Raw genomic sequence first — 72,089 nt, forward strand, 5'->3', positions numbered from 1 at the left:
ATTTTCTTCATTCGAGAGATGGCCCCCGGAATTCTGTTAATTCCAGTTCTCCTCTCGAACACTGTTTATTGTTCGACAGTGTTAGAGTGTCTTACCCTCCCGCCGTGTGACATGAATCCGGGTAGCTCTTTCAGCTAGCTGTCACCAGGAGTCCTTGGTATGGTCCCCCCAACAGGCCTCTGGGACTGGATTGAGTGACTTCACCTGTAGTTCACCTGTAATGCATAAAATCCTGGACATACAGGCTTTTTTAACAAACAGTTTCTCATATGTTTTATCTGATTATATCTTTAACTTCTATGCCTATTTGTTAGCTAAACAATTTATTTCATTTTTTATTATTAGTTTATTATCCAATAGGCCACTAACTTACCCACCCCCCTTTTGATACCTGGCTCTGCCCAGGTAACAACCTTATCTACCCTAAATAATGACTTAGGTAGGATTAGTAAATGATCCTTATATTCTGACATTATCATGTATGTCCAATTCTCCCTTGGGCATCCATTCATCCCAATCCTGTATCAATTCTCTGTCCAGTGTCTTATCTAGTTTAAGAAGTATCTGTGCTATTTATATATGTTCTTAAATATATATATTTACCCATTTCAACAGTAATTCCTTTCTCTCCTATCTCTCAAATACCACTAAGCGTCTCACTGTTTGACTTTATCTAAAATCATTGATTTTAGAAAAACATGTCTATAAGTGGCAATCTCTAAAGTCCTTACATTTCCTTAATCAATCTATCTTAATCCTTACAAAAATCCTAAATCATCACAGATGTCATATTTTCCTGTCAAATGTAATACTATTTAAATAAAAACCTCTTAATAGTCAAACAAAGCCAAGATTAATGCTAACTATATCAAATCCTTCCTGCACTAATAAGCGTTTTCCTTCAGGGATTCACAGTATTTTATCTGACAATAACATTAATGAACCTTAAAATCAGTTTCATCAATAATTGAATATATGTTGCATAGTGTGGAATACCTTATCTACAGTAATTTATCACCACTAAGAACTGAAACTTATTTTTCTATGTAATTTCCTAACATATCCAATGCAATTCTATTCTGCCAAGCCATCAGGCTGGTTGCTTCAGTCTGTTCTGCCAAACCTTTAATCGCATCTCTGGAATAATTGATAAAGCGCTGTTGATTATAATAAATATAATTAATCCAGTCTACATTCTTATTGAGAGTAGACCACCAGTAAATGCTTGACTCTAATCCTGCTAGTATCTGATTTCTTGCCTTGAACTCATCCGGCACACCTCGTGGAACCCCAATGTTATCAATATATACTCTGTCGTCAAAAGACCCAGATGGAGCATCTCTTCTCTCTCGTTTGGCTAACTTCATGTCTTGGTGTTGTATGGGTGTAAAAGGCATTCCTAAATGTACTAAGGCACATAATCAGTCGGCAATACCGCACAAACTCATTCCCCCACACAACCACCAGATGTCGACACTGGCCCATTTTATTTTATTTGGCATTCCTGCTTTCATGAACAGCTTTACCATACATGCCATTCCCTTAGGGGAATTAATTCCGTTCAGTGGAAAAGGGATAGTTGTTAACTGGGGTTTAGCGTTATTGAATCCATTCCAACCATAAGTTGGACTACCCAGTCTCCACTTCTATAACTTCTTCGAGGTCTTTGGTCTGAACTATTCGTACCTTTATACAATATTTCCTCTGTTCAGGAACACAGTCCAAAACGCCAATCCTTACTATACTCCACCTGGTCCCAAATTGAGTGTATGGGTTTACGTAGCCATCCCTTTCAGTGTGAGCTATGACCTGTCCACGATCAATATGGTGATTTGCACAAATACTTCCCATAGAGTCCCATGGTTCTAGACTGCCAAGGGGTGAATGACCCCAATTGATCTACACAAAATTCTACTGAGAGATCCTTGCCCAATTCCACCCTCACTTCCTTACTATTTTGTTTCAGTGACCTTCTGAGAATCTTAGGTAACATCCCATTTCCCTCATCTAGCACATGAGTAAAATTATCCTCTTTGGCACTTTCCGGGGGATCATGGTGAATCAGGAATATGGCCCCCACAATAAAACAGCTCAGGACGGTCAGTGCACACGTGAAGCCCCACCCTCTCCCCGAGAACATATCAACAGCCAGAGCCAGACACATCTTCACTTCTATGAACAAAAACAGGGGTGACAGGACAGGTAGGGTTACTTCATTCGAGAGATGGCCCCCGGAATTCTGTTAATTCCAGTTATTCTCCCGAACACTGTTTATTGTCCAACAGTGAAAAAGTGTCTTACCCTCCCACCGTACGATATGAATCTGGGTAGCTCTTTCAGCTAGCTGTCACCAGGAGGCCTTGGTATGGGACTGGATTGAGTGACTTCACCTGTAGTTCTCCTGTAGTGTATAAAATCTTGGACATACAGATTTGGTTAATAAAACAGTTTCTTATTCGTTCTGTTTATTAGCTAAACATTTTTTTTAATTATTTTTTTTAATCCTATTCTAGAACACCATTTACCTCCCCCCTTTTGTTACCTGGCTCTGCCCAGGTAACAACCTTGCATTAATTTAAACAATGACTTAGGTAAGATTTAGTATACCATCCTTATGTCTGACATCATCCTTTAGGAGTGTCCCTTTCATTTTCCACATGCCCAATTCTCGCTTTGGTCTCCACTCAGTAATTGTTTATCTACACACTATGTTATCTTTGCTCGTCCTGCCTCCCCTCCTGAAACTTCTCTGCTCTCCAACCTTCAAGGTCTCTGCAGTGCGGGGGAGGGCTCTTATGTCTGCCTTTTCCCCTATCTGTCTGTACTGTTATCTTTCTCATGTTTTCCAAATTTGAACTACCTATTCTCACTGTTTGGCTCTATCCAAACCCATGGACCCTCTTTTAGAAAAAAAAAACATGTCTATGAGTGGCTTTTCTCCAAATTCCCCACATTTCCTCAATCAATCTATATTAATCCTAACAATAATCCTAAATCATCACAGATGTCCTACATTCCTGCTAAATGCAACACCATTCAAAAACTCATAATAATCAATCAGTCTAATAAATGCCAACCATATTAAAAATCCTTCCTACACTAACAAGCCCTCTCCTTGGGGACCCTCAGTATTCTATCTGACAATAACATGGGTTTAATATGTGTTGCAAAGTGTGGAATAAAACTTTGGTCATGGATAACAGAGTAAAGCAGAACAAAGCATTCTTATAACCCATCTGGTCCTCTCAGCTATTCTTATCCAGCACCAGGTGGACACCATGCCACCCTTCACGACAGGGAGAACAAACATACATGGGTCATCCTCAGTCAGTCTTATCCTCCCCTGAAAGCATACTTCACCTCAGCCTCTCCAACTGGAGCATCAAGCAAAGGCATCATGCCTGAAGCCTTCACCACATCTGTAACAGACTTCTTAACACACCCATCATGTCTGTCCTCGTCCTCTGTAGTCCGAGGGTGTAAGTGCCTGCATCAGAGAGCTTAATAGTTTTGATGGTTAGTAGGATTTCATCACCTTTACAAAGTTCAACAGTGCTCCCAGGTTTCCCCCATATCATGGAAAGCCTATCCACCTTTGTGGGATCCCCTATGCTATAAGGATATCCTCTTCTCCAGTCCCAAAACTGTCCCAAGTTGGTTATCATACGGACACCCTCCCCCATTACACAGGTAATGTCCCCCGTCTTTTGACACTCCTGTAACCGAGTGTTAAAACCAAACAAAAATATCTCAATTTCTTCCCTGCCCTGTTGGCTCAAAATATGTTAACTTCCCTATTTATTCTCAATGATACATATGACTTTCTCTCTGTTACAATACCAAATCCCTAATAGCCCATTCAAAAAACTTCACAGCTAATGTTATAAGACAGAATCCTGAACCACTTTCTCATTTGCGGTTCAAACAGTAATTCTAAACCCTCAACCAAAACTGCTTCATTTCTAATGAATTTACCTTAAAACTAGTAACTCAATATGACCCCATTCATTATACAAATGACTCTCCCCCGAGGCTGATCAGACCTCGGAAGCCAGTCATGATAAGGTCAAAAGGTCATACCATATTAGGCATAAAGAACCCTTTATCCTTACAATATAAATAGTCACCTGTATAATTCAAACCCATAAAAAAACATCTCATAAGGTTCCATATGTGAGCCTGCCTCTTTAAAATACCCTTGCACTAAACAAACAGTTCTAACAGTTGTTCCATGTGTATAATTTGCAGACCTTTTTCAATTTGGTCGTTTAAAGCTGCTCTCTCCCCAAAGTTATAATCCCAGGAGGCCTCTAAAGTGAGCCACCACACCCCTAACTATCATTCACTAATGCTACCTCGAATCAGAAACTCAATAAGTGAACTATAACTAAACCTAATGATAATTCCCCTTTGACTCAAATCATTAATCATAAGTTTTAAACATCGTCTACGGATATGTTTACTTAAATGAACATGCTACCTTTAGATACAATTAACCCGATAACATTATTATCCAATGTATTACTTTTTCCCTCTGCCGCAAATGTCATACATTTCACAGTGTAAGGAATCCGTAATTTAATCCCCGATATTTAATAAATATGCATTCGCATTCTCTCATGGCTCCTTTAATTTACTTATTTTGGGTAACTCCCCTCCGTCCCGGAACAAAGAGTTCTATCTAAAACCGCCAGAACACACTGTTCAACTAAGTTAAAACTGTTACAGTTGTATCAACCCCTAAAATTGACCATAACCAGTAAACAAATAACCAAAACATTTTTATATCAACTTCTGAAAAGTTACTCGAAACCTCGATACACACACTAACAGCCATACATTTTGCTCCGTTATCCCCAGTCCCTGGTGACAAAAGTGTCTCGCTAGTGACGTCATCATCAAGTGCTCAACCTGCCAATTCGTCAAATGAATTGTAAATAATTCTTGTTCGATTAACCAAACCCAATTTATCACATCTGTTCAAATCCTGAATTATAATTTACCACCCCACCCAACATCTCAAAATTCGCTAATTTTATAAAAGCTTTTCGATGGGAATAAATTATAATTGTCTCTTTGTCATCATTTAGAATCCATTTTGCTCTAAATACCTGTCTCGTCTTTGACTTAGTATTTTAATTACAACTCTATTCCCAATACGTTATTCACTTGTCTAATTACAAACTCAGACCAGCATTAGTGAATGCACGCCTTAAAAATGCCTTGTCTCTGGGAACAGGGAAATCCCCTTAACCCAAACGTTTACTACAAAAACAAAACCTAATAATTCTGATAATCCTTCACATCGTTTGTTTTAAATCCCTTGAAGTATCATGTAACTTATTTTTCTATCTTCGAATTGTCGTCCCACAATATATATATATATATTTATTTTTTTCCACTGTCATATACTCAAACCACTGTGATTACCGTGCACTGTCCCTTTAAGATAAGGCATTTTATTTGTTCCCCGCAATGAGGACGGAAAGCAGATCGTTTTTAGAATACGTTACTTTTTGTTCAAATTTACTGGCGTTACCTTAACCAAAAATCAATAACCAAAAATCAATAATCAGAAAAACAATCACAACTTCTTACGATTAAACTATTCTCACCTAATTTATAGTCCAAAGCATTGCACTATATAGCCCCATTGAGTGTCTAGCAATTCCGTTGCTGGCCATAGACACAAATCTGCCCGCCTTTGTAAAATATATATTCCCTATTCAGATTGAGTTCAGTTTTAAATTCTAATCCTCAGAGTAAACCCAACCGAACTTCTCAATTTAATATACCCTAACATTTAACGTACCCTGTTTTTGTGCTAAACTTCTCATGTCAATTGATTCATAAATAGCCATAACGTCAGGGCAGGCTGGAATTGTATCGTATCTCTCCGTTATCCCCTCCATTTAACTTTAGGTAAATCTCTCTCTTCTATGATACATCTATTTAATTACGACTCTCATCTCAATACATTATTCCACCAGATCATTTTGGGCGAAATAGCGTTTTACATCGAAATTGTCTCGCCATTATTTTTAATGACTTATTTTATCAATTCTATCTAGAACACATAATATCCGTTCAGTTATATCTTTTGCAAACACTGGCGACCATATTTTTCAGGCAAAACATGCAAGTAGGTCAATTACGATCTAAAATCAATTTTAGTTAAACGGGAACCGAACCGTGGATTACCATTGGTGAGACTGCCGCGCTCACCACTCCCCTACCAGCACAATGGAATTTGACTAAGACTCTCCGCAAATATACCCATTTTCACAGTTATCTGTATTTGTTACTCCGACATCTAGACAACAGAAAATAGCCCAAATTTAAACGCCCAACGTTTTCTCTCAGTTTAGGATTCTCATTAATCTCGCTCCCTTTGTATCTGTTTTAGAAGGGATTCTAACTTTTCGACATCTAGGCGTCCGTCAAAACCATACCTTTTTCCCATTTAGGAGAGAAATCTACATTCCTTCTATCTTTTTGTTTCATATAACGGTAATCTTCCGTCTTTGCAGAAAGCAGTTTAGAAGTGTTACTACCCATTATAATAAATTCCTGCCCCTCCTAATAATTCCAATCTTCAACCCTTTATGTTAATTTCTCTTTATTGGAATCCTTATTTACTTACGCCTAGTAATTCCAATATTTAACACCTTATGGTTAATATCTCTTTTATGGAAATCTTACCAATAGCTTTGCCTTTTTAAACAAACATTAGGTCTAACCTTACAACCATAAGCCCAGGGTTTGTAAAGCCCTAGTATTTTCCGGTTGTGTCAGAGGGCTTTTAAAGAACGCTAATAATCGTTATCTCACGCCACTAATTGTTATATTTCCCTCTCGCCGTCAGTTCTGGGGCTTCTTTCGAGGCATTTCTCCCCATTCTTAATCCTTACCGTTACTAGTAACTATGGTCTTTAAACACTTATCTATGCCTTTCTATATAATTTTAAATTCTATGTGCGTGCAGTTCTATAAATTTGTAATTTACCGTTACTTAGTTACTTCTAGTTACTATTCTGTCTGCCTATGTGTGTGTTCCTTTAAAAATAATCAGTATGTCTTTTCCATCCTGTGAACCACGTCCATAGAAGACTTTTGATCGGACAATAACATTTCACCCGTAGGATATTCCTTTTGGGACTTTCAACGTAAAATGTCTCAATTCTCACTACTCTAGACTAAGTTTATTAATTTTTTTATTTTTTTTTACCTTCATTTAACCAGGCAAGTCAGTTAAGAACATATTATTATTTTCAATTACGGCCTGGGAACAGTGGGTTAACTGCCTGTTCAGAACGACAGATACCTTGTCAGTACCTTGTCAGCTCGGGGGTACCTTGTCAGCTCGGGGGTTTGCTCGGGGGTTTGAACTCGCAACCTCCCGGTTACTAGTCCAACGCTCTAACCACTAGGCTACGCTGCCGCCCCAAGTTGACCTCTCCTGTGAACCACGTCTATAGAAGACTTTTGATCGGACAATAACATTTCACCCATAGGATATTCCCTTTGGGACTTTCAATCGTTAATGTCTCGAATCTCACTACTCTAGACTAATCACTTATCTTTTGATATTAATTTCTTTCAGCATTGTACAGGTTCATTTATTCTGTTCGCCTAGAATTACCCTGCCTTCTCACCAAGCCTAATTTATCCTCACCTGTTTTAACATATCTATCTGCTACTTTCCACAGCCAGCTTCCCATATACAGTTAGACTATTAGGTAAAAACTTTATTTAGGTATGTTTATTGAATTATTGGCCATCCTATTTGTACGGAACAAGTGTCCTAATTCCTCCAATGCGTACTATATCACTCCTTAATAATCCTTGGCTTGCAAAACCAGGCCGTATTAAGCTCTAGTTTATTTGGTGGTAGCGCACCTTACCTCAGGTCAATTTCAGACCTGCTTCCTTCCTATCGATTTTGGTTAAAACCCCAGGTAGAAACCCATTTTATTTGTTCAGAATATTCAAGCACCTATTATTGATCAAATTCAACTCCTTCATATACTTTTAATCAATAAATATCCTAAATAATCCCTCCCAAATTCGAGAATAAAGGCTACTTTACCTGCTGCCGGCTGGGAAAACATTGTTCATTTGAATCAAGTCACCCTCTCTGTCCTCTGTGATAATACGCAGGTCTGTTTCAATTTTAACCTCAATTCAGAGGTCAGGTCTTTAGTAAAATGAGTCAAAAAACTAGTCCGTGCACGTTTTCCAGCGTACTATCTTCAGGCACAGTGAGAGTTATTTAGATCCGGCTCGAAGGACCAAATTGATAGAGGAATTCTAAATTCCTTTATGCTTTAATTGCCAAAACCAATTCGCACTCATTTCTAATTCATTAATGAATTGTAAGTTCATGAATTATGCAGGAAGTAGATCGAGACCAGTCTTAAAAGCCAGGTAAAGAGCGTTTAATTCCAGAGAGTACTGAATGCTTACACACATTTCCACAGGTTATAAACTGAAAATGACGTCAGCGTTTTCCAAACGTTCCATTTCACAAACAGAGGGCCCCTCTAGCTCTCGAGCCTTCGCGTTATCAGCACGAAGTCAAGGCCAATCAGCATAAATCATCATTCCCAAACATCTGGAGATGGCCCGTTCCCACCACCTGGAGATTTGTACAACTGAATGAACTAAGGAACAGACCTTCATTGTTACTAACTCCTGACTACATTATATACAATTGGGAAAGAGAGCAAGAGAGAAAACTCACATGTACAGTACATTATAGCATTTGGACTAGTCAGTTCTGATTGGAATGTATGCATAATTAGTCATTCCAACCATATTTGTGTGTGTGTGTGTGTGTGAGTCCAGTGTGTGTGTGTGTGTGTGTGTGTGTGTGTGTGTGTGTGTGTGTGTGAGTCCAGTGTGTGTGTGTGTGTGTGCAAAGTGAGTGCGTGTATGTATGTTAATGTGTGTGTGTGTATGTATGTTCAATGTGTGTGTGTGTGTGTGTGTGAGTCCAGTGTGTGTGTGTGTGTGTGTGCGCAATGTGAGTGTGTGTATGTATGTTCAATGTGTGTGTGTGTGTGTGTGTCCAGTGTGTGTGTCAGGTTATTATTTACAGGGACACTGAGGAGTCAACATAAACCCTAAACCCTGGATAGAGGGGCTCAGTGAATGTGGAGGTGAATGTGATCAGGTGGGTCAGTGTGTCAGAGGAGGCTCTATAGAAGGACAGAGTGCCGGCTGGCCAATCCAGATACACTCCAACTCTGTGGGAGCTGGAGGAGGGGACGTCTATGGTAGTGTCATTATTATTGTGCCAGGCAATGTAACTGTTGTCAGAGCAGATCAGACTCCAGGACTTGTCATTGTATCCAAGACAACAATCAAGACCCCTTCCTCTCCTGCTGATTCCTTTATATGTCACTCCTGTACCAGCCCCCATTATCCCACTCCACTCTGCCTCCCAGTAACAGCGCCCAGTCAGACCCTCTCTACAAAGCACCTGTCTATAGCCCTCAAATCTCTCTGGGTGATCAGGATACGGCTGCTCCTCTCTCCTACATGTCACCTTTCTGTTCTTCTCAGACAGAGAGAGGCGTCTGTTTACTGTGTTTAGGTCCAGTGTGAGATCACAGACATCTGATGGATGAAACCAGACACAATATTAGAAATCATCATCATTCACATTAGAATGTTAACTCACTTTTCACTAATTCATTTAATGTAGATGTTTCTAGGTATCAAAAGGAGAAGTTAATTTAACTTGAGACTTGTTGAATGATCATATATTATACTGTATGGTAATATAAAACACACTTATTCACATTAATTACACACACACACACACACACACACACACACACACACACACACACACACACACACACACACACACACACACACACACACACACACACACACACACACACACACACACAACATCTTTGTAAACATCTTTGTAATACCTTGTATCCTTTTCCCTCTCGCTCTCATCCAACACCTCCCACACTGCCCCTACTCGGATGGTATCGCGCCGTCCCAACCTTCGCTCTCTCTCTCCCCCGCTACTCTGTCCTCTTCCATCCTATCATCTCTTCCCTCCGCTCAAACCTTCTCCAACTGATTCTGCCTCCTCAACCCTCCTCTCCTCCCTCTCTGCATCCTTTGACTCTCTATGTCCCCTATCCTCCAGGCCGGCTCGGTCCTCCCCTCCCGCTCCGTGGCTCGACGACTCATTGCGAGCTCACAGAACAGGGCTCCGGGCAGCCGATCGGAAATGGAGGAAAACTCGCATCCCTGCGGACCTGGCATCCTTTCACTCCCTCCTCTCTACATTTTCCTCCTCTGTCTCTGCTGCTAATGCCACTTTCTACCACTCTAAATTCCAAGCAACTGCCTCTAACCCTTGGAAGCTCTTTGCCACCTTCTCCTCCCTCCTGAATCCTCCTCCCCCTCCCCCCTCCTCCCTCTCTGCAGATGACTTCGTCAACCATTTTGAAAAGAAGGTCGACGACATCCGATCCTCGTTTGCTAAGTCAAACGACACCGCTGGTTCTGCTCACACTGCCCTACCCTGTGCTCTGACCTCTTTCTCCCCTCTCTCTCCAGATGAAATCTTGCGTCTTGTGACGGCCGGCCGCCCAACAACCTGCCCGCTTGACCCTATCCCCTCCTCTCTTCTCCAGACCATTTCCGGAGACCTTCTCCCTTACCTCACCTCGCTCATCAACTCATCCCTGACCGCTGGCTACGTCCCTTCCGTCTTCAAGAGAGCGAGAGTTGCACCCCTTCTGAAAAAACCTACACTCGATCCCTCCGATGTCAACAATTACAGACCAGTATCCCTTCTTTCTTTTCTCTCCAAAACTCTTGAACGTGCCGTCCTTGGCCAGCTCTCCCGCTATCTCTCTCTGAATGACCTTCTTGATCCAAATCAGTCAGGTTTCAAGACTAGTCATTCAACTGAGACTGCTCTCCTCTGTATCACGGAGGCGCTCCGCACTGCTAAAGCTAACTCTCTCTCCTCTGCTCTCATCCTTCTAGATCTATCGGCTGCCTTCGATACTGTGAACCATCAGATCCTCCTCTCCACCCTCTCCGAGTTGGGCATCTCCGGCGCGGCCCACGCTATGATTGCATCCTACCTGACAGGTCGCTCCTACCAGGTGGCGTGGCGAGAATCTGTCTCCTCACCACGCGCTCTCACCACTGGTGTCCCCAGGGCTCTGTTCTAGGCCCTCTCCTATTCTCGCTATACAGCAAGTCACTTGGCTCTGTCATAACCTCACATGGTCTCTCCTATCATTGCTATGCAGATGACACACAATTAATCTTCTCCTTTCCCCCTTCTGATGACCAGGTGGCGAATCGCATCTCTGCATGTCTGGCATACATATCAGTGTGGATGACGGATCACCACTTCAAGCTGAACCTCGGCAAGACGGAGCTGCTCTTCCTCCCGGGGAAGGACTGCCCGTTCCATGATCTCGCCATCACGGTTGACAACTCCATTGTGTCCTCCTCCCAGAGCGCTAAGAACCTTGGCATGATCCTATACAACATCCTGTCGTTCTCAACCAACATCAAGGCGGTGGCCCGTTCCTGTAGGTTCATGCTCTACAACATCCGCAGAGTACGACCCTGCCTCACACAGGAAGCGGAGGAGGTCCTAATCCAGGCACTTGTCATCTCCCGTCTGGATTACTGCAACTCGCTGTTGGCTGGGCTCCCTGCCTGTGCCATTAAACCCCTTCAACTCATCCAGAACGCCGCAGCCCGTCTGGTGTTCAACCTTCTCAAGTTCTCTCACGTCACCCCGCTCCTCCGTTCTCTCCACTGGCTTCCAGTTGAAGCTCGCATCCGCTACAAGACCATGGTGCTTGCCTACGGAGCTGTGAGGGGAACGGCACCTCAGTACCTCCAGGCTCTGATCAGGCCCTACACCCAAACAAGGGCACTGCGTTCATCCACCTCTGGCCTGCTCGCCTCCCTACCACTGAGGAAGTACAGCTCCCGCTCAGCCCAGTCAAAACTGTTCGCTGCTCTGGCCCCCCAATAGTGGAACAAACTCCCTCACGACGCCAGGACAGCGGAGTCAATCACCACCTTCCGGAGACACCTGAAACCCCACCTCTTTAAGGAATACCTAGGATAGGATAAGTAATCCCTCTCACCCCCCTTTAAGATTTAGATGCACTATTGTAAAGTGACTGTTCCACTGGATGTCATAAGGTGAATGCACCAATTTGTAAGTCGCTCTGGATAAGAGCGTCTGCTAAATGACTTAAATGTAATGTAATGTTAAATGTAACTTTGGTGTCCCTGATTTCTGCTTCTGTAGAACTACAGCTGATATTTAATATGACCAAGTCAGTAATGAAGGTGGTCTTTGACTTTGACTTAACTTGAATTAAGACTTATTCTTAGTCATATTCTTCACAGCAGTCAACACTCACATTTTCTAAGTCCAGGTTTCATTCTGTTCTCTCCACCATGTTCCACACTGTAGCGGTAAGCAGAAGAACAGACAGTCATTGAGGGATACACCTGAACTCACACACACACACACACACACACACACACAACACACACACACACACACACACAGTCAGCATATAACTTTGTCCAAGTGGTGGTCAGAATGTTTGTCTTAACCAGCCTGATAAGTCCAACATGTCTGATATGAACTTTGACATAAACCCTCTACATACTTGAGTTTCTCCAGTCTGCAGTGTGGATCCTCCAGTCCAGCAGAGAGCAGTCTGACTCCTGAGTCTCCTGGGTGATTGTAGCTCAGGTCCAGCTCTCTCAGGTGTGAGGGGTTTGACCTCAGAGCTGAGACCAGAGAAGCACAGCCTTCCTCTGTGACTAGACAGCCTGACAGCCTGCAAAGAGTCAAATCATTTTAAAATCACACTGATATTCTTTGGTGGTGAAAATAGTGGCAGATATATTTACATGTACATTACATTTAAGTCATTTAGCAGACGCTCTTATTCAGAGCGACTTACAAATTGGTGCATTCACCTTATGACATCCTATACTATATTTTTTCAACATATTCAGATATATCAGTGTCCTGAAACCTTCCATATCTATTCGTAATATCGTGTATCATCATAAAAAAGACTACAACAAAACATGCTAACCTCTCACCATTACCAATAACAGAGACAACAACAACACATGCTAACCTCTCACCATTACCAATAACAGAGGCTACAACAAAACATACTAATCTCTCACCATTACCAATAACAGAGACTACAACAAAACATGCTAACCTCTCACCATTACCAATAACAGAGGATACAACAAAACATGCTAACCTCTCACCATTACCAATAACTGAGGCTACAACAAAACATGCTAACCTCTCACCATTACCAATAACAGAGACTACAACAAAACATGCTAACCTCTCACCATTACCAATAACAGAGGCTACAACAAAACATGCTAACCTCTCACCATTACCAATAACAGAGACTACAACAAAACATGCTAACCTCTCACCATTACCAATAACAGAGGCTACAACAAAACATGCTAACCTCTCACCATTAACCTCAAATAAAAGGTGACATTCTGTACTGTCACCTAATATGAAACATTGTATCTCAAATCCAAAATGCTGGAGCAAAGCACCACATTTAAAACTATAAGTTTCACTGTCCAAACACATATGGTGTGGACTATGTGTGTCTGGTAAACACATGTGGATCTGGTGAACAGTTATCACTTGTTGACCAACTACAGGAATACTGACCTCAGAGTCTCCAGTTTACAGTGGGGATTCCCCAGTCCAGCAGAGAGCAGCTTCACTCCTGAATCCTTCAGGTCATTGTTACTCAGTTCCAGCTCTCAGGTGTGAGGGGTTTGAACGGAGAACTGAGGCCAACACTTTACAGGATGTGTTTCTGAGTTTACAGCCAGTGAGTCTGAAACACAGAAGAAATATAATTACAGACAGGTTGTACTCAAATGTTACGCTTAGCTTTCCCTGCTTACACTGTTACCAGTCCACAAATAACGTGTTGGGTTTGACCCAGAGAGGCACAGCCTAGAAATGACACATTTTCCAAATATTGCTTGTAGATAGAAAGATGCATATTAACAAATATTTGAGTAGACTGACCAGACCAGCTTAAAAATCAGTATCAGTCAAAAGACAGACAGTGAGGTATCAGATTTAGATTGTATTGAGTATACAGTCCACAAAATATCTATTTAGACAGTGAGGTATCAGATTTAGATTGTATTGAGTATATAGTCCACACCATATCTATTTAGACAGTGAGGTATCAGATTTAGATTGTATTGAGTATACAGTCCACACCATATCTATTTTGACAGTGAAGCTAACATTTTAAATGTGTCTCTATAATCCAACATTTTGGAATTGAGATGAAATGTTTCATATGACGTGACAGTTTATAATGTCACCTTTAATTTGAGGTTATTTTAAGACAAGTGTTTCACTATTAAAAATTAAAACACTTTATGTTTCCAGTCTCCCCATTAGACAAAAGTAATCTGACCAATTTACTTATAGTGTATTAAGTAGTAGTAGTCAAAAATGTAGTTTTTTGTCGTGAACTCGTTGGTTGCATTTGCAGTTTGTTTTGGTTGTGTTTTTGGTTGTGTTTTGCCCAATAATAAAATGGTGGATGATGAGTGGAGTACTTTTCTGTCTAAGAGAGTAGATAACATGTTTCTAAACAATAATAAATTAATCCTGATGATGCCATGATTAAGAAAAATCATGAAAGAATCATGAATAATAATGAGTGAGAAAGTTACAGAGGCTACAACAAAACATGCTAACCTCTCACCATTGCCAATAACAGAGGCTACAACAAAACATGCTAACCTCTCACCATTACCAATAACAGAGACTACAACAAAACATGCTAACCTCTCACCATTACCAATAACAGAGGCTACAACAAAACATGCTAACCTCTCACCATTACCAATAACAGAGGCTACAACAAAACATGCTAACCTCTCACCATTACCAATAACAGAGGCTACAACAAAACATGCTAACCTCTCACCATTAACGGGTGGGGTATGATGTTTGTACCTCTGTAACTTTCTCATTCATCATCATTCACCGATTAACTTCAACCGATCGCTACCTGCACCTACCCGCCTGTCCAACATCACTACTCTGGACGGCTCTGACTTAGAATATGTGGACAACTACAAATACTTAGGTGTCTGGTTAGACTGTAAACTCTCCTTCCAGACCCATATAAAACATCTCCAATCTAAACTTAAATCCAGAATTGGCTTCCTATTTCGCAACAAAGCATCCTTCACTCATGCTGCCAAACATACCCTTGTAAAACTGACCATCCTACCAATCCTCGACTTTGCTGATGTCATTTACAAAATAGCCTCCAATACCCTACTCAACAAATTGGATGCAGTCTATCACAGTGCAATCCGTTTTGTCACCAAAGCCCCATATACTACCCACCATTGCGACCTGTACGCTCTCGTTGGCTGGCCCTCTCTTCATACTCGTCGCCAAACCTACTGGCTCCATGTCATCTACAAGACCCTGCTAGGTCAAGTCCCCCCTTATCTCAGCTCGCTGGTCACCATAGCATCTCCCACCTGTAGCACACGCTCCAGCAGGTATATCTCTCTAGTCACCCCCAAAACCAATTCTTTCTTTGGCCGCCTCTCCTTCCAGTTCTCTGCTGCCAATGACTGGAACGAACTACAAACATCTCTGAAACTGGAAATCAAATCAAATCAAATGTATTTATATAGCCCTTCGTACATCAGCTGATATCTCAAAGTGCTGTACAGAAACCCAGCCTAAAACCCCAAACAGCAAGCAATGCAGGTGTAGAAGCACGGTGGCTAGGAAAAACTCCCTAGAAAGGCCAAAACCTAGGAAGAAACCTAGAGCGGAACCAGGCTATGTGGGGTGGCCAGTCCTCTTCTGGCTGTGCCAGGTGGAGATTATAACAGAACATGGCCAAGATGTTCAAATGTTCATAAATGACCAGCATGGTCGAATAATAATAAGGCAGAACAGTTGAAACTGGAGCAGCAGCACGGTCAGGTGGACTGGGGTCAGCAAGGAGTCATCATGTCAGGTAGTCCTGGGGCATGGTCCTAGGGCTCAGGTCAGTTGAAACTGGAGCAGCAGCACGGAAACACTTATCTCCCTCACTAGCTTTAAGCACCAACTGTCAGAGCAGCTCAAAGATTACTGCACCTGTACATAGCCCACCTATAATTTAGCCCAAACAACTACCACTTTCCCTACTGTATTTCATCTATTTATTTATTTTGCTCCTTTGCACCCCATTATTTTTATTTCAACATTGCACATTCTACCATTGCAAATCTACATTACATTTACATTTACATTTAAGTCATTTAGCAGACGCTCTTATCCAGAGCGACTTACAAATTGATGCATTCACCTTATGACATCGAGTGGAACAGTCACTTTACAATAGTGCATCTAAATCTTAAAGGGGGGGGGGTGAGAGGGATTACTTATCCTATCCTAGGTATTCCTTAAAGAGGTGGGGTTTCAGGTGTCTCCGGAAGGTGGTGATTGACTCCGCTGTCCTGGCGTCGTGAGGGAGTTTGTTCCACCATTGGGGGGCAAGAGCAGCGAAAAGTTTTGACTGGGCTGAGCGGGAGCTGTACTTCCTCAGTGGTAGGGAGGCGAGCAGGCCAGACGTGGATGAACGCAGTGCCCTTGTTTGGGTGTAGGGCCTGATCAGAGCCTGGAGGTACTGAGGTGCCGTTCCCCTCACAGCTCCGTAGGCAAGCACCATGGTCTTGTAGCGGATGCGAGCTTCAACTGGAAGCCAGTGGAGAGAGCGGAGGAGCGGGGTGACGTGAGAGAACTTGGGAAGGTTGAACACCAGACGGGCTGCGGCATTCTGGATGAGTTGAAGGGGTTTAATGGCACAGGCAGAGAGCCCAGCCAACAGCGAGTTGCAGTAATCCAGACGGGAGATGACAAGTGCCTGGATTAGGACCTGCGCCGCTTCCTGTGTGAGGTAGGGTCGTACTCTGCGGATGTTGTAGAGCATGAACCTACAGGAACGGGCCACCGCCTTGATGTTGGTTGAGAACGACAGGGTGTTGTCCAGGATCACTCCAAGGTTCTTAGCGCTCTGGGAGGAGGACACAATGGAGTTGTTAACCGTGATGGCGAGATCATGGAACGGGCAGTCCTTCCCCGGGAGGAAGAGCAGCTCCGTCTTGCCGAGGTTCAGCTTGAGGTGGTGATCCGTCATCCACACTGATATGTCTGCCAGACATGCAGAGATGCGATTCTCCACCTGGTCATCAGAAGGGGGAAAGGAGAAGATTAATTGTGTGTCGTCTGCATAGCAATGATAGGAGAGACCATGTGAGGTTATGACAGAGCCAAGTGACTTGGTGTATAGCGAGAATAGGAGAGGGCCTAGAACAGAGCCCTGGGGGACACCAGTGGTGAGAGCGCGTGGTGAGGAGACAGATTCTCGCCACGCCACCTGGTAGGAGCGACCTGTCAGGTAGGACGCAATCCAAGCGTGGGCCGCGCCGGAGATGCCCAACTCAGAGAGGGTGGAGAGGAGGATCTGATGGTTCACAGTATCGAAGGCAGCCGATAGATCTAGAAGGATGAGAGCAGAGGAGAGAGAGTTAGCTTTAGCAGTGCGGAGCGCCTCCGTGATACAGAGGAGAGCAGTCTCAGTTGAATGACTAGTCTTGAAACCTGACTGATTTGGATCAAGAAGGTCATTCTGAGAGAGATAGCGGGAGAGCTGGCCAAGGACGGCACGTTCAAGAGTTTTGGAGAGAAAAGAAAGAAGGGATACTGGTCTGTAATTGTTGACATCGGAGGGATCGAGTGTAGGTTTTTTCAGAAGGGGTGCAACTCTCGCTCTCTTGAAGACGGAAGGGACGTAGCCAGCGGTCAGGGATGAGTTGATGAGCGAGGTGAGGTAAGGAAGAAGGTCTCCGGAAATGGTCTGGAGAAGAGAGGAGGGGATAGGGTCAAGCGGGCAGGTTGTTGGGCGGCCGGCCGTCACAAGACGCGAGATTTCATCTGGAGAGAGAGGGGAGAAAGAGGTCAGAGCACAGGGTAGGGCAGTGTGAGCAGAACCAGCGGTGTCGTTTGACTTAGCAAACGAGGATCGGATGTCGTCGACCTTCTTTTCAAAATGGTTGACGAAGTCATCTGCAGAGAGGGAGGGGGGGGGGGATTCAGGAGGGGGGAGAAGGTGGCAAAGAGCTTCCTAGGGTTAGAGGCAGATGCTTGGAATTTAGAGTGGTAGAAAGTGGCTTTAGCAGCAGAGACAGAGGAGGAAAATGTAGAGAGGAGGGAGTGAAAGGATGCCAGGTCCGCAGGGAGGCGAGTTTTCCTCCATTTCCGCTCGGCTGCACGGAGCCCTGTTTTGTGAGCTCGCAGTGAGTCATCGAGCCACGGAGCGGGAGGGGAGGACCGAGCCGGCCTGGAGGATAGGGGACATAGAGAGTCAAAGGATGCAGAGAGGGAGGAGAGGAGGGTTGAGGAGGCAGAATCAGAAGATAGGTTGGAGAAGGTTTGAGCAGAGGGAAGAGATGATAGGATGGAAGAGGAGAGAGTAGCGGGGGAGAGAGAGCGAAGGTTGGGACGGCGCGATACCATCCGAGTAGGGGCAGTGTGGGAGGTGTTGGATGAGAGCGAGAGGGAAAAGGATACAAGGTAGTGGTCGGAGACTTGGAGGGGAGTTGCAATGAGGTTAGTGGAAGAACAGCATCTAGTAAAGATGAGGTCGAGCGTATTGCCTGCCTTGTGAGTAGGGGGAGAAGGTGAGAGGGTGAGGTCAAAGGAGGAGAGGAGTGGAAAGAAGGAGGCAGAGAGGAATGAGTCAAAGGTAGACGTGGGGAGGTTAAAGTCGCCCAGAACTGTGAGAGGTGAGCCGTCCTCAGGAAAGGAGCTTATCAAGGCATCAAGCTCATTGATGAACTCTCCGAGGGAACCTGGAGGGCGATAAATGATAAGGATGTTAAGCTTGAAAGGGCTGGTAACTGTGACAGCATGGAATTCAAAGGAGGCGATAGACAGATGGGTAAGGGGAGAAAGAGAGAATGACCACTTGGGAGAGATGAGGATCCCGGTGCCACCACCCCGCTGACCAGAAGCTCTCGGGGTGTGCGAGAACACGTGGGCGGACGAAGAGAGAGCAGTAGGAGTAGCAGTCTTGTCTGTGGTGATCCATGTTTCCGTCAGTGCCAAGAAGTCGGGGGACTGGAGGGAGGCATAGACTGAGATGAACTCTGCCTTGTTGGCCGCAGATCGGCAGTTCCAGAGGCTACCGGAGACCTGGAACTCCACGTGGGTCGTGCGCGCTGGGACCACCAGATTAGGGTGGCCGCGGCCACGCGGTGTGGAGCGTTTGTATGGTCTGTGCAGAGAGGAGATAACAGGGATAGACAGACACATAGTTGACAGGCTACAGAAGAGGCTACGCTAATGCAAAGGAGATTGGAATGACAAGTGGACTACACGTCTCGAATGTTCAGAAAGTTAAGCTTACGTAGCAAGAATCTTATTGACTAAAATGATTAAAATGATACAGTACTGCTGAAGTAAGCTAGCTGGCAGTGGGTGCGTTGTTGACACTACACTAATCAAGTCGTTCCGTTGAGTGTAATAGTTTCGACAGTGCTGCTATTCGGGGGCTAGCTGGCTAGCTAGTAGTCTTGTTTACGTTACGTTACGTTGCGTCAAAAGAACGACAGTAGCTGGCTAGCTAACCTAGAAAATCGCTCTAGACTACACAATTATCTTTGATACAAAGACGGCTATGTAGCTAGCTATGTAGCTAGCTACGATCAAACAAATCAAACCGTTATACTGTAATGAAATAAAATGAAAATGTGATACTACCTGTGAATGCGACCAGGTTGTTGAGTCTATTCAGAAGATGTTGGCTAGCTGTTGGCTAGCTAGCAGAGTCTCCTACGTTAAGGACGACAAATAGCTGGCTAGTGAACCTCGGTAAATTAAGATAATCACTCTAAGACTACACACTCTAAACTACACAATTATCTTGGATACGAAGACAGCAAAGACAGCTATGTAGCTAGCTAACACTACACTAATCAAGTCGTTCAGTTGAGTGTAATAGTTTCTCCAGTGCAGCTAATCAGTGGATGTTAGCTAGCTGGCTAGTGAAGACTACGTTAGGACGGCGAAATACGATAATTACGCAATTATCTTTGATACAAAGACGGCTATGTAGCTAGCTAAGAAGAAATTGCTAAGATTTAGACAAATCAAACCGTTGTGCTATAATGAAATGTAATGAAATGTAATGAAAAAGTTATACTACCTGCGGAGCGAAGTGTCGATGCAACCGCTCGCTCCAACCCGGAAGTTACAAAAACCATTCCAGTGTTTTACTTGCTATATTGTTTTTACTTTGCCACCTTGGCCTTTTTTTGCCTATACCTCCCTTATATCACCTCATTTGCTCACATCGTATATAGACTTATTATTATTATTGACTGTATGTTTGTTTTACTCCATGTGTAACTCTGTGTCATTGTATGTGTCGAACTGCTTTGCTTTATCTTGGCCAGGCCGCAATTGTAAATGAGAACTTGTTCTCAACTTGCCTACCTGGTTAAATAAAGGTGAAATAAAAAATAAAAATAAAATTAACCTCTTCAACCTATGGGGGCGCTGTGTCATTATTGGATAAAAAGACGTGCCCGTTTTAAGCGCAATATTTTGTCACGAAAAAATGCACGACTATGCATGGAATTGACAGCCTTGGAAATACAAAACTCTGACGTCTCCAAAACTGCAAAGATATTATCTGTGAGTGCCCCAAAACTAATGCAACAGGCGAAACCAAGATGAAGTTTCATACAGGAAATGCCCCAGATTCTGAAGGCGCTGTGTTCCAATGTGTGACAATACAGAGGCGGATGCAAGATGCAAGCAACGATGGTTTAATGAATACAGTTTACAACAGCAACAGGACAGACAGACTGTACTCAGACGGAATCCGACCCAGGGACTAGGGCGCATCTTCCAATGATAGCGTGCTGAGAAATCCAGGGGAGTGTGTCCGGATGGGTAGGAAGGAGCACAGCAGATAATCCACACAAGGGCGGCGAGAGAAGAGCACAGACACACGACACAACCTCAGGGAAGTAACAACGATCTGACAACAAGAAACACTGGTTACAGAACATATAAAGGGAAGATAAGTGGTTCCAGCTGGCGCAGACAATCAGGCCGAGATTGGGAACCACGCCCACACAAACACGGGAGAGAGAGAGAGAGAGAGAGAGAGAGAGAGAGAAAGAGAAAGAGAGAGGGAGGCAGTGGATTCATGAACCGTGACACAATGTCTCCTTATATGGCTGTGAATGCGCCAGGAATGAGCCTGCGCTTTCTGTCTATTCCCCGAGGTGTCTGCAGCACTGTGACGTGTTTGTAGGCATATCATTGGAAGATTGACCATAAGAGACTACATTTACCTGGTGTCCCGCCTGGTGTCCTGTGTACGTAATCTGTAGGTCCATGCGCGTTCCAGTTCTTCAGAAGAGAAAGTAAACTGCCACGATGGATTTTATCGTCGATAGATATGTGAAAATCACCTTGAGGATTGATTCTAAACATCGGTTTGCCATGTTTCTGTCGATATTATGGAGTTAATGTGGAAGAAAGTTCGTGTTTTAATGACTTATTATTATTTATTTTTCCTTAACCAAACGTGATGAACAAAACGGAGCGATTAGTCGACACAAATAATATTTTTGGTAAAAACGGAACATTTGCTATCTAACAGAGTCTCCTCCTTGAAAACATCTGAAGTTCTTCAAAGGTAAATGATTTTCTTTGAATTATTTTCTGGTTTTTGTGTAAAATGTTGCATGCTGAAATAGAGGCATAATCCTATGCTAGGCTAATACTAATACTAATACTGTTACACAAATGCTTGTTTAGCTATGGTTCAAAAGCATATTTTGAAAATCTGAGATGACAGTGTTGTTAACAAAAGGCTAAGCTTGAGAGCAAATAGATTAATTTCATTTAATTTGAGATTTTCATGAATAGTTAACGTTGTGTTATGCTAATGAGCGTGCGGATAGATTTAGACAATCCTGGATACAGGTTTTTTTCCGTAGCTAAACGTGACGCAGAAAACGGAGCAATTTGTCCTAACCAAATAATCTTTCAGGAAAAACTGAACATTTGCTATCAGAGAGTCTCCTCATTGAAAACATCCGAAGTTCTTCAAAGGTAAATGATTTTATTTGAATGCTTTTTCTGGTTTTTGTGAAAATGTTGCCTGCTGAATGCTAACGCTAAATGCTATGCTAAATGCTACGTTAGCTATCAATACTGTTACACAAATGCTTGTTTTGCAATGGTTGAGAAGCTTATTTAGAAAATCTGAGATGACAGTGTTGTTAACAGAAGGCTAAGCTTGAGAGCAAATAGATTCATTTCATTTCATTTGCGATTTTCATGAATAGTTAACGTTGAGTTATGGTAATGAGCTTGAGGCTGTAGTCACGATACCGGATCCGGGATGGCTCGACGCAAGAAGTTAACGATTCATTCCTGATTATTCATCATCATCATAGTAGCATCCACATGAATGTAGAAGTGTTCAGAAACATCTTCTATTCTTGCTGACAATACAAGTGAAGTGACTCCAAAATGACAGGACATTATTCACCATTCAGTTTCTATTAGGAAAAACATCCAAAACACAACCAAGACAAACTGCAAATGGATTTCATAAGTTTGTAGAATCACAAGCTTGATGTAATCACTGCAGGCATGGAATATGGGACTAAATACTAAACTTATGACTAAAATAATTTATCCAAAATATTATGACTTTGTTAAATGGGAGAACTAGATACATAAAGGTTTTTCATTTATAACGTGTAAAATATATATGTATGAAAATACCATTAAATAAAAGGTGACATTCTGTACTGTCACCTAATATGAAACATTATATCTCAAATCCTAAATGCTAGAGCAGAGCACCACATTTAAACTGTAAGCTTCACTGTCCAAACACATATGGTGTGGACTATGTGTGTCTGGTAAACACATGTGGATCTGGTGAACAGTTATCACTTGTTGACCAACTACAGGAATACTGACCTCAGAGTCTCCAGTTTACAGTGGGGATTCCCCAGTCCAGCAGAGAGCAGCTTCACTCCTGAATCCTTCAGGTCATTGTTACTCAGGTCCAGCTCTCTCAGGTGTGAGGGGTTTGACTCCAGAACTGAGACCAGAGAAGCACAGCCTTCCTCTGTGACTAGACAGCCTGACAGCCTGTAAAGAGTCAAATCATATTAAAATCACACTGATATTCTTTGGTGGTGAAAATAGTGGCAGTATATTTTTTCAACATATAGAACCTTCCATATCTATTCGTAAATTGATGTATCATCATTCATCAAATGACAAATGATCAAATCATCACCTGAGGATAGAAACATGTATAGTACAAATATTATAGTAGACTGACCAGACCAGTTTAAAAAGCAGTATCAGTCAAAAGACAGACAGTGAGGTATCAGATTTAGATTGCATTGAGTATACAGTTTACACCATATCTATTTAGACAGTGAGGTATCAGATTTAGATTGTATTGAGTATACAGTCCACACCATATCTATTTAGACAGTGAGGTATCAGATATTATTTAGATTGTATTGAGTATACAGTCCACACCATATCTATTTAGACAGTGAGGTATCAGATTTAGATTGTATTGAGTATACAGTCCACACCATATCTATTTAGACAGTGAGGTATCAGATTTAGATTGTATTGAGTATACAGTCCACACCATATCTATTTAGACAGTGAGGAATCAGATTTAGATTGTATTGAGTATACAGTCCACACCATATCTATTTAGACAGTGAGGTATCAGATTTAGATTGTATTGAGTATACAGTCCACACCATATCTATTTAGACAGTGAGGAATCAGATTTAGATTGTATTGAGTATACAGTCCACACCATATATATTTTAACAGTGAGGAATCAGATTTAGATTGTATTGAGTATACAGTCCACACCATATCTATTTAGACAGTGAGGTATCAGATTTAAATTGTATTGAGTATACAGTCCACATCATATCTATTTAGACAGTGAAGCTAACATTTTAAAAAGGCTTGGCAACTTTGAAAAAAACAACTTTATGGACATTGCCATTGAGGGCTTCCACCATTTTAAAGTAGTCAACTGGGTGGGGATTACTATGAGTTAGGAGCAATCAACCACTTAAGAAGAAGAAAATGTATGACTTTAAAGTGGAGATCAAATCAAATCAAATGTTATTGGTCACATACACATGGTTAGCAGATGTTAATGTGAGTGTAGCGAAATGCTTGTGCTTCTAGCTCCGACCGTGCAATAATATCTAACAAGAAATCTAACAATAACAGAGGCTACAACAAAACATGCTAACCTCTCATCATTACAAATAACAGAGGCTACAACAAAACATACTAACCTCTCACCATTACCAATAACAGAGGCTACAACAAAACATACTAACCTCTCACCATTACCAATAACAGAGGCTACAACAAAACATACTAACCTCTCACCATTACCAATAACAGAGGCTACAACAAAACATGCTAACCTCTCACCATTACCAATAACAGAGGCTACAACAAAACATACTAACCTCTCACCATTACCAATAACAGAGGCAACTACAAAACATGCTAACCTCTCACCATTACCAATAACAGAGGCAACTACAAAACATGCTAACCTCTCACCATTACCAATAACAGAGGCTACAACAAAACATACTAACCTCTCACCATTACCAATAACAGAGGCAACTACAAAACATGTTAACCTCTCACCATTACCAATAACAGAGACTACAACAAAACATGTTAACCTCTCACCATTACCAATAACAGAGGCTACAACAAAACATGCTAACCTCTCACCATTACCAATAACAGAGACTACAACAAAACATGCTAACCTCTCATCATTACAAATAACAGAGGCTACAACAAAACATACTAACCTCTCACCATTACCAATAACAGAGGCTACAACAAAACATACTAACCTCTCACCATTACCAATAACAGAGGCTACAACAAAACATACTAACCTCTCACCATTACCAATAACAGAGGCTACAACAAAACATACTAACCTCTCACCATTACCAATAACAGAGACTACAACAAAACATACTAACCTCTCATCATTACAAATAACAGAGGCTACAACAAAACATACTAACCTCTCACCATTACCAATAACAGAGGCTACAACAAAACATACTAACCTCTCACCATTACCAATAACAGAGGCTACAACAAAACATGCTAACCTCTCACCATTACCAATAACAGAGGCTACAACAAAACATACTAACCTCTCACCATTACCAATAACAGAGGCAACTACAAAACATGCTAACCTCTCACCATTACCAATAACAGAGGCAACTACAAAACATGCTAACCTCTCACCATTACCAATAACAGAGGCTACAACAAAACATACTAACCTCTCACCATTACCAATAACAGAGGCAACTACAAAACATGTTAACCTCTCACCATTACCAATAACAGAGACTACAACAAAACATGTTAACCTCTCACCATTACCAATAACAGAGGCTACAACAAAACATGCTAACCTCTCACCATTACCAATAACAGAGACTACAACAAAACATGCTAACCTCTCACCATTACCAATAACAGAGGCTACAACAAAACATACTAACCTCTCACCATTACCAATAACAGAGGCTACAACAAAACATACTAACCTCTCACCATTACCAATAACAGAGGCTACAACAAAACATGCTAACCTCTCACCATTACCAATAACAGAGGCTACAACAAAACATACTAACCTCTCACCATTACCAATAACAGAGGCAACTACAAAACATACTAACCTCTCACCATTACCAATAACAGAGGCTACAACAAAACATGCTAACCTCTCACCATTACCAATAGCAGAGGCTACAACAAAACATGCTAACCTCTCACCATTACCAATAACAGAGACTACAACAAAACATGCTAACCTCTCACCATTACCAATAACAGAGGGGTCTGATCTTTGTGCCTCTGTAACTTTCTCATTCATCATCACTCAAGACTCATTCATTATTATTCATAATCATGGTAGCAGCCACATGAATGTAGAAGTGTTCAGAAACATCTTCTATTCGTACTGACAATACAAGTGAAGTGACTCCAAAATGACAGGACATTATTCACCATTCAGTTTCTATGAGGAAAACATCCAAAACACAACCAAGTGCAAATTAATTCAACAAGTTAGTAGAATCACAAGCTTGATGTAATCACTGCAGGCTTGGAATATGGGACCAAATACTAAACGTATGACTACTTTAATACACTATAAGTGAATATAACCGAATAATTACGACTTTTCAAATGGGAGAACTACATACATAAAGTGCTTTCATATCTGATAATACTGACCTCAGAGTCTCCAGTTTACAGTGGGGATTCCCCAGTCCAGCAGAGAGCAGCTTCACTCCTGAATCCTTCAGGTCATTGTTACTCAGATCCAGCTCTCTCAGGTGTGAGGGGTTTGACTCCAGAGCTGAGACCAGAGAAGCACAGCCTTCCTCTGTGACTCCACAGTCTGACAGCCTGACAAAGAGATCATCATGACTTCACAAACACACTGTTAATTTAACACCAGTAGTGTAGAAGGACAATGGCAGATGCATTTGGTTTATTCTCTCAAACAACATATAGATTCATCTTCCGTCTCCTAGAATTGTATGGTCATATTGTTATACTAATGTGAAAATCAATGAATTTATTCAATATGTTTTTCGTTTATCAATATAATATATTATACATGTTATAATACATATTTTCTCTAATCTGAATATTTCCTGATGATTAGTTCTTAAATGTCATTTTATTAACTCACAGAACAGCTCTGGAGGCTTTGACCACTGGCAAGAGCCTCAGAAGACCTTCCTCTGATCTGGAGTATTTCTTCAGGTCAAACACATCCAGATCCTTTTCGAAGTCAGCAACACAAAGACCAGAGCTGACCACTGTGCAGGTGACAGGTAGGGTTCTGAGTGACTTCCTGATCTCAGGAAGCTTTGGATCTCCTCCACTAGAGAATGGTCATTCAGTTCATTCAGACAGTGGAACAGATTGATGCTCCTCTCTGGAGAGAGATCCTCCCCGATCTTCTCCTTGATGTACTCGACTGTTTCTTCATGGCTCTGTGAGCTGCTTCTTGTCTTTGTCAGTAGACCTCGTAAGTGTTTCTGATTGGACTCCAATGAGAGGCCCAGAAGGAAGCGGAGGAAAAGGTCCAGGTTTCCTGTCTCACTTTGTAAGGCTTTATCCACAGCACTCTTGTAGAAAGCAACTTCAGGCTCGTCTTTTGTTTGCAGTTTGTCCATTAGATTCTCATTGTTGTTGATGAATGAGAGGAACACATATACAGCAGCCAGAAACTCCTGAATGCTCAGATGAACAAAGCAGTACACCTTGTCCTGGTACAGCCCACATTCCTCTTTAAAGAGCTGTGTGCACAATCCTGAGTACACGGAGGCTTCATTGACATCAATGCCAGCCTCTTTCAGGTCTTCTTCATAGAAAATCAGATTGCCCTTCACAAGCTGTTGAAAAGCCAGTTTTCCCAGTGACAGAATGCTCTCTTTATTCCAGTGTGGACCTGTCTCTTCTTTCCCAAGATACTTTTCATTCTTCTGTTTGGTATGAAACTCCACAAGGTGTGTGTACATCTCAGTCAGAGTCTTGGGCATCTCTTCTCTCTTATGTTTCAGCATGTGTTCAAGGACTGTTGCAGAAATCCAACAGAAGACTGGAATGTGGCACATGATGTGGAGACTCCTTGATGTCTTTATGTGTGAGATGATTCTGTTGGCCAGGTCCTCATCACTGAATCTCTTCCTGAAGTACTCCTCCTTCTGTGGGTCATTGAACCCTCGTACCTCTGTCACCTGGTCAACACACCATGAAGGGATCTTATTGGCTGCTGCAGGTCGGGTAGTTATCCAGAGGAGAGCAGAGGGAAGCAGATTTCCCTTGATGAGATTTGTCAGCAGAACATCCACTGAGGTTGACTCTGTGACGTCCCAACAGATCTTGTTCTTCTGGAAGTCTAGGGGCAGTCGGCACTCATCCAGACCATCAAAGATGAACAGAACTTTGTACTTGTTGTAGATGGAGATTCCTGATTGTTTGGTTTCTATTGAGAAGTGATTAAGAAGTTCAATGAAAGTGTGTTTGTCATCTTTCATTAAATTCAGCTCCCGGAAAGGGAATGAAAATACAAATTTGACATCCTGATTTGCTTTTCCTTCAGCCCAGTCCAGAATGAACTTCTGCACAGAGACTGTTTTTCCAATGCCAGCGACTCCCTTTGTCAGTACAGTTCTGATACGTTTGTCTTGTCCAGTTAAGGGTTTGAAGATATCGTTACATTTGATTGGAGTCTCTGGTCTTGCTTGTTTCCTGGTTGTTGTCTCAATCTGTCTCAGCTCATGTTCATTATTGACCTCTCCTGTTCCACCCTCTGTGATGTAGAGCTCTGTGTAGATCTTATTGAGAAGTGTTGGGTTTCCTTGTTTAGCGATCCCCTCAAATACACATTGAAACTTCTTCTTTAGATTAGATTTGAGTTCACGTTGGCAAATCACAGCAAGATCATCTGAATCTAGAAATAACACAGAGGATATTAATATTACATCTGTTTTAATGTCTACAGTATTGTAGGACTGTTATAAAGTTTTACATTATAATAATTTATTCTCTTAACTGACTGTATAAATGTGTAAATGTTTTCATAATGCATTACAGACTGGTGTGACTGATTATATTATTATTGGTATTATTAATGTTGTCTCTCTCTCTGTAAATTAATCACCACAACACATCCCTGCTGCTACTTGATGAGGTCACTAGGTGTTGTGTTAATGCTACAATATCATTGGGTTACACAGCTATGTGGAAGGACCACCAGAGGGCAGGCTGGGCTCATGGATAGTAGCCCAACAAAGCATGGGAGACAAGGTAACCAGAGTCAATTAAGCACAGCTGACGGTACTAATGAGATACTCTCCTTCCCCTATAAAAGAGAGAATGGAACCAGCAGAGAGGGGAAACTATCTCTGGAAGATGGCCACCGAGAGAGAGAAGCTGTGCTGAATGAACCACGAAGATGGTGACAAACCCGTGATTTATGTTTGTTGTAGTTTAAAGATTATACTATTGTGTTCTTGTTTCATCTGGAGAAGAAGATGTGTGTTTTTTCCTTGGAAGATTTTTCATTGATTATGTTAATGTTTTTGTTGACAAAATACCCTCAATAGAGAACTGTGTTCAATCAGAAAAACCTACTCCTGACTCGTTTATTCCACCTTCCCGCTTTAGAGTGACGCCTAATTACTTGGTACGCTCACAGCTACTTTAACTGTACTTTAGCTACAGCTTTTAAATGTTCTAAAACAGCATACAACATGAGGCAGACAGCTCTTACATTTCTCCAGTGTGTCAGCAAGCTCCTTCTGGTTCATTTTCCTCAGGATGTGCAGTGTGATCTTCAGAGCCCCTCTCTGGCACTGCTCTCCTGCTTCTCATCTTCAGCATCCACCACTTCCTTATCCTGCTTCTGACTCTCAAAGTCTTCTGGGAGTTCTGGACTAAGAATCCTCTTGAACATCTTCAGCTCGTTCTTCACAAATGTCATAATTTTCTCTTCAAGCAACTGAAATAAATAAAGTAAATAAGTTAAGCAAGATAATAAATGCTTTATCATTAACACATTAATGAATGACTGACATATCAACTTGAGGTAAACAAAAACAAATGTACATAACAGGACCACATACACTGAATATGGAGGCCAGGTCTGTTTGATGACTCTGGGAAGACTGACAACTGAGAATCTCTGACCTCTCCTGTTGGTTTCTGTGGACAAAACATGATTTTACATCTCCTCGTCCAGGGAGTACACACACACACACACACACACACACACACACACACACACACACACACACACACACACACACACACACACACACACACACACACACACACACACACACACACACACACACACACAGGAACACACACACACACACACACACACAGGGAGGGAATGTTGTGTTTGTTTAATATTGTTTTAAGACTATGGAAATGTTCTGTACAAAATGAGGACAGTTCCTATGGATTATGAAAACAACAACAATAAATGGGAAAATGGGACGGGGAGAAATGACTAGAGACAGTGTTGTTTAACTAAGGAGAACCACTGACCAGGACCCATGAGTTCTTCTTACCTTTGTTCAGTAGAAAAGTCTTCCTGGGGGAGAAATCTAAAGTTTAACTAGAGGACATGAGTTCTTCTTACCTCATAGACCAGTCACTCTTCATGGACACACAGCTGGGAACAGGGAGGCTGGTCTCTCCTGCTTGATTGGTCTTCAACACAACAGAGACAAACATTTTTATTTTTTAAATGTAGACAGCCGGTGATGATGTAGTGGTAGCTATGGTAACCAGCATGCTGCTGGTAGAGTAGCTAGCTAGCTTACCGAGCTGTACCGACTGGCTAGGATAACTAGGATGCTGCTGGTAGAGTAGCTAGCAGGTCGTTCGTCTGTCCCTCGTCTTGATGATGATGAATCCGGTGAACCACAAATTGAAACAAGGACAGAGAGTGAAAAGGATCTGGCTACACTCATACTGTCCCTGACCGTAAAGAAAAAGCAAATTGAACAGTAAAATTCAGTGTTTCAACACTGTAACAAACTCCTTCGTTATTCCCCAAGATCACCTCAGTCCACTCTGCGCATAACCGGCTTGGCGCCACACCGAACGGGGACGCGGACAGTTCTGTACGGGGACTCGGACAGTTCTGTACGGGGACGCGGACGGTTCTGTACGGGGACGCGGACGGTTCTGTACGGGGACGCGGACGGTTCTGTACGGGGACGCGGACGGTTCTGTACGGGGACGCGGACGGTTCTAGGATGCGGATGCGCGCAGTGCAGCACAATCAACTAAACCCAGTCTTTACAGTGGGTTACATTACTAATATTCATTTTTTATCATTATGTAAAACAAACATTCTATGTTTTTACAACAATATGTTGAGATCTGGGTCCATATCGCCAATTCTTCAGAGGAGAAAATTGGTCGTATAAGTGCTGAGAATAAAGACATTTTACACTTATGGGTATAAATTAAAGCTATTTATGAAGTCTCTAGTCCCACCTAGTCGGCAGATATTTAGGACACCTCTTGAGCTGTCCTAAGTAGTTAAGAGTTAACAGCAGGTATCCTAAGTAGTTAGAGTTAACAGCAGGTGTCAGGTGTCTTGATAATACTATAGAATAATGCAGTGAGTCAGTGGTTCCTGTGCCACTTGTAATTGCTTTGGAGTAGTTTAAATAAAATAAAGTTTAAAGTAGTTTAAATAAAATAAAATAATGTTTTGATATTTGATATGATCTATACATTAATAATATATGTCTTGTGCTTTTGGCAATGATTTATGTGTAATAATTATCTATAACAAGTGATACCATGTATTACTGCATAGCATTTTGTCTTCATTTTGGCAGATGAACTCAGGCTTATTCCCCAAGATGAACTCAGGCTTATTCCCCAAGATGAACTCAGGCTTATTCCCCAAGATTAACTCAGGCTTATTCCCCAAGATTAACTCAGGCTTATTCCCCAAGATTAACTCAGGCTTATTCCCCAAGATTAACTCAGGCTTATTCCCCAAGATTAACTCAGGCTTATTCCCCAAGATTAACTCAGGCTTATTCCCCAAGATGAACTCAGGCTTATTCCCCAAGATTAACTCAGGCTTATTCCCCAAGATTAACTCAGGCTTATTCCCCAAGATTAACTCAGGCTTATTCCCCAAGATTAACTCAGGTTTTCACCCAGTGGTTAAGGAGTTGGACCTGTGCCCTAAAGGTGGCTGGTTTGAATCCCGGTGGAAAATGTGCTATTTGCCAACTGCTGGGTTGCATGATGTCATTTATTGACGGGCTGGAAGACGTACTCTGTCTTTTCTATTCTGAGGTTGTTTACTCGCAATATCAGATATTAAGATGATTTTTATAATGCATTTATACTAAGGTTGAGGTTCTGACTAGTGATTATTTACCTGGGATTCAATATCTGCTATAGTTACTTTTTTTCTCACCCAAAAGTAACACAGCCTTAATATGAGATATAGAGCTAACTAAAGTAATGAGACCATTTTAGAAATCAAATCAAATCAAATGTTATTTGTCACATACACATGGTTAGCAGATGTTAAATGCGAGTGTAGCGAAATGCTTGTGCTTCTAGTTCCGACAATGCAGTGATAACCAACAAGTAATCTAACTAACAATTCCAAAACTACTGTCTTATACACAGTGTAAGGGGATAAGGAACATGTACATAAGGATATATGAATGAGTGATGGTACAGAGCAGCATACAGTAGATGATATCGAGTACAGTATATACATATGAGATGAGTGTGTAGACAAAGTAAACAAAGTGGCATAGTTAAAGTGGCTAGTGATACATGTGTTACATAAGGATGCAGTCGATGATGTAGAGTACAGTATATACATATGCATATGAGATGAATAATGTAGGGTAAGTAACATTATATAAGGTAGCATTGTTTAAAGTGGCTAGTGATATATTTACATCATTTCCCATCAATTCCCATTATTAAAATGGCTGGAGTTGGGTCAGTGTCAATGACAGTGTGTTGGCAGCAGCCACTCAATGTTAGTGGTGGCTGTTTAACAGTCTAATGGCCTTGAGATAGAAGCTGTTTTTCAGTCTCTCGGTCCCAGCTTTGATGCACCTGTACTGACATCGCCTTCTGGATGATAGCGGGGTGAACAGGCAGTGGTTCGGGTGGTTGATGTCCTTGATGATCTTTATGGCCTTCCTGTAACAACGGGTGGTGTAGGTGTCCTGGAGGGCAGGTAGTTTGCCCCCGGTGATGCGTTGTGCAGTCCTCACTACCCTCTGGAGAGCCTTACGGTTGAGGGCGGAGCAGTTGCCGTACCAGGCGGTGATACAGCCCGCCAGGATGCTCTCGATTGTGCATCTGTAGAAGTTTGTGAGTGCTTTTGGTGACAAGCCGAATTTCTTCAGCCTCCTGAGGTTGAATAGGCGCTGCTGCGCCTTCTTCACGACGCTGTCAGTGTGAGTGGACCAATTCAGTTTGTCTGTGATGTGTATGCCGAGGAACTTAAAACTAGCTACCCTCTCCACTACTGTTCCATCGATGTGGATAGGGGGTGATCCCTCTGCTGTTTCCTGAAGTCCACAATCATCTCCTTAGTTTTGTTGACGTTGAGTGTGAGGTTATTTTCCTGACACCACACTCCGAGGGCCCTCACCTCCTCCCTGTAGGCCGTCTCGTCGTAGTTGGTAATCAAGCCTACCACTGTTGTGTCGTCCGCAAACTTGATGATTGAGTTGGAGCGTGCATGGCCACGCAGTCGTGGGTGAACAGGGAGTACAGGAGAGGGCTCAGAACGCACCCTTGTGGGGCCTCCGTGTTGAGGATCAGCGGGGAGGAGATGTTGTTGCCTACCCTCACCACCTGGGGGCGGCCCGTCAGGAAGTCCAGTACCCAGTTGCACAGGGCGGGGTCGAGACCCATGGTCTCGAGCTTGATGACGAGCTTGGAGGGTACTATGGTGTTGAATGCCGAGCTGTAGTCGATGAACAGCATTCTCACATAGGTATTCCTCTTGTCCAGGTGGGTTAGGGCAGTGTGCAGTGTGGTTGAGATTGCATCGTCTGTGGACCTATTTGGATAGGTCCACAGACGATAGTCTGTGGTTGCCTGCTATTTTATGTCCATCATATTGCTGCTTGTAGCCTATAACTGATGCTTCATGGTCCATCATATTGCTGCTTGTTGACTATAACTGATGCTTCATGGTCCATCATATTGCTGCTTGTAGTCTATAACTGATGCTTCTTGGTCATATGCTCCCATCTATTGGAAATGTTACAATTAAAAATTATTAATTCACCTACAGACGTTGGTGGGGCTGCTGAGAAATAAAGTGTATTTTTCTGGTTAATTCCTTAGATCTCTAACCTGCCCCACCTATCACACGCCAATTGCTGGACTTTCACATAGAAGTTACTTGGTCACCCAGTTCAAACCACATTTGAAAAATCAAACAGATGTGGCTTGTTGATCAAGTGTTCTGCCTTGCAATTATAAATATAATAAAATAACAAAACAAAAACAGCAAAATGCTGAGACAGGTCTTGATTAACAAAATAATCAAAATGCTTTTAGTACTATAATGGTATTTACTAACATAATATTATTACTAAAACAGTTTCTAAAATAATTAGGATTTAGGCTAAAATAGGTAATACATAGGGTTATATGCTGATGTAAAAAAAAGAGCTTTATAAATACATTTGATTGATTGTTAGGTTTGGGGATTTTAAGGCAAAAAAACATTATGGGTTTATAGGTCTCTTGCTCCTCCCTGTGGCCTTCTGTGGGTACTACATAACTCATTCACGACACCTGCTAGGCTCATAATCTGAGGTAGCAACTGCGTCAGATCTACAAATCAATGAGCTATACCTGTCCATTTGTTTCCTAACTCAGTGAAACTGCGCAGCTTTCACTCAATCCGATGCCGACGAACGAACATTTAGATGCATAACAAATTACCCAGCAGCCATTTAGAAATAAGTCATCAAAAAAGTGTTGTTTCTTAATTTAAAAAATGTCTTCTGGCTGTTTAAATCGGCCACATCTTGAAAAAGAGGACAGGGAGATACGTTTTAGTTAGGTGGTATACCTTTTCTGAAAACAAATATGGTTAACCATGACCAGAAAATGTTTAAGGTTTAGCACCTCCTATAAAGGCTTCTATATATGTTCTATATATACTGTATACTCAGACACTTCCTAACCTCCTATAAAGGGTTCTATATATATTCTATATATACTGTATACTCAGACACTTCCTAACCTCCTATAAAGGGTTCTATATATATTCTATATATACTGTATACTCAGACACTTCCTAACCTCCTATAAAGGGTTCTATATATATTCTATATATACTGTATACTCAGACACTTCCTAACCTCCTATAAAGGGTTCTATATATATATATATAGTATTCAGACACTTCCTAACATCCTATAAAGGGGGTGGGCGGGGCGGGGTCAGTCTGTTATATCTGGAGTATTTATCCTGTCTTATCTGGTGTCCTGTGTGAATTTAAGTATATCTCTATTTTTCTCTCTTTCTCTCTCTCTGAGGACCTGAGCCCTAGGACCATGCCTCAGGACTACCTGGCCTGATGACTCCTTGCTGTCCCCAGTCCAGCTGGTCAAGCTGCTGCTTCAGTTTCAAATGTTCTGCCTGTGGCTACGGAACCCTGACCTGTTCACCGGACATGCTACCTGTCCCAGACCTGCTACCTGTCCCAGACCTGCTGTTTTCAACTCGCTAGAGACAGTAGATGTACTCTGAATCATCAGCTTTGAAAAGCCAACTGACATTTACTCCTGAGGTGCTGACCTGTTGAACCCTCTACAACCACTGTGATTATTATTATTTGACCCTGCTTGTCATCTATGAACATTTGAACATCTTGGCCATGTTCTGTTATAATCTCCACCCGGCACAGCCAGAAGAGGACTGGCCACCCTACATAGCCTGGTTCCTCTCTAGGTTTCTTCCTAGGTTTTGGCCTTTGTAGGGGTTTGTCTTAGCCACCGTGCTTCTACACCTGCATTGCTTGCTGTTAGGGGTTTTAGGCTGGGTTTCTGTACAGCACTTTGAGACATCAGCTGATGTATGAAGGGCTTCATAAATACATTTGATTGAATTTGAATTGATGTGGATGAAGTCTTATTCCAGACCCACAAAGAAGGAGAAAAGTCGCCCAAAACAATTACTTGTTTTTTCTTCTACTGAGCTTTTGTTGTTTGTTGGAACATTTAGAGAAAATAAGAAGTATTTTCCCCTTATTTGTATTGATAGTGTGTTATGTTCAGAATACACAGCCTTTACACATCCAGATACCTGTGTGTTATGTTCAGAATACACAGCCATACTTTACACATCCAGATACCTGTGTGTTATGTTCAGAATACACAGCCATACTTTACACATCCAGATACCTGTGTGTTATGTTCAGAATACACAGCCATACTTTACACATCCAGATACCTGTGTGTTATGTTCAGAATACACAGCCATACTTTACACATCCAGATACCTGTGTGTTATGTTCAGAATACACAGCCATACTTTACACATCCAGATACCTGTGTGTTATGTTCAGAATACACAGCTGTGTGTTATGTTTACACATACACCAGATACCTGTGTGTTATGTTCAGAATACACAGCCTTTACACATCCAGATACCTGTGTGTTATGTTCAGAATACACAGCCATACTTTACACATCCAGATACCTGTGTGTTATGTTCAGAATACACAGCCTTTACACATCCAGATACCTGTGTGTTATGTTCAGAATACACAGCCTTTACACATCCAGATACCTGTGTGTTATGTTCAGAATACACAGCCATACTTTACACATCCAGATACCTGTGTGTTATGTTCAGAATACACAGCCTTTACACATCCAGATACCTGTGTGTTATGTTCAGAATACACAGCCTTTACACATCCAGATACCTGTGTGTTATGTTCAGAATACACAGCCATACTTTACACATCCAGATACCTGTGTGTTATGTTCAGAATACACAGCCATACTTTACACATCAGGATACCTGTGTGTTATGTTCAGAATACACAGCCTTTACACATCCAGATACCTGTGTGTTATGTTCAGAATACACAGCCTTTACACATCCAGATACCTGTGTGTTATGTTCAGAATACACAGCCATACTTTACACATCCAGATACCTGTGTGTGTTATGTTCAGAATACACATACAGATACCTGTGTGTTATGTTCAGAATACACAGCCTTTACACATCCAGATACCTGTGTGTCATGTTCAGAATACACAGCCTTTACACATCCAGATACCTGTGTGTCATGTTCAGAATACACAGCCATACTATACACATCCAGATACCTGTGTGTTATGTTCAGAATACACAGCCTTTACACATCCAGATACCTGTGTGTTATGTTCAGAATACACAGCCTTTACACATCCAGATACCTGTGTGTTATGTTCAGAATACACAGCCTTTACACATCCAGATACCTGTGTGTCATGTTCAGAATACACAGCCTTTACACATCCAGATACCTGTGTGTCATGTTCAGAATACACAGCCTTTACACATCCAGATACCTGTGTGTTATGTTCAGAATACACAGCCTTTACACATCCAGATACCTGTGTGTTATGTGTGATTATTATGCCCTGCACACCGGAAAAGCAAAAGTCTCAAGTGGTTTTCATTTATACTGTCAGTGTGTAGTTGGTGCTTTGTGTTCTTATTCAAAGGATGGTTTGTGTTGCAGCAACAACAAAACATGTTTTAAGTGTTTAAAGAGTTTTGCAAGAATTGTTTTTCTTTTGCAAGAGATGTATAATGTTTTGTTACTTTGATGTCATGTGTTGTGGTTAGGTTGTGGTTAGGTTGTGGTTAGGTTGTGGTTAGGTTGTGGTTAGGTTGTGGTTAGGTTGTGGTTAGGTTAGGTTGTGGTTAGGTTGTGGTTAGGTTGTGGTTAGGTTAGGTTGTGGATAGGTTAGGTTGTGGTTAGGTTAGGTTGTGGTTAGGTTTGTGTTAGGTTAGGTTGTGGTTAGGTTAGGTTTGTGGATAGGTTAGGTTAGGTTGTGGTTAGGTTGTGGTTAGGTTAGGTTAGGTTGGTTAGGTTGTGGTTAGGTTAGGTTGTGGTTAGGGTTGTGGAGGTTAGGTTAGGTTAGGTTGTGGTTAGGTTAGGTTGTGGTTAGTGTGCAGAGTTTTGCAGAAATAAGATAAGATATAAGATAAGCAAGCAATCAGAAAAAACTGTAAAATCCTAGAAAAACAATATGTTACAGACACATGAAGGCCATCAGCAATCATTTCTGGGGAAAATAATACATGTGAAAAATGGTGGATGTACCGTTTAGAAACAAACTCTTAATCAATTCTAAAACAACATTGTCATCTCACCTCTTAGCTTTGGTGTCATGTTCTCCAGAGAGACTCCTTTTAGAGGCAGGCCCCCCTCCTCGCTCTCCTCAGAGAGACTCCTTTTAGATGCAGGCCCCCCTCCTTTCTCTCCTTTCTCTCCCCAGAGAGACTCATTTTAGAGCACTGACCCCTAAACAGAGATCCAACATGTTGGTTGTGGTTAACACAGTGACAACTAAACAGAGATCCAACATGTTGGTTGTGGTTAACACAGTGACAACTAAACAGAGATACAACATGTTGGTTGTGGTTAACACAGTGACAACTAAACAGAGATACAACATGTTGGTTGTGGTTAACACAGTGACAACTAAACAGAGATCCAGCATGTTGGTTGTGGTTATTAACACAGTGACAACTAAACAGAGATCCAGCATGTTGGTTGTGGTTATTAACACAGTGACAACTAAACAGAGATCCAACATGTTGGTTGTGATTATTAGCACAGTGACAACTAAACAGAGATCCAACATGTTGGTTGTGGTTAACACAGTGACAACTAAACAGAGATCCAGCATGTTGGTTGTGGATAACACAGTGTCAACTAAACAGAGATCCAACATGTTGGTTGTGGTTAACACAGTGACAACTAAACAGAGATAACACAGTGACCATCCAACATGTTGGTTGTGGTTAACACAGTGACAACTAAACAGAGATCCAGCATGTTGGTTGTGGTTAACACAGTGACAACTAAACAGAGATCCAGCATGTTGGTTGTGGTTAACACAGTGACAACTAAACAGAGATCCAGCATGTTGGTTGTGGTTAACACAGTGACAACTAAACAGAGATCAACATGTTGGTTGTGGTTATTAACACAGTAACAACTAAACAGAGATCCAACATGTTGGTTGTGGTTAACACAGTAACAACTAAACATAGATCCAACATGTTGGTTGTGGTTAACACAGTGACAACTAAACAGAGATCCAACATGTTGGTTGTGGTTAACACAGTGACAACTAAACAGAGATCCAGCATGTTGGTTGTGGTTAACACAGTTACAACTAAACAGAGATCCAGCATGTTGGTTGTGGTTAACACAGTGACAACTAAACAGAGATCCAGCATGTTGGTTGTGGTTAACACAGTGACAACTAAACAGAGATCCATCATGTTGGTTGTGGTTATTAACACAGTGACAACTAAACAGAGATCCAACATGTTGGTTGTGGTTATTAACACAGTGACAACTAAACAGAGATCCAACATGTTGGTTGTGGTTAACACAGTGACAACTAAACAGAGATCCATCATGTTGGTTGTGGTTATTAACACAGTGACAACTAAACAGAGATCCAACATGTTGGTTGTGGTTAACACAGTGACAACTAAACAGAGATCCAACATGTTGGTTGTGGTTATTAACACAGTGACAACTAAACAGAGATCCAACATGTTGGTTGTGGTTAACACAGTGACAACTAAACAGAGATCCAACATGCTGGTTGTGGTTAACACAGTGACAACTAAACAGAGATCCAACATGTTGGTTGTGGTTAACACAGTGACAACTAAACAGAGATCCATCATGTTGGTTTTGGTTATTAACACAGTGACAACTAAACAGAGATACAACATGTTGGTTGTGGTTAACACAGTGACAACTAAACAGAGATCCAGCATGTTGGTTGTGGTTATTAACACAGTGACAACTAAACAGAGATCCAACATGTTGGTTGTGGTTATTAACACAGTGACAACTAAACAGAGATCCAACATGTTGGTTGTGGTTAACACAGTGACAACTAAACAGAGATCCATCACTAAAGTAATGAGACCATTTTAGAAAATCATGGGACATATAGTCTGTGGTGCTGCTATTTTATGTCCATCATATTGCTGCTTGTAGACTATAACTGATGCTTCATGGTCCATCATTATTGCTAACTTGTAGCTCTATAACTGATGCTTCATGGTCCATCATATTGCTGCTTGTAGACTATAACTGATGCTTCATGGTCCATCATATTGCTGCTTGTAGACTATAACTGATGCTTCATGGTCCATCATATTGCTGCTTGTAGACTATAACTGATGCTTCATGGTCATATTGCTGCTTGTAGTCTATAACTGATGCTTCATGGTCCATCATATTGCTGCTATAACTGATGCTTCATGGTCCTATACTATAACTGATGCTTCATGGTCCATCATATTGCTGCTTGTAGACTATAACTGATGCTTCATGGTCCATCATATTGCTGCTTGTAGACTATAACTGATGCTTCATGGTCCATCATATTGCTGCTTGTAGACTATAACTGATGCTTCATGATCCATCATATTGCTGCTTGTAGTCTATAACTGATGCTTCATGGTCCATCATATTGCTGCTTGTAGTCTATAACTGATGCTTCATGGTCCATCATATTGCTGCTTGTAGACTATAACTGATGCTTCATGGTCCATCATATTGCTGCTTGTAGACTATAACTGATGCTTCATGGTCCATCATATTGCTGCTTGTAGACTATAACTGATGCTTCATGGTCCATCATATTGCTGCTTGTAGACTATAACTGATGCTTCATGGTCCATCATATTGCTGCTTGTAGACTATAACTGATGCTTCATGGTCCATCATATTGCTGCTTGTAGTCTATAACTGATGCTTCATGGTCCATCATATTGCTGCTTGTAGACTATAACTGATGCTTCATGGTCCATCATATTGCTGCTTGTAGACTATAACTGATGCTTCATGGTCCATCATATTGCTGCTTGTAGACTATAACTGATGCTTCATGGTCCATCATATTGCTGCTTGTAGACTATAACTGATGCTTCATGGTCCATCATATTGCTGCTTGTCCATCATATTGTCTAGATTATAACTGATGCTTATGGGTCCATCATATTGCTGCTTGTAGACTATAACTGATGCTTCATGGTCCATCATATTGCTGCTTGTAGACTATAACTGATGCTTCATGGTCCATCATATTGACTATAACTGCTTGGTAGTCTATAACTGATGCTTCATGGTCCATCATATTGCTGCTTGTAGACTATAACTGATGCTTCATGGTCCATCATATTGCTGCTTGTAGACTATAACTGATGCTTCATGGTCCATCATATTGCTGCTTGTAGACTATAACTGATGCTTCATGGTCCATCATATTGCTGCTTGTAGACTATAACTGATGCTTCATGGTCCATCATATTGCTGCTTGTAGACTATAACTGATGCTTCATGGTCCATCATATTGCTGCTTGTAGTCTATAACTGATGCTTCATGGTCCATCATATTGCTGCTTGTAGACTATAACTGATGCTTCATGGTCCATCATATTGCTGCTTGTAGACTATAACTGATGCTTCATGGTCTATTGCTGCTTGTAGACTATAACTGATGCTTCATGGTCCATCATATTGCTGCTTGTAGACTATAACTGATGCTTCATGGTCCATCATATTGCTGCTTGTAGTCTATAACTGATGCTTCATGGTCCATCATATTGCTGCTTGTAGACTATAACTGATGCTTCATGGTCTATTGCTGCTTGTAGACTATAACTGATGCTTCATGGTCATATTGCTGCTTGTAGACTATAAACTGATGCTTCATGGTCCATCATATTGCTGCTTGTAGACTATAACTGATGCTTCATGGTCCATCATATTGCTGCTTGTAGACTATAACTGATGCTTCATGGTCCATCATATTGCTGCTTGTAGACTATAACTGATGCTTCATGGTCCATCATATTGCTGCTTTGACTATAACTGATGCTTCTATAACTAGATGCTTCATGGTCCATCATATTGCTGCTTGTAGACTATAACTGATGCTTCATGGTCCATCATATTGCTGCTTGTAGACTATAACTGATGCTTCATGGTCCATCATTGCTATAATATTGCTGCTTGTAGACTATAACTGATGCTTCATGGTCCATCATATTGCTGCTTGTAGACTATAACTGATGCTTCATGGTCCATCATATTGCTGCTTGTAGACTATAACTGATGCTTCATGGTCCATCATATTGCTGCTTGTAGTCTATAACTGATGCTTCATGGTCCATCATATTGCTGCTTGTAGACTATAACTGATGCTTCATGGTCCATCATATTGCTGACTATAACTGATGTAGTCTATAACTGATGCTTCATGGTCCATCATATTGCTGCTTGTAGACTATAACTGATGCTTCATGGTCCATCATATTGCTGCTTGTAGCCTATAACTGATGCTTCATGGTCCATCATATTGCTGCTTGTAGACTATAACTGATGCTTCATGGTCCATCATATTGCTGCTTGTAGTCTATAACTGATGCTTCATGGTCCATCATATTGCTGCTTGTAGACTATAACTGATGCTTCATGGTCCATCATATTGCTGCTTGTAGCCTATAACTGATGCTTCATGGTCCATCATATTGCTGCTTGTAGACTATAACTGATGCTTCATGGTCATATTGCTGCTTGTAGACTATAACTGATGCTTCATGATCCATCATATTTCTGCTTGTAGACTATAACTGATGCTTCATGGTCCATCATATTGCTGCTTGTAGTCTATAACTGATGGTTCATGGTCCATCATATTGCTGCTTGTAGACTATAACTGATGCTTCATGGTCCATCATATTGCTGCTTGTAGACTATAACTGATGGTTCATGGTCCATCATATTGCTGCTTGTAGACTATAACTGATGCTTCATGGTCCATCATATTGCTGCTTGTAGACTATAACTGATGCTTCATGGTCCATCATATTGCTGCTTGTAGACTATAACTGATGCTTCATGGTCCATCATATTGCTGCTTGTAGTCTATAACTGATGGTTCATGGTCCATCATATTGCTGCTTGTAGTCTATAACTGATGCTTCATGGTCCATCATATTGCTGCTTGTAGACTATAACTGATGCTTCATGGTCCATCATATTGCTGCTTGTAGACTATAACTGATGCTTCATGGTCCATCATATTGCTGCTTGTAGACTATAACTGATGCTTCATGGTCCATCATATTGCTGCTTGTAGACTATAACTGATGCTTCATGGTCCATCATAATGCTGCTTGTAGTCTATAACTGATGCTTCATGGTCCATCATATTGCTGCTTGTAGACTATAACTGATGCTTCATGGTCCATCATATTGCTGCTTGTAGACTATAACTGATGCTTCATGGTCCATCATATTGCTGCTTGTAGACTATAACTGATGCTTCATGGTCCATCATATTGCTGCTTGTAGACTATAACTGATGCTTCATGGTCCATCATATTGCTGCTTGTAGACTATAACTGATGCTTCATGGTCCATCATATTGCTGCTTGTAGACTATAACTGATGCTTCATGGTCCATCATATTGCTGCTTGTAGACTATAACTGATGCTTCATGGTCCATCATATTGCTGCTTGTAGACTATAACTGATGCTTCATGGTCCATCATATTGCTGCTTGTAGACTATAACTGATGCTTCATGGTCCATCATATTGCTGCTTGTAGACTATAACTGATGCTTCATGGTCCATCATATTGCTGCTTGTAGACTATAACTGATGCTTCATGGTCCATCATATTGCTGCTTGTAGCCTATAACTGATGCTTCATGGTCCATCATATTGCTGCTTGTAGCCTGTAACCTATATTTGATGCATCGTGGTCTTATGCTGCCATCTATTGGAAATATTTACTAATTAAAAATCATAATCTGAGGTAGCAACTGAGTCAGATCTAGAAATCAATGAGCTAGATCTGTCCATTTGGTTTGTAACTCAGTGAACCTGCGCAGCATTCGCTCAATTCGATGCCTACAAACGAACATTTCGATACATATCAAATTACCCAGCAGCCATTAAGAAACAACAAGTCGCCAAAAAAGTGTCATTTCTTAACATTTCTTCAGGCTGTTTAAATCTGCCACATCTTGATAAATAGGACAGGGACATGTGTTTTGTTTTGATTGTATACCTTTTTCTGAAAAACAAAACAATTATGGTTCAAATGCTTAACGTTTGATGGCTCTGCGCCAGACAACTGGGTTACCTGAACAGACAACTGGGTTACCTGTTTAACGTTTGATGGCTCTGCGCCAGACAACAACTGGGTTACCTGAACCTTAACGTTTGATGGCTCTGCGCCAGACAACTGGGTTACCTGAACCTTAAAGTTTGATGGCTCTGCGCCAGACAACTGGGTTACCTGAACCTTAACGTTTGATGGCTATGCGCCAGACAACTGGGTTACCTGAACCTTAACGTTTGATGGCTGCGCCAGACAACTGGGTTACCTGAACCTTAACATTTGATGGCTATATGCGCAGACAACTGGGACATCACTACTGGACAACTGGGTTACCTGAACCCAGACAACGTTTGAATGGCTATGCGCAGGGCATCACAACTGGGTTACCTGAACCTTTAAGGGAACGAGGGCAGTATTGAATGGTTTGGATGAAAAGCCCAAAATAAACTGCCTCAGGCCTGAAGCTAGGATATGCATATGCATGGTAGTATTGGATTGAAAACACTCTAAAGTTTCCAAAACTGTTCAAATAACTGTTTAAATAATAAAACACTGATATGGCAGGCGAAAACCTGAGGAAAAGCCATCCAGGAAGTGGGATTCTTTTGATGTTAGTGTTTTTCCATTGAAAGCCTATCGACAACATAAGTGGATAGGACCCAGATTGCAGTTCCTATGGCTTCCACTAGATGTCAACAGTCTTTAGACATTGTTTCACGATTGTATTCTGAGAAAGGAAGAAGAATGACAGCATTTCATGAGTGGTCGGTTCGAATGAACTAGAACAAACTAAAACAAACATTTATTGTGTAACATGGAGTCTTGAGAGTGCAACCATATGAAGATCATCAAAGGTAAGTGAATAATGGTATCGTTATTTCTGACTTTCGTGACTCCTCTACTTGGCTGGAAAATGATTGCATGCTTTTGTATGCGGGGTGCTGTCCTCAGATAATCGCATGGTATACTTTTGCCCTAAAGCCTTTTTGAAATCTGACACAGCGGCTGGATTAACAAGAAGCTTTATTTTGATGTATGACACTTGTATCTTCATGAAAGTTAAATATTTATATTTCTGTAATTTGAATTTTGCGCTCTGCAATTTCACCGGATGTTGTCGAGGTGTCCCACTAGCGGGATGCTAGAGGTTTTAACATGTACACAGGCTTTAACGTGTTCACAGGTGAACAGTGAGTTCTCACAAAGTAGCCGTAACCTTGTTAATAATAAGCTACCTGAGGTCAATGTTCACGGTTAATGTCGACAGGTCTCATTGATACAATAGAGAAGCTGGCATTGTGACGCAGAACAATGAGCTGAAAGTTCAGAAAGTGAGATGGTGCCACGGTGCTCAATAGAACTAATAGGAGCTGGCAGGTGTAAAAACATGACCAGAAATAAGGCCTGTTTTTACACAATTACCTCATAACTAGGGACATATGGTAATGTTATGAAACCATGGCGGATGCAATGAACCAGTCATCAGAAAAAAAGTAATGTGTCCTACTTGAGGCTCCCTGAAAATAATATTCAAAAGTTCAGTCCTTGGATACAGAGGGGTTAAACACTAAAGTTACCGTCCATCTAGTGAAGAGAGGAGAACCGGACAGAGGTAGCCAGCATCCGTCAACGAGAGAGGGAGAAGCCTTCACGGGATTTAACAGGTGGAAGAAACAACCGGGGAGCTCCATCGGTCCACAAGAAATGCAGGCAGCCAGAAATGATGTAGTGGTAGCTAGGATAACTAGGATGCTACTGGTAGAGTAGCTAGCTAGCTTATCTAGCTGTGCCGACTAGCTTGGCTAGCTAGCAGGTCTCCACAAATCCAGTGAACCACAAAATGAAACAAGGACAGAGAGTGAAAAGGATCTGGCTACACTCATACTGTCCCTGACCGTAAAGCAAAAAAGCAAATTGAACAATAGACTTCGCCGTCTCAACACTGTAATGAACTCTGAGATCTGGGCCCATATCCAAAAAGCGTCTCAGAGTAGAGAATTTGTCGTATAAGTGCTGAGAATAAAGACATTTTACACTTATGGGTATAAATTAAAGCTATGTATGAAGTCTAGTCCCACCTAGTCAGCAGATATTTGGGACACCTCGTGAGCTGTCCTAAGTAGTTAAGAGTTAACAGCAGGTGTCCTAAGTAGTTAAGAGTTAACAGCAGGTGTCCTAAGTAGTTAAGAGTTAACAGCAGGTGTCTTGATAATACTATAAAATAATGCAGTGAGTCAGTGGTTCCTGAGCCACATGTAATTGCTTTGTAGTAGTTAAAAATAATGTTTTGATATTTCTATATGATCAATCCTGTCACGCCCTGGCCTTAGTTATCTTTGTTTTCTTGATTATTTTGGTGTGACATGGGGATTCATGTGTTTTGTCTGGTCTAGGGGTTTGTATGTTTATGGGGTGTTTTCTCGTCTAGGTGTTTATGTAAGTCTATTCTTGGGGGTGGCACACAGGGAGTGTGGCGAAGCCAGGTAGGAGACCTGCGCCAACTTGTGCTTACCGGAGAGCGAGAGGGACCGGGCAGGCACCGCGTTATGCTGTGTAGCGCACGGTGTCCCCAGTGCGGGTGCATAGCCCGGTGCGGTACATACCAGCTCCTCGTATCGGCCGGGCTAGAGTGGGCATCGAGCCAGGTTGGGTGCTCAAGAGCTCCAGTGCACCTGCACGGTCCGGTCTATCCAGTGCCACCTCCACGCACCAGCCCCCACACCAGGCTGTCTCTCCGTCTCATCCCTATGGGTGCTCCCGCCTTTCAGCGCTGCCAGAGCCTTCCTCCTGTCCATAGCTGCTAGAGTCTCCCGCCTGTCCAGAGCTGCTAGAGTCTCCCGCTTGTCCAGAGCTGCTAGAGTCTCCCGCCTGTCCAGAGTCTCCCGCCTGTCCAGAGCTGCTAGAGTCTCCCGCCTTTCCAGAGCTGCTAGAGTCTCCCGCCTGTCCAGAGCTGCTAGAGCCGCCAGTCTGCAAGGAGCCGCCAGTCAGCCAGGAGCCGCCAGAGCAGCCAGTCAGCCAGGATCTGCCAGAGCCGCCAGTCAGCCAGGAGCCGCCAGAGCCGCCAGTCAGCCAGGAGCCACCAGAGCCGTCAGTCAGCCAGGAGCCGCCAGAGCCGCCAGTCAGCCAGGATCCGCCAGAGCCGCCAGTCATCCAGGATCCGCCAGTCAGCCAGGATCTTCCAGTGCCGTCAGTCAGCCAGGATCTTCCAGTGCCGTCAGTCAGCCAGGAGCCGCCAGAGCCGCCAGTCAGCCAGGATATGCCTGAGCCGCCAGTCAGCCAGGATCTACCAGAGCTGTCATTCAGCCAGGATCTGCCAGAGACGTCAGTCAGCCAGAAGCTGCCAGAGCCGTCAAATAGCCTGAGCTACCCCTCAGTCCTGAGCTACCCTCAGTCCTGAGCTACCCCTCAGTCCTGAGCTAACCCTCAGTCCTGAGCTGCCCGTCAGTCCTGAGCTTCCCTCAGTCCGGAGGAGTCTGTTTAGTCCAGTGGGGCCCTTTAATAGGGTTGCCAGTCCTAGGTTGGCGGCGAGGGTCGCCGTTACTAGGAGGCCACAAAAACGGACTAAGACTATGGTAGAGTTGGGTCCACATCCCGCGCCAGAGCCGCCACCGTGGACAGACGCCCACCCAGACCCTCCCCTATGGATTTAGGTGTGCGGCCGGGAGTCCGCACCTTTGGGGGTACTGTCACGCCCTGGCCTTAGTTATCTTTGTTTTCTTTATTATTATGGTCAGGCCAGGGTGTGACATGGGGGATTTATGTGTTTTGACTGGTCTAGGGGTTTTGTATGTTTATGGAGTGTTTACTAGTCTAGGTGTTTATGTAAGTCTATGGTTGCATAGATTGGTTCTCAATTAGAGGCAGGTGTTTATCGTTGTCTCTGATTGGGAACCATATTTAGGCAGCCATGTTCTTTCCTGTGTCAGTGTTTGTGCCACACGAGACTGTTTCGTTGGCAGTTCACTTTGTTTTGTATTTGTTATGTTGAAGTTTTCTTATTAAATACCATGGACACTTACCACGCCGCATATTATATTGGTCCGATCCTTGTTTCACCTCTTCAGAGGAAGACAAATCCATTAATAATATAGACCTACATGCAACAGTATGTCTTGTGCTTTTGGCAATGATTTATGTATAAAAAGTGAGTTAATGCATCACATGAACATGTGGTTGTGACATTTCATCTCCATGGTAACTGTCAATAATAATAAAAAATAAATCACTGTTTGTTAAGGGAGTTCTAGACATTACAGCAACAATATTAATATTATTAATAATAATATTAAGTCACTGTTTGTTAAGGTAGTTATAGACAGTACAGCAACAATAATAATAATAATAATAATAATAATATATATTAATAATAATAAGTCACTGTTTGTTAAGGTAGTTATAGACAGTACATCAACAATAATAATAATAATAATAATAATAAGACACTGTTTGTTAAGGTAGTTATAGACAGTACAGCAACAATAATAATAATAATAATAATAATAAGTCACTGTTTGTTAAGGTAGTTATAGACAGTACAGCAACAATAATAATAATAATAATAATAATAATAATAATAATAAGTCACTGTTTGTTAAGGTAGTTATAGACAGTACAGCAACAATAATAATAATAATAATAATAATAAGTCACTGTTTGTTAAGGTAGTTATAGACAGTACAGCAACAATAATAATAATAATAATAATAATAATAATAAGTCACTGTTTGTTAATGTAGTTATAGACAGTACAGCAACAATAATAATAATAATAATAATAATAATAATAATAATAATAATAAGTCACTGTTTGTTAATGTAGTTATAGACAGTACAGCAACAATAATAATAATAATAATAATAATAATAATAATATATATTAATAATAATAAGTCACTGTTTGTTAAGGTAGTTATAGACAGTACAGCAACAACAATAATAATAATAATAATAAGACACTGTTTGTTAAGGTAGTTATAGACAGTACAGCAACAATAATAATAATAATAATAATAATAAGTCACTGTTTGTTAAGGTAGTTATAGACAGTACAGCAACAATAATAATAATAATAATAATAATAAGTCACTGTTTGTTAAGGTAGTTATAGACAGTACAGCAACAATAATAATAATAATAATAATAATAATAAGTCACTGTTTGTTAAGGTATTTATAGACAGTACAGCAACAATAATAATAATAATAATATATATGAATAATAATAAGTCACTGTTTGTTAAGGTAGTTATAGACAGTACAGCAACAATAATAATAATAATAATAATAATAATAATAATAATAATAATAAGTCACTGTTTGTTAAGGTAGTTATAGACAGTACAGCAACACAAGGCCATGTCTCACACTTATTTTTTATTATTTAATTAAAAGTAGGCTATTTATTGTCTTTCAATCTGTTGTTTTCTAAAAGTATGTGAGAATATAGACAGGAGGGATACAACGGACATGATTGATCTGAGGGGGGAAATCATTGATCCATTCAGAAAGTTTATTTGCAACAAGTAAGATATTTTACATTATGTTAAGTAGACTAGATTATAATGTATAGTAGTGGGTTGTTAGTGATATGTTATATTATGTAAAGTAGACTAGGTTATAATGTATAGTCGTGGGTTGTTAGTGATATGTAGATGTTATATTATGTAAAGTAGACTAGGTTATAATGTATAGTAGTGGGTTGTTAGTGATATGTAGATGTTATATTATGTAAAGTAGACTAGGTTATAATGTATAGTAGTGGGTTGTTAGTGATATGTAGATGTTATATTATGTAAAGTAGGCTAGGTTATAATGTATAGTAGTGGGTTGTTAGTGATATGTTATATTATGTAAAGTAGACTAGGTTATAATGTATAGTAGTGGGTTGTTAGTGATATGTAGATGTTATATTATGTAAAGTAGGCTAGGTTATAATGTATAGTAGTGGGTTGTTAGTGATATGTAGATGTTATATTATGTAAAGTAGGCTAGGTTATAATGTATAGTAGTGGGTTGTTAGTGATATGTTATATTATGTAAAGTAGACTAGGTTATAATGTATAGTCGTGGGTTGTTAGTGATATGTAGATGTTATATTATGTAAAGTAGACTAGGTTATAATGTATAGTAATGGGTTGTTAGTGATATGTAGATGTTATATTATGTAAAGTAGACTAGGTTATAATGTATAGTCGTGGGTTGTTAGTGATATGTAGATGTTATATTATGTAAAGTAGACTAGATTATAATGTATAGTCGTGGGTTGTTAGTGATATGTAGATGTTATATTATGTAAAGTAGACTAGGTTATAATGTATAGTAGCAGGTTGTTAGTGATATGCAGATCGAGGTCTATACCTCGGCTGTAGCCTACATATCATAGATGACCAGTCTAAACCTGTTCAGATCAGTTCACATAATGTTATAGTCCTTCCAGTAGCAGGACAGAGAATGTACTGTATATAACCTACATATCATAGATGACCAGTCTAAACCTGTTCAGATCAGTTCACATTATGTTATAGTCCTTCCAGTAGCAGGACAGAGAATGTAGCAGAGGCCTGATATTTTTTACAACATTTTCAACGGAGGCCATCAGGTCGGTCGGCATGATAATCAGTGATGTATTTTTTTTTAGGTGAGGGAGCGCAGCAAACTATGTAAATGACGTCATAATTTATTCAATCAAAGTTTGTACCGACAGATGTAGTCTATTGAAGAGCCTATCATTACAGGGCTCTCTAACCCTGTTCCTAGAGCGCTACCCTCCTGTACGGTTTTACTTCAACCCTGTTCCTGGGGCGTTACCCTCCGGTAGGGTTTTACTTCAACCCTGTTCCTGGAGCGTTACCCTCCGGTAGGGTTTTACTTCAACCCTGTTCCTGGAGCGTTACCCTCCGGTAGGGTTTCACTCCAACCCCAGTTGTAACTAACCTGATTTATCTTATAAACCAACTCATTATTTTAATCAGGTGACTAGTTTTGAATAGTAATGAAAACCTACAGGATGGTATCTCTCCAGGAACAGGATCAGAGAGCCCTGTTTAAGAAGATGGATAAAATCCATCCTACATTTTTTTTCACTATTCAGCTTCAGCTAACCGTCCTAAAATCTTATTAGAAATGTATATTTTTGTAACAGTAACGTTACCATTCACCTGATAATTAAATATAATTTATTTAGAATTTATCAGAATATTTTCTTAGTGTATTCTTAAAATGAAAGTTCTCCCTCGCACTACACACATGATGATCAGTGACCTAACTTTATAATAGTTTGTATGTTGCCTCTAGACTTACCAGAATCTGCTCGTCTTTCCTTCAAATCAATACTTTTACCCGACTTCTAATGTTGCCGAGAAATGTGCGCCACAGTTTCAACATCCATTTTGTAAGTGCATTCGCCTGCAAACTTACTTTCAACTTCATGAGGAAATTACATAACCAGATTTCCTAAACCCAGACGCAACATCCCGAGTCCACCGGGACCGCTGGGAAGAAGACTGTAGGAAGTCGACCGATGCCGTGATTTGGGGTTTGAGAAGTCAGAAGTTAAAAATGATTCCTTAGTTGTACATTTTCTAGAAATCTAAAGACAAAACCTAGATTTGAGCCAATGAATTATGTATTTGAACATGTTATTACTCCAACTTCGTGAAAGTGACAAACTGGCACGTTATTATTTTAGTAAAAAATACTTGATATCGAAGGAGTGGCTTTAACGGACTGCACATGCGCAGTTCGGCGTGAGGCGACCGTTATACCCGATAATGTGTTTCTCGCATGAGTTTAGCAAACCAACGTTGCCCTGATATGTGCGTCTGTGTCTAGTTAGTAGAAATGTATGTGCATATTACACTTTTTCTGAACAAGGCAGTTAACCCACTGTTCCCCTGAACAAGGCAGTTAACCCACTGTTCCCCTGAACAAGGCAGTTGACCCACTGTTCCCTGAACAAGGCAGTTGACCCACTGTTCCCCTGAACAAGGCAGTTAACCCACTGTTCCCTGAACAAGGCAGTTAACCCACTGTTCCCTGAACAAGGCAGTTGACCCACTGTTCCCCTGAACAAGGCAGTTGACCCACTGTTCCCTGAACAAGGCAGTTAACCCACTGTTCCCTGAACAAGGCAGTTGACCCACTGTTCCCTGAACAAGGCAGTTGACCCACTGTTCCCCTGAACAAGGCAGTTGACCCACTGTTCCCTGAACAAGGCAGTTGACCCACTGTTCCCCTGAACAAGGCAGTTAACCCACTGTTCCCTGAACAAGGCAGTTGACCCACTGTTCCCTGAACAAGGCAGTTAACCCACTGTTCCCCTGAACAAGGCAGTTTACCCACTGTTCCCCTGAACAAGGCAGCTAACCCACTGTTCCCTGAACAAGGCAGTTGACCACTGTTCCCCTGAACGAGGCAGTTAACCCACTGTTCCCCTGAACAAGGCAGTTAACCCACTGTTCCCTGAACAAGGCAGTTTACCCACTGTTCCCCTGAACAAGGCAGTTTACCCACTGTTCCCCTGAACAAGGCAGTTAACCCACTGTTCCCTGAACAAGGCAGTTAACCCACTGTTCCCCTGAACAAGGCAGTTAACCCACTGTTCCCCTGAACAAGGCAGTTAACCCACTGTTCCCCTGAACAAGGCAGTTAACCCACTGTTCCCCCTGAACAAGGCAGTTAACCCACTGTTCCCTGAACAAGGCAGTTAACCCACTGTCCCCCTGAACAAGGCAGCTAACCCACTGTTCCCCTGAACAAGGCAGCTAACCCACTGTTCCCCTGAACAAGGCAGCTAACCCACTGTTCCCTGAACAAGGCAGTTAACCCACTGTTCCCCTGAACAAGGCAGTTATCCCACTGTTCCCCTGAACAAGGCAGTTAACCCACTGTTCCCTGAACAAGGCAGTTAACCCACTGTTCCCCTGAACAAGGCAGTTTACCCACTGTTCCCCTGAACAAGGCAGTTGACCCACTGTTCCCCTGAACAAGGCAGTTAACCCACTGTTCCCCCGGTAGACCATCATTGTAATAAATGTTTTTTTCTTAATAACCTGACTTACTTAGTTAAATAAAGGTTACTTACTGAACAAAAAATATATATACTTTAGTAAAAAGAAATATATATATACAAAAGTATGTGGACACCCCTTCAAATATGTGGATTCGGCTATTTCAGCCACACCTGTCAGGTGTATAAAATCGAGCACACAGCCATGCAGTCTCCATAGACAAACATTAGCATAGAATGAAAATCTAAGTGACTTTCAACGTGGCACAGTCATAGGATGCCAGAGAGAATAAAGTAGACGGCACGGGTCAAAGTAATTGATTTATGTCCAAATATGGGCCTCCGAATGGCCAGGCCATCCTGTTCCTGTGGTCACGTGTTAGAGGGTGTGTGTTATTTTATATCTATATGGCATCCTTTGAAGTAGTCATGGTGATTGATGTCTTGGGGCCTGGTTGAACTGGGGGTTGAGTGTTTGAACTTTTGGAACGTGTATGTCCCCCACCCCCAGTTGTATTGTCCTTATGGTTGTTATCTATGAAGCAGGAGTGTGTGTGTGTGTGTGTGTGTGTGTGTGTGTGTGTGTGTGTGTGTGTGTGTGTGTGTGTGTGTGTGTGTGTGTGTGTGTGTGTGTGTTAGAAACAAGGAATGTGTGTGTGTGTGTGTGTGTGTTAGAAACAAGGTCCCTTGGCATTGTGTCCATTTCAGGATTTAAACAACAATTAAACAGCCATCTAAATAATGTTTCTCAGCCTAGTTTCCTATTTAGTTCTCTTTATATGTACAGGCACAGAGCTTCCAGATGGCTCCAGCCTAAGGATTTTCAGTGCATGTACACCTGGGGAGATTAGAACCCCAAAGAAAAGATCCTAAAGGTACTTTCAGATTCAGGTTTATCATGACAGCCGCTTTATGAAAGGCCTTTACTTAGGGCTAAAGAGCTTCTACACAGCTCCTTAATTAATGCTGTGGGATGATGAAATTAGGTATTTCTAGGAGTGCTTAAACAAATCTACAGTGAAACAAACATGTACACTTTACATACATATTTATTGACTTTTAAAAAGACCACAGTAACATGACAGAATTTGTGCAAATGCGACGAAATCTGCTAGTGGATATTACATGTACAACAGTAGTATTCGGTAACAAGCAATACGTATTAAACATGTGGCACATGCAATCAGGACAGCCTCTTTATGAAAGGCCTTTAACTATGGCTTAACAGTTTTCTACACATCTTATTAATTAATTATGTGGGCATACCCAGGATTTACAGGCAGGACGTTTGATCTACACATGGAGGGAAAACTTACGGAGTTTTGATGGATCGGGCAAGCGTCTTTGAGTTGGTGAATTCGAAACGGATAATGGTCAGGGCTAACCGGACCCTTTATCTGTAAGAACTAGTAAACATTTTGGAATTATAACATGTGTTAAAATGTAGGTACTAAATATTTTGAATTAAATCACGGGTTTTAAAAATGTATGTCACGCTTTAACGATAGGAGAAGAGGGGGTTTAGGGGGGTTATTAACTTTATGGAAAACAATATTCACACTATGTGGATTATAAACATGTACATACATAGAGAACCAACACATCAAGATCTAACAGGGATGAGGGGGATTCATAGTACAACAGGAGGCTTCTGTAACCTGCAATACGTGTTAAATATGTTTTACATACATCCACGACTGAATGGTTTCACAAACTACCTTTAAAGGTTTTGTCAGAAAGTTGTAACAGGCCTCATTCACCAGTCTAGAGATGAACCTAGAGACACCAAAAACATCACCGCTTAGAGCAGCTTGGAGATTATTACCCATGTAAGGGGGAGCAAAAGAGCTGATTTAACCAACTCTGTACAAACCCCGACACGGGGTATGATAACTCTGACGCGTACGTCTAATGATTATTGTAGATGTTTACAACTGAGGGAGTTGACAGTAGGTCAATGAGATGTATAAAGGCAAATTGACATAACGGACCTCAAAGACCAACAGCCTACTTAATAATATAGAATGCAGGGGTGTGTACTGAACATGTAACCATTATAAAACAAAATGGTCTACGGTCAAATGCATCTATAGTTTTTAATGAAGGGCAGTGGTCGCTGCATTCATATAGATTATTTCAACATAGTCTAGATCAGTCCACAGGTTGCAGTGGTCGCTGCATTCATATAGATTATTTCAACATAGTCTAGATCAGTCCACAGGTTGCAGTGGTCGCTGCATTCATATAGATTATTTCAACATATAGATCAGTCCACAGGTTTTAGATTATTTCAACATAGTCTAGATCAGCCCACAGGTTGCAGTGGTCGCTGCATTTATAGATTATTTCAACATAGTCTAGATCAGTCCACAGGTTGCAGTGGTCGCTGCATTCATATAGATTATTTCAACATAGTCTAGATCAGAAAACAGGTTGCAGTGGTGTGCTGCATTCATATAGATTATTTCAACATAAAAGTCTAGCAGTCCACAGGTTGCAGTGGTGTGTGTGCATTCATATAGATTATTTCAACATAGTTTAGATCAGTCCACAGGTTGCAGTGGTGCTGCATTCATATGATTATTTCAACATCACCCCGGTCTAGATCAGTCCACAGTTGCAGTGGTCGCTGCATTCATTAGATTATTTCAACATAGTCTAGATCAGCCACAGGTTGCAGTGGTCGCTGCATTCATTTAGATTATTTAAACATAATCTAGATCAGTCCACAGGTTGCCCGCTGCATTCAGGGTTATACATTATTTCAGGGTTAAACATAGTCTAGATCAGTCCACAGGTTGCAGTGATATCTCTGCATTCACCCCAGGGTTCAACATAGTCTAGAGCAGTCCACAGGTTGCAGTGGTCGCTGCATTCATATGCAGTCCACAGGTTGCATCGGTCGGCATTCATTTAATTACATTGATAGTCTAGATCAGTCCACAGGTTGACAGATTCATATAGATTAATGATAATATTATTTAGTCAGAAATTGAAGCCGTTGATACAGTTGTGTATCTATCCCCTGCCCTGCTGATGGTGCATATCTCTATAAGCATTCAGAAAATGTCCTTTCCCCATCACCCCAGGGTTGAAGCAGCAGGATTGAGTATGTGTCGTTTCAAAAACAAAGCCCAGTGCCCCCCACCCCAGGGTTAAACATTGATATCTCTAGAGCCCGGTGCACCCCGGGGTTAAACATTGATATCTCTAAGCAGTTGCCCGGTGCCCCCACCCCAGGGTTAAACATTGATATCTCTAAAGAGCCCGGTGCCCCCACCCCAGGGTTAAACATTGTCTAAGCAGAGCCCGGTGCCCCCCCCCAGGGTTAAACATTGATATCTCTAAGCAGAGCCCGGTGCCCCCACCCCAGGGTTAAACATTGATATCTCTTGCCCCCCCGGGGTTAAACATTGATATCATCTAAGCAGAGCCCGGTGCCCCCCACCCCAGGGTTAAACATTGATATCTCTAAGAGCCCGGTGCCCCCACCCCAGGGTTAAACATTGATATCTCTAAGCAGAGCCCGGTGCCCCCACCCCCTCCAGACCCCAGGGTTAAACATTGATATCTCTAAGCAGAGCCCGGTGCTCCCCCACCCCAGGGTTAAACATTGATATCTCTAAGCAGAGCCCGGTGCCCCCACCCCAGGGTTAAACATTGATATCTCTAGTGCCCCCCCCCAGGGTTAAACATTGATATCTCTAAAGAGCCCGGTGCCCCCACCCCAGGGTTAAACATTGATATCTCTAAGCAGAGCCCGGTGCCCCCACCCCAGGGTTAAACATTGATATCTCTAAGCAGAGCCCGGTGCCCCCACCCCCAGGGTTAAACATTGATATCTCTAAGCAGAGCCCGGTGCCCCCCACCCCAGGGTTAAACATTGATATCTCTAAGCAGAGCCCGGTGCCCCCACCCCAGGGTTAAACATTGATATCTCTAAGCAGAGCCCGGTGCCCCCAGGGTTAAACATTGATATCTCTAAGCAGAGCCCGGTGCCCCCACCCCAGGGTTAAACATTGATATCTCAGGGTTACATTGATATCTCAGAGCCCGGTGCCCCCACCCCAGGGTTAAACATTGATATCTCTAAGCAGAGCCCGGATATCTCTGCCCCCCCACCCCAGGGTTAAACATTGATATCTCTACAGCAGAGCCCGGTGCACCCCAGGGTTAAACATTGATATCTCTAAGCAGAGTGCCCCCCGTTAAACATTGTGCCCCCACCCCAGGGTTAAACATTGATATCTCTAAGCAGAGCCCGGTGCCCCCACCCCAGGGTTAAACATTGATATCTCTAAGCAGAGCCCGGTGCCCCAGGGTTAAACATTGATATCTCTAAGCAGAGCCCGGTGCCCCCACCCCAGGGTTAAACATTGATATCTCTAAGCAGAGCCCGGTGCCCCACCCCAGGGTTAAACCCTAAGCAGAGGGTTAAACATTGATATCTCTAAAGAGCCCGGTGCCCCCACCCCAGGGTTAAACATTGATATCTCTAAGCAGAGCCCGGTGCCCCACCCCAGGGTTAAACATTGATATCTCTACAGAGCCCGGTGCCCCCCACCCCAGGGTTAAACATTGATATCTCTAAGCAGAGCCCGGTGCCCCCCCAGGGTTAAACATTGATATCTCCATAGGGTAAACATTTGGGTTAAACATTGATATCTCTAAGCAGAGCCCGGTGCCCCCCCCCCAGGGTTAAACATTGATATCTCTAAGCAGAGCCCGGTGCCCCCACCCCAGGGTTAAACATTGATATCTCTACCCCAGGGTTAAACATTGATATCTCGGTGCCCCCACCCCAGGGTTAAACATTGATATCTCTAAGCAGAGCCCGGTGCCCCCACCCCAGGGTTAAACATTGATATCTCTAAGCAGAGCCCGGTGCCCCCACCCCAGGGTTAAACATTGATATCTCTAAGCAGGGTTAAACATTGATATCTCTAGCAGGTGCCCCCACCCCAGGGTTAAACATTGATATCTCTAAGCAGAGCCCGGTGCCCCCAGGGTTAAACATTGATATCTCTGCCCGGTGCCCCCACCCCAGGGTTAAACATTGATATCTCTAAGCAGAGCCCGGTGCCGGTGCCCCCCCCAGGGTTAAACATTGATATCTCTAAGCAGAGCCCGGTGCCCCCCACCCCAGGGTTAAACATTGATATCTCTAAGCAGAGCCCGGTGCCCCCCACCCCAGGGTTAAACATTGATATCTCTAAGCAGAGCCCGGTGCCCCCACCCCAGGGTTAAACATTGATATCTCTAAGCAGAGCCCGGTGCCCCCACCCCAGGGTTAAACATTGATATCTCTAAGCAGAGCCCGGTGCCCCCACCCCAGGGTTAAACATTGATATCTCTAAGCAGAGCCCGGTTTACCCCCCCCACCCCAGGGTTAAACATTGATATCTCTAAGCAGAGCCCGGTGCCCCCACCCCAGGGTTAAACATTGATATCTCTAAGCAGAGCCCGGTGCCCCCACCCCAGGGTTAAACATTGATATCTCTAAGCAGAGCCCGGTGCCCCCATTGATATCCCCAGGGTTAAACATTGATATCTCTAAGCAGAGCCCGGTGCCCCCACCCCAGGGTTAAACATTGATATCTCTAAGCAGAGCCCGGTGCCCCCCACCCCAGGGTTAAACATTGATATCTCTAAGCAGAGCCCGGTGCCCCCCACCCCAGGGTTAAACATTGATATCTCTAAGCAGAGCCCGGTGCCCCCACCCCAGGGTTAAACATTGATATCTCTAAGCAGAGCCCGGTGCCCCCACCCCAGGGTTAAACATTGATATCTCTAAGCAGAGCCCGGTGCCCCCACCCCAGGGTTAAACATTGATATCTCTAAGCAGAGCCCGGTGCCCCCCACCCCAGGGTTAAACATTGATATCTCTAAGAGCCCGGTGCCCCCACCCCAGGGTTAAACATTGATATCTCTAAGCAGAGCCCGGTGCCCCCACCCCAGGGTTAAACATTGATATCTCTAAGCAGAGCCCGGTGCCCCCCACCCCAGGGTTAAACATTGATATCTCTAAGCAGAGCCCGGTGCCCCCCACCCCAGGGTTAAACATTGATATCTCTAAGCAGAGCCCGGTGCCCCCACCCCAGGGTTAAACATTGATATCTCTAAGCAGAGCCCGGTGCCCCCACCCCAGGGTTAAACATTGATATCTCTAAGCAGAGCCCGGTGCCCCCACCCCAGGGTTAAACATTGATATCTCTAAGCAGAGCCCCCCCCCAGGGTTAAACATTGATATCCCCCGGTGCCCCCAGGGTTAAACATTGATATCTCTAAGCAGAGCCCGGTGCCCCCACCCCAGGGTTAAACATTGATATCTCTAAAGAGCCCGGTGCCACCCCAGGGTTAAACATTGATATCTCTAAGCAGAGCCCGGTGCCCCCCCCCAGGGTTAAACATTGATATCTCTAAGCAGAGCCCGGTGCCCCCCCCCAGGGTTAAACATTGATATCTCTAAGAGCCCGGTGCCCCAGGGTTAAACATTGATATCCCTAAGCAGGGTTAAACATTGATATCTCTAAGCAGAGCCCGGTGCCCCCACCCCAGGGTTAAACATTGATATCCTAAGCAGAGCCCGGGCGCCCCCAGGGTTAAACATTGATATCGGGGTTAAACTAAGAGCCCCAGGGTTAAACATTGATATCTCTAAGCAGAGCCCGGTGCCCCCACCCCAGGGTTAAACATTGATATCTCTAAGAGCCCGGTGCCCCCCCACCCCAGGGTTAAACATTGATATCTCTAAGCAGAGCCCGGTGCCCCCCACCCCCAGGGTTAAACATTGTAGACAGGGTTAAACATTGTAAGAGGGGGTGCCCCCCCCCGGTTGTAGACAGAATGTCTCCACATCCCCTCCTGCTGTTTGAATTCACCGCCATTGTTCTCTAAACCAAATATACAGGGTGTTGCCTACAGGATATCTCCCGAAACAATCCCACCACGAAACAATCCCACCACGGCCCTGCAAACTCATGAGTTAGGGACAGAACGTGGAGCATATCCTTTAACACTATGTTACCACAGCTTTAGCGCAAACACACAGCCCCGAATATTTAGCTGCCAGGACAGATTAAAAAAGAGATGTGAATAAGTGAATATAAATTTAACCCTGGGGTGGGGGGCACCGGGCTCTGCTTAGAGATATCAATGTTTAACCCTGGGGTGGGGGGCACCGGGCTCTGCTTAGAGATATCAATGTTTAACCCTGGGGTCTTAGAGTTATCAATGTTTAACACTGGGGTGGGGGGCACCGGGCTCTGCTTAGAGATATCAATGTTTAACCCTGGGGTGGGGGCACCGGGCTCTGCTTAGAGATATCAATGTTTAACCCTGGGGTGGGGGCACCGGGCTCTGCTTAGAGATATCAATGTTTAACCCTGGGGTGGGGGGCACCGGGCTCTTAGAGATATCAATGTTTAACCCTGGGGGGCACCGGGCTCTGCTTAGAGATATCAATGTTTAACCCTGGGGGCACCGGGCTCTGCTTAGAGATATCAATGTTTAACCCCGGGGGGCACCGGGCTCTTAGAGATATCAATGTTTAACCCTGGGGGCACCGGCTCTGCTTAGAGATATCAATGTTTAACCCTGGGGGCACCGGGCTCTGCTTAGAGATATCAATGTTTAACCCTGGGGGCACCGGGCTCTTAGAGATATCAATGTTTAACCCTGGGGTGGGGGGCACCGGGCTCTTAGAGATATCAATGTTTAACCCTGGGGTGGGGGGCACCGGCTCTGCTTAGAGATATCAATGTTTAACCCCGGGTGGTCGGCACACACACACCCTGTGGACTGATCTAGACTATGTTGAAATAATCTATATGAATGCAGCGACCACTGCAACCTGTGGACTGATCTAAACTATGTTGAAATAATCTATATGAATGCAGCGACCACTGCAACCTGTGGACTGATCTAAACTATGTTGAAATAATCTATATGAATGCAGCGACCACTGCAACCTGTGGACTGATCTAGACTATGTTGAAATAATCTATATGAATGCAGCGACCACTGCAACCTGTGGACTGATCTAGACTATGTTGAAATAATCTATATGAATGCAGCGACCCCTTCATTAAAAACTATAGATGCATTTGACCGTAGACCATTTTGTTTTATAATGGTTACATGTTCAGTACACACCCCTGCATTCTATATTATTAAGTAGGCTGTTGGTCTTTGAGGTCCGTTATGTCAATTTGCCTTTATACATCTCATTGACCTACTGTCAACTCCCTCAGTTGTAAACATCTACAATAATCATTAGACGTACGCGTCAGAGTTAACATACTCCGTGTCGGGGTTTGTACAGAGTTGGTTAAATCCGCTCTTTGCTCCCCCTTACATGGGTAATAATCTCCAAGCTGCTCTAAGCGGTGATGTTTTTGGTGTCTCTAGGTTCATCTCTAGACTGTTGAATGAGGCCTGTTACAACTTTCTGACAAAACCTTTAAAGGTAGTTTGTGAAACCATTCAGTCGTGGATGTATGTAAAACATATTTAACACGTATTGCAGGTTACAGAAGCCTCCTGTTGTACTATGAATCCCCCTCATCCCTGTTAGATCTTGATGTGTTGGTTCTCTATGTATGTACATGTTTATAATCCACATAGTGTGAATATTGTTTTCCATAAAGTTAATAACCCCCTAAACCCCCTCTTCCCCTATCGTTAAAGCGTGAGATACATTTTTAAAACCCGTGATTTAATTCAAAATATTTAGTACCTACATTTTAACACGTTATAATTCCAAAATGTTTACTAGTTCTTACAGATAAAGGGTCCGGTTAGCCCTGACCATTATCCGTTTCGAATTCACCAACTCAAAGACGCTTGCCCGATCCATCAAAACTCCGTAAGTTTTCCCTCCATGTGTAGATCAAACGTCCTGCCTGTACATTCTGGGTATGCCCACATCATTAATTAATAAGATGTGTAGAAAACTGTTTAGCCATAGTTAAAGGCCTTTCATAAAGAGGCTGTCATGATTGCCTGTGCCTCATGTTTAACACGTATTGCTTGTTACCAAATACTACTGTTGTACATTTAATATCCACTAGCAGATTTCGTCGCATTTGCACAAATTCTGTCATGTTACTGTGGTCTTTTTAAAATTCAATAAATATGTGTGTAAAGTGTACATGTTTGCTTCACTGTAGATCTGTTTAAGACCTCCTAGAAACACCTAATTTCATCTCACAGCATTAATTAATAAGATGTGTAGAAGCTGTTTAGCCATAAGTAAAGGCCTTTCATAAAGCGGCTGTCATGATGAACCTGAATCTGAAATTACCTTTATTTCAAATGCAGAATAGGTATTTATTTAGTATTTACAGATGCTCAAAAGGAGCCATTTGAAATAGATTCTGACTGTGCTCGTCCTTCAGCTTGATATGCCTGGTCTGAGGCTCACTACCGAGTTTGGAACTCAATAGTGAGTGTTACAACCGAGGACAGACTTGCTTCAGCCCTCAGCAGCCCCATTCTGTGAGCTTGTGTGGCCTACCACTTTGCGCCTGAGCCGTTGTTTCTCCTTGATGTTTCAACTTCACAATAACAGCATTTACAGTTGACTGGGGAATCTCTAGCAGGGCAGAAATGTGATGAACTGACTTTGTGGAAAGGTGGCATCCTATGACTGTGCCACGTTGAAAGTCACTGAGATTTTCATTAAGGCCAATCTACTGCTAATGTTTGTCTATGGAGATTGCATGGCTGTGTGCTCGATTTTATACACCTGTCAGCAACAGGTGTGGCTGAAATAGCCGAATCCACAAATTTGAAGGGGTGTCCATATTTTTTTTTATTTTACCTTTATTTAACCAGGCAAGTCAGTTAAGAACACATTCTTATTTTCGATGACGGCCTGGGAACAGTGGGTTAACTGCCTGTTCAGGGGCAGAACGACAGATTTGTACCTTGTCAGCTCGGGGTTTGAACTCGCAACCTTCCGGTTACTAGTCCAACGCTCTAACCACTAGGCTACTTAGTTTATCTGTGTGTGTGTGTGTGTGTGTGTGTGTGTGTGTGTGTGTGTATATATATATATATATATATTAAAAAATTAAGTAACCTTTATTTAACTAGGCAAGTCAGTTAAGAAGAAATTATTTATTACAATGACGGTCTACCGGGAACAGTGGGTTAACTGCCTTGTTCAGGGGAACAGTGGGTAACTGCCTTGTTCAGGGGAACAGTGGGTTAACTGCCTTGTTCAGGGGAACAGTGGGTTAACTGCCTTGTTCAGGGGAACAGTGGGTTAACTGCCTTGTTCAGGGGAACAGTGGGTTAACTGCCTTGTTCAGGGGAACAGTGGGTTAACTGCCTTGTTCAGGGGAACAGTGGGATAACTGCCTTGTTCAGGGGAACAGTGGGTTAACTGCCTTGTTCAGGGAACAGTGGGTTAACTGCCTTGTTCAGGGGAACAGTGGGTTAACTGCCTTGTTCAGGGGAACAGTGGGTTAACTGCCTTGTTCAGGGCAGAACAACAGATGTTTACCTTGTCAGCTCCTGTTACTGTCCCAACGCTAAAACCACTAGGTTACCTGCCGCACCAAAAGTGTAATATATGCACATACATGTATACTAACTAGACACAGACGCACATGTCACGGCAACGTTGCTTTGCTAAACTCATGCGCAGAAACACATTATCGGGTATAACGGTCGTCTCACGCCAAACTGCGCATGTGCAGTCCGTTAAATCAAAGACACTCCTTCGATATCAAGTCATTTTTGACTAAAATAATAAGGTGTCAGTTTGTCACTTTCACGAAGTTGGAGTAATAACATTTTCAAATACTTAATACATTGGCTCGAATCTAGGTTTTGCTTTTAGATTTCGAGAAAATGTACAACTAAGGAATCATTTTTCACTTCTGACTTCAAACCCCAAATCACGGCATCGGTCGACTTCCTACACTCTTCTTCCCAGCGGTCCCGGTGGACTCGGGATGTTGCGTCTGGGTTTAGGAATTCTGGTTATGTAATTTACTCATGAAGTTGAAAGTACGTTTGCAGGCGAATGCACTTACACAATGGATGTTGAAACTGTGGCGCACATTTCTCGGCAACATTAGAAGTCGGGTAAAAGTATTGATTTGAAGGAAAAACGAGCAGATTCTGGTAAGTCTAGAGGCAACATACAAACTATTATAAAGTTAGGTCGTCATCAGACATTAAATAGTCGAGATTAGGTTTGATCTATAATCACTGATCATCATGTGTGTAGTGCGAGGGAGAACCTTCATTTTAAGAATACACGAAGAAAATATTCTGATAAATTCTAAATAAATTATATTTAATTACCAGGTGAATGGGAACGTCACTGTTACAAAAATATACATTTCTAATAAGATTTTAGACGGTTAGCTGAAGCTGAATAGTAAAAAATTTGGAGGATGGATTTTATCCATCTTCTAAAACAGGGCTCTCTGATCCTGTTCCTGGAGAGATACCATCCTGTAGGTTTTCATTACTATTCAAAACTAGTCACCTGATTAAAATAATGAGTTGGTTTATAAGATAAATCAGGTTAGTTACAACTGGGGTTGGAGTGAAACCCTACAGGAGGGTAGCGCTCCAGAAACAGGGTTGGAGAGAAACCCTACCGGAGGGTAGCGCTCCAGGAACAGGGTTGGAGAGAAACCCTACCGGAGGGTAGCGCTCCAGGAACAGGGTTGGAGTGAAACCCTACCGGAGGGTAGCGCTCCAGGAACAGGGTTGGAGTGAAACCCTACCGGAGGGTAGCGCTCCAGGAACAGGGTTAGAGAGAAACCCTACAGGAGGGTAGCGCTCCAGAAACAGGGTTGGAGTGAAACCCTACCGGAGGGTGGCGCTCCAGAAACAGGGTTGGAGAGAAACCCTACCGGAGGGTAGCGCTCCAGGAACAGGGTTGGAGAGAAACCCTACCGGAGGGTAGCGCTCCAGAAACAGGGTTGAAGTAAAACCCTACCGGAGGGTAGCGCTCCAGGAACAGGGTTGGAGAGAAACCCTACCGGAGGGTAGCGCTCCAGAAACAGGGTTGAAACAGGGTTGGAGAGAAACCCTACCGGAGGGTAGCGCTCCAGAAACAGAAACCCTACCGGAGGGTAGCAGAAACTGGAGTAGAAACAGGGTTGAAGTAAAACCCTACCGGAGGGTAGCGCTCCAGAAACAGGGTTGGAGAGAAACCCTACCGGAGGGTAGCGCTCCAGAAACAGGGTTGGAGAGAAACCCTACCGGAGGGTGGCGCTCCAGGAACAGGGTTCCAGGAACAGAGAGAAACCCTACAGGAGGGTAGCGCTCCAGAAACAGGGTTGGAGTGAAACCCTACTGGAGGGTGGCGCTCCAGAAACAGGGTTGGAGAGAAACCCTACCGGAGGGTAGCGCTCCAGGAACAGGGTTGAAGTAAAACCCTACCGGAGGGTAGCGCTCCAGGAACAGGGTTGGAGAGAAACCCTACCGGAGGGTAGCGCTCCAGAAACAGGGTTGAAGTAAAACCCTACCGGAGGGTAGCGCTCCAGGAACAGGGTTGGAGAGAAACCCTACCGGAGGGTAGCGCTCCAGGAACAGGGTTGGAGAGAAACCCTACCGGAGGGTAGCGCTCCAGAAACAGGGTTGGAGTGAAACCCTACCGGAGGGTGGCGCTCCAGGAACAGGGTTAGAGAGAAACCCTACCCGGAGGGTGGCGCTCCAGGAACAGGGTTGGAGAGAAACCCTACCGGAGGGTAGCGCTCCAGGAACAGGGTTGGATAGAAACCCTACCGGAGGGTAGCGCTCCAGGAACAGGGTTGGAGTGAAACACTACCGGAGGGTAGAGCTCCAGGAACAGGGTTGGAGAGAAACCCTACCGGAGGGTAGCGCTCCAGGAACAGGGTTAGAGAGACCTGTAATGATAGACTATTCAATAGGCTACATATGTCGATACAAACTTTGATTTAATAAATTATGATGTCATTTACATAGTTTGCTGCGCTCCCTCACCTAAATAAAATACATCACTGCTTATCATGCCGACCGACCTGATGGCCTCCGTTGAAAATGTTGTAAAAAATATCAGGCCTAGGCTACATTCTCTGTCCTGCTACTGGAAGGTCTATAACATTATGTGAACTGATCTGAACAGGTTTAGACTGGTCATCTATGATATGTAGGTTATATACAGTACATTCTCTGTCCTGCTACTGGAAGGACTATAACATTATGTGAACTGATCTGAACAGGTTTAGACTGGTCATCTATGATATGTAGGTTATATACAGTACATTCTCTGTCCTGCTACTGGAAGGACTATAACATTATGTGAACTGATCTGAACAGGTTTAGGCTGGTCATCTATGATATGTAGGCTATAGCCTACATATCACTAACAAACTGCTATTATACATTATAACCTAGTCTACTTTACATAATATAACATATCACTAACAACCCACTACTATACATTATAACCTAGTCTACTTTACATAATATAACATATCACTAACAACCCACTACTATACATTATAACCTAGTCTACTTTACATAATATAACATATCACTAACAACCCACTACTATACATTATAACCTAGTCTAGTTTACATTATATAACATATCACTAACAACCCACTACTATACATTATAACCTAGTCTACTTTACATAATATAACATCTACATATCACTAACAACCCACTACTATACATTATAACCTAGTCTACTTCACATAATATAACATATCACTAACAACCCACTACTATACATTATAACCTAGTCTACTTTACATAATATAACATATCACTAACAACCCACTACTATACATTATAACCTAGTCTAGTTTACATTATATAACATATCACTAACAACCCACTACTATACATTATAACCTAGTCTACTTTACATAATATAACATCTACATATCACTAACAACCCACTACTATACATTATAACCTAGTCTACTTTACATAATATAACATATCACTAACAACCCACTACTATACATTATAACCTAGTCTACTTTACATAATATAACATATCACTAACAACCCACTACTATACATTATAACCTAGTCTACTTTACATAATATAACATCTACATATCACTAACAACCCACTACTATACATTATAACCTAGTCTACTTTACATAATATAACATATCACTAACAACCCACTACTATACATTATAACCTAGTCTACTTTACATAATATAACATCTACATATCACTAACAACCCACTACTATACATTATAACCTAGTCTACTTTACATAATATAACATCTACATATCACTAACAACCCACTACTATACATTATAACCTAGTCTACTTTACATAATATAACATCTACATATCACTAACAACCCACTACTATACATTATAACCTAGTCTACTTTACATAATATAACATCTACATACCACTAACAACCCACTACTATACATTATAACCTAGTCTACTTTACATAATATAACATCTACATATCACTAACAACCCACTACTATACATTATAACCTAGTCTACTTTACATAATATAACATCTACATACCACTAACAACCCATTACTATACATTATAACCTAGTCTACTTTACATAATATAACATCTACATATCACTAACAACCCACTACTATACATTATAACCTAGTCTACTTTACATAATATATAACATATCACTAACAACCCACTACTATACATTATAACCTAGTCTACTTTACATAATATAACATCTACATATCACTAACAACCCACTACTATACATTATAACCTAGTCTACTTTACATAATATAACATCTACATATCACTAACAACCCACTACTATACATTATAACCTAGTCTACGTTATATAATATAACATCTATTACTTATTAATGTCTTACTTGATGCAAATAAACTTTCTGAATGGATCAATAATTTCCCCCTCAGATCAATCATGTCTGTTTTATCCCTTCTGTCTACATTCTCAGATACGTTTAGAAAATAACAGATTAAAAGACAATAAATAGCCCCTTTTAATGAATAAAAATAAGTGTGAGACATGGCCTTGTGTTACTGTGATGTCTATAACTACCTTAACAAACAGTGACTTAATAATAATAATAATAATAATATTATTATTATTATTATTATTATTATTATTGTTGCTGTACTGTCTATAACTACCTTAACAAACAGTGACTTATTATTATTATTATTATTATTATTATTATTATTATTATTGTTGCTGTACTGTCTATAACTACCTTAACAAACAGTGACTTATTATTATTATTATTATTGTTGTTGTACTGTCTATAACTACCTTAACAAACAGTGACTTATTATTATTATTATTATTATTGTTGCTGTACTGTCTAGAACTACCTTAACAAACAGTGACTTATTATTATTATTATTATTATTATTGTTGCTGTACTGTCTATAACTACCTTAACAAACAGTGACTTATTATTATTATTATTATTATTATTATTATTATTATTATTATTATTATTATTATTATTATTATTGTTGCTGTACTGTCTATAACTACCTTAACAAACAGTGACTTATTATTATTATTATTATTATTATTGTTGCTGTACTGTCTATAACTACCTGTAATGAACTTCGTCTGTTGTTTGTAGAGAGTCAGACCGAAATGCAGCGTGTAGGTTACTCATGACTTTTAATGAAGAATAATGCGGTACATGAAATAACTGAAAATACAAAAACAACAAACGAGTGAAACTAATTACAGCCTATCTGGTGACTAACACAGAGACAGGTACAATCACCCACGAAATACAACGCGCACCTACCTAACCGTACCTAAATACGGTTCCCAATCCGAGACAACGAGAATCAGCTGACTCCAATTAGGAATCGCCTCAGGCAGCCAAGCCTAACTAGACACACCCCTAATAATACACACTCCCAATTAATACAAACCCCAATATGAAATACAACATATAAACCCATGTCACACCTGGCCTACCCAAACATATAACAAAAACACAAGATACAATGACCAAGGCGTGACAGAACCCCCCTAAGGTGCGGACTCCGGGACGCACCTCAAGAGCATAGGGAGGGTCCGGGTGGGCGTCTGTCCATGGTGTCGGTTCTGGCTCGGGACGTGGACCCCACTCCATAAATGTCCTAGTTCCTCCCCTTCGCGTCCTAGGATAATCCACCTTCTCCGCCGACCATGGCCTAATAGTCCTCACCCTGATCCCCACATAACTGAGGGGCAGCTCGGGACCGAGGGGCAGCTCGGGACCGAGGGGCAGCTCGGGACCAGGGGCAGCTCGGGACAGAGGGGCAGCTCGGGACAGAGGGGCAGCTCGGGACAGAGGGGCAGCTCGGGACAGAGGGGCAGCTCGGGACAGAGGGGCAGCTCGGGACAGAGGGGCAGCTCGGGACAGAGGGGCAGCTCGGGACAGAGGGGCAGCCCGGGACAGAGGGGCAGCCGGGACAGAGGAGCAGCCCGGGACCGAAGCAGCCCAGTACTGAGGGGAAGCCCGGTACTGAGAGGGAGCCCAGTACAGAGAGGAAGCCTAGTACTGAAAGGAAGCTCAGTACTGAGAGGAAGCTCAGTACTGAGAGGAAGCTCAGTACTGAGAGGAAGCTCAGGCAGGTAGTAGGCTCCGGTAAATCCTGGTTGTCTGGCCGATCTAGAAGATCTAGGTTGACGGGCAGATCTGGAAGAGACTGGTTGTCGGGCAGATCTGGAAGAGACTGGTTGTCGGGCAGATCTGGAAGAGACTGGTTGTCGGGCAGATCTGGAAGAGACTGGTTGTCTGGCGGCGCTGGGAGGACTGGCGGCACTGGCGTCGCTGGGCAGACTGGCGGTACTGGCGGCGCTGGGCAGACTGGGAGCACTGGCGGCGCTGGGCAGACTGGGAGCACTGGCGGCGCTGGGCAGACTGGGAGCACTGGCGGCGCTGGGCAGACTGGGAGCACTGGCGGCGCTGGGCAGACTGGCGGCACTGGCGGCGCTGGGCAGACTGGGAGCTCTGGCGGCGCTGGGCAGACTGGGAGCTCTGGCGGCGCTGGGCAGACTGGCGGCACTGGGCAGGCGGGAGACTCCGATAGCGCAGGAGAAGAGAACAGCTCTGGTTGCGCTAAACAAGCGAGGCGCACTGGAGGCCTGGTGCGTGGTGCTGGAACTGGTGGTACTGGCGAGAGGACACGCACAGGAAGCCTGGTGCGGGGAGCTGCTACCGGAGGACTGGTGTGTAGAGGTGGCTCTGGATAGACCCGGACCGTGCAGGCGCACTGGAGCTCTAGAGCACCGAGCCTGCCCAACCTTACCTGGCTCGATGCCCACTCTAGCCCGGCCAATAGGAAGGGCTGGTATGTGTCGCAGCTGGCTCTGCACCCGCACTGGAAACACCGTGCGCTCCATAGCATAACACGGTGCCTGCCCGGTCTCTCTAGCCCAACGGTGAGCACAGGGAGTATGCGCAGGTTTCCTACCTGGCATAACTATTCTCCCTTTTAGCCTCCCCCAATATTTTTTTGGGGTGACTTTCCGGTTTCCAACCGCCGCTTTAGCTACTTCTATTTCCTCCTTGGGACGGCGATATTCTTCTCGCTCTGTAACGCCGTGCTCTCCTTTTCGATTCCATCAGTGTATAGCCCTCTTCGCATTGTTGTAGGGAATCCCAGGTGGGCTCCTGCACTCGCTCTGGGTCGGCCGCGTCGTATAATCCCTGCTTCTGCCGTCCATAACGTCCTCCTTTAGATCCTGCCAGTTCACACGCTGCTCGGTCTGTGAATGGTGGGTGATTCTGTAATGAACTTCGTCTGTTGTTTGAAGAGAGTCAGACCGAAATGCAGCGTGTAGGTTACTCATGACTTTTAATGAAGAAAATGCGGTACATGAAATAACTGAAGAAGAAAACAACAAACGAGTGAAACTCATACAGCCTATCTGGTGACTCACACAGAGACAGGTACAATCACCCACGAAATACAACGCGCACTCAGGCTGCCTAAATACGGTTCCCAATTCGAGACAACGAGAATCAGCTGACTCCAATTAGGAATCGCCTCAGGCAGCCAAGCCTAACTAGACACACCCCTAATAATACACACTCCCAATTAATACAAACCCCAATACGAAATACAACGTATAAACCCATGTCACACCCTGGCCTACCCAAACATATAACAAAAACACAAGATACAATGACCAAGGCGTGACACTACCTTAACAAACAGTGACTTATTATTATTATTATTATTATTATTATTATTATTATTATTATTGTTGTTGTACTGTCTATAACTATCTTAACAAACAGTGACTTATTATTATTATTATTATTATTATTATTATTGTTGCTGTACTGTCTATAACTACCTTAACAAACAGTGACTTATTATTATTATTATTATTATTATTATTATTATTGTTGCTGTACTGTCTATAACTACCTTAACAAACAGTGACTTATTATTATTATTATTATTATTATTATTATTATTATTATTATTATTGTTGCTGTACTGTCTATAACTACCTTAACAAAAACTTATTATTATTATTATTATTATTATTATTATTATTATTATTATTATTATTATTATTATTAATATTATTATTATTATTATTATTGTTATTATTAGCTGACTGTCTTATAACAAACAGTGATTATTATTATTATTATTATTATTATTGTTGTGGTACTGTCTATAACTACCTTAACAAACAGTGACTTATTATTATTATTATTATTATTATTATTATTGTTGCTGTACTGTCTATAACTACCTTAATAAACAGTGACTTATTATTATTATTATTGACAGTTACCATGGAGATGAAATGTCACAGCTACATGTTCATGTGATGCATTAAATCACCTGACTGTTTCTATGTCTGTTAGTAAATGTTTTATTTCTA

The 72,089-nt window shown here is 42.3% G+C and overlaps 1 protein-coding gene and 5 long non-coding RNA genes across 8 annotated transcripts; 1 reads left to right on the top strand and 5 right to left on the bottom strand.

Moving 5' to 3' along the window:
- Window positions 1-8,422: 8,422 nt before the first annotated feature.
- Window positions 8,423-29,997, bottom strand: LOC127926979 (NLR family CARD domain-containing protein 3-like). The gene is given in 9 exon segments (XM_052512604.1): window positions 8,423-9,621; window positions 12,438-12,484; window positions 12,693-12,866; window positions 23,141-23,314; window positions 26,510-26,683; window positions 26,973-27,069; window positions 27,072-28,742; window positions 29,565-29,792; window positions 29,917-29,997. Coding segments are annotated over 8 exon segments (2,901 nt in total). The 5' UTR covers window positions 29,602-29,792; window positions 29,917-29,997; the 3' UTR covers window positions 8,423-9,094.
- LOC127926980 (uncharacterized) lies at window positions 24,372-25,912 on the bottom strand. 3 transcript variants are annotated; one of them, XR_008125765.1, is made up of 4 exons: window positions 25,726-25,912; window positions 25,276-25,320; window positions 25,051-25,185; window positions 24,372-24,600 (listed from the first exon to the last, which is right to left on the bottom strand). It is a non-coding gene; the product is annotated as an uncharacterized LOC127926980 (long non-coding RNA). The 3 variants fall into 3 exon arrangements; XR_008125766.1 differs by lacking the exon at window positions 25,276-25,320; XR_008125764.1 differs by lacking the exon at window positions 25,726-25,912 and having other exon boundaries at window positions 25,276-25,404.
- Window positions 29,998-32,317: 2,320 nt separating the features above from the next.
- Window positions 32,318-51,852, bottom strand: LOC127926975 (uncharacterized). Its single transcript, XR_008125760.1, has 3 exons — window positions 51,528-51,852; window positions 38,211-38,361; window positions 32,318-34,066 (listed from the first exon to the last, which is right to left on the bottom strand). It is a non-coding gene; the product is annotated as an uncharacterized LOC127926975 (long non-coding RNA).
- On the bottom strand, window positions 36,104-37,812 carry LOC127926977 (uncharacterized). The gene is made up of 3 exons (XR_008125762.1): window positions 37,175-37,812; window positions 36,485-36,999; window positions 36,104-36,381 (listed from the first exon to the last, which is right to left on the bottom strand). It is a non-coding gene; the product is annotated as an uncharacterized LOC127926977 (long non-coding RNA).
- LOC127926976 (uncharacterized) lies at window positions 49,780-50,532 on the top strand. The gene is made up of 3 exons (XR_008125761.1): window positions 49,780-49,841; window positions 49,906-50,341; window positions 50,406-50,532. It is a non-coding gene; the product is annotated as an uncharacterized LOC127926976 (long non-coding RNA).
- Window positions 51,853-66,262: 14,410 nt separating the features above from the next.
- On the bottom strand, window positions 66,263-67,745 carry LOC127926978 (uncharacterized). The gene is made up of 3 exons (XR_008125763.1): window positions 67,457-67,745; window positions 67,091-67,212; window positions 66,263-66,794 (listed from the first exon to the last, which is right to left on the bottom strand). It is a non-coding gene; the product is annotated as an uncharacterized LOC127926978 (long non-coding RNA).
- Between the last annotated feature and the right edge of the window lie 4,344 nt (window positions 67,746-72,089).

The sequence above is a fragment of the Oncorhynchus keta genome, unplaced genomic scaffold (assembly GCF_023373465.1).
Source record: "Oncorhynchus keta strain PuntledgeMale-10-30-2019 unplaced genomic scaffold, Oket_V2 Un_contig_8780_pilon_pilon, whole genome shotgun sequence".
Classification (NCBI taxonomy): Eukaryota; Metazoa; Chordata; class Actinopteri; order Salmoniformes; family Salmonidae; genus Oncorhynchus; species Oncorhynchus keta.